At 31.4% G+C, this 72,089-nt stretch overlaps 4 protein-coding genes and 1 non-coding gene across 6 annotated transcripts; 3 read left to right on the plus strand and 2 right to left on the minus strand.

The window, feature by feature from the left end:
• Window positions 1–14,653: 14,653 nt before the first annotated feature.
• Window positions 14,654–20,176, plus strand: LOC107428987 (uncharacterized). The gene is made up of 9 exons (XM_016039596.4): window positions 14,654–14,814; window positions 15,321–15,443; window positions 16,484–16,681; window positions 16,856–16,934; window positions 17,061–17,206; window positions 18,048–18,161; window positions 18,740–18,871; window positions 19,459–19,572; window positions 19,662–20,176. The coding sequence occupies exons 1-9, from the start codon at window positions 14,761–14,763 to the stop codon at window positions 19,710–19,712; spliced, it is 1,011 nt and encodes a 336-aa protein (XP_015895082.3). The 5' UTR covers window positions 14,654–14,760; the 3' UTR covers window positions 19,713–20,176.
• A 405-nt stretch (window positions 20,177–20,581) lies between these two features.
• LOC107428994 (origin of replication complex subunit 6) lies at window positions 20,582–24,163 on the plus strand. Of its 2 annotated transcripts, XM_016039605.4 has the most exons (10): window positions 20,590–21,048; window positions 21,154–21,200; window positions 21,299–21,403; window positions 21,518–21,598; window positions 21,865–21,976; window positions 22,087–22,149; window positions 22,251–22,338; window positions 22,475–22,545; window positions 23,649–23,745; window positions 23,845–24,163. In XM_016039605.4, the coding sequence occupies exons 1-10, from the start codon at window positions 20,929–20,931 to the stop codon at window positions 23,922–23,924; spliced, it is 864 nt and encodes a 287-aa protein (XP_015895091.2). In that variant the 5' UTR covers window positions 20,590–20,928; the 3' UTR covers window positions 23,925–24,163. The 2 variants fall into 2 exon arrangements, with proteins under 2 accessions (XP_015895092.1, XP_015895091.2); XM_016039606.4 differs by lacking the exons at window positions 23,649–23,745; window positions 23,845–24,163 and adding an exon at window positions 22,839–23,626 and having other exon boundaries at window positions 20,582–21,048.
• An 8,753-nt stretch (window positions 24,164–32,916) lies between these two features.
• On the minus strand, window positions 32,917–33,000 carry TRNAL-CAA (transfer RNA leucine (anticodon CAA)). Its single transcript has one exon. It is a non-coding gene; the product is annotated as a tRNA-Leu (tRNA).
• Window positions 33,001–33,701: 701 nt separating this feature from the next.
• On the plus strand, window positions 33,702–36,500 carry LOC107428983 (sphinganine C4-monooxygenase 1). The gene is made up of 2 exons (XM_016039592.4): window positions 33,702–34,227; window positions 35,551–36,500. Exons 1-2 carry the CDS (start codon window positions 33,991–33,993, stop codon window positions 36,100–36,102), a joined length of 789 nt encoding a protein of 262 aa, XP_015895078.3. The 5' UTR covers window positions 33,702–33,990; the 3' UTR covers window positions 36,103–36,500.
• Window positions 36,501–41,574: 5,074 nt separating this feature from the next.
• LOC107428992 (protein PHYTOCHROME KINASE SUBSTRATE 1) lies at window positions 41,575–43,688 on the minus strand. Its single transcript, XM_016039603.4, has one exon. The coding sequence runs from the start codon at window positions 43,238–43,240 to the stop codon at window positions 41,621–41,623; it is 1,620 nt and encodes a 539-aa protein (XP_015895089.2). The 5' UTR covers window positions 43,241–43,688; the 3' UTR covers window positions 41,575–41,620.
• Window positions 43,689–72,089: the final 28,401 nt, after the last annotated feature.

Here is a 72,089-nt window from a genome sequence, read left to right on the forward strand (position 1 = left end):
ATGGGCAAGATTACAATATAATAGTATAATTGAAATCAAAGTATAATTCACTTAAAAACAATTGATTATGACTAAGGAATTATAGACATGATAAATATAATCTAAATAGATTAATTAATAACCACAACTAACCATCATAATAAGACATGGAAAATCATATACAACTTGGAATTAAAAATAGTACACCATGAAAATTAAATTAAATGCAAAACTATGTCGTCAGTATAACTTATATAACCAAATGGACATAATTAAATTTACAATTTAAACTAATTAGGAATGTAAATAGATTGATTGCAAGACTGTCATAAATAAACATCAAGACCAATTTAAAAATCCATGTGCCATATTAACTACCGGATTCAAATATATCACTTCCTCTTGTCACGTCAAGGTAGGGCATGAGTATGAACATTACCCTTTTTGTTATGCATGCATCTCTCTCATAACCTTAGCAAGTAGGGGATGAGTACGCATATCATCCTTTTGTCAAATATCACCTCTATTATCACATAAACAAGGTAGGGAATGAGTACCCTTATTGTCCTCCTAAACAACATCCATCTCTCTCATTACATGAAGGTAGGGATGAGTGTGTATATTACTTTCCTATCATGTGGCCAATTAAGAGATTAAGATATGCATGCAGTTCATAATATTCTCTATCACTATAATACTATTGGATCTTTAGCACCGTGTAATACATTAGTAACCCAAATTTTTTAAAAACCACAATCCAATATTTCTTTAAATCTAAGGCATATGAAAGTAAAATTTTATCAACCGAAATAAAATGATAAAATCCATATTTTAAATATAAAATTAAACCAAGTTCAACTTCATAAATTCATTTTCAAAATCGTAAAAAATTACATCAATAAAGCATTGTTATAAATCTCAATTTACTTTTAGAGATCTATGTATCATACGATAACCTAGTGTTGTCAAGTGGCCATAGGTGTCCTAAAGCACCATAGGATAGAGGGGGGAGGGAGAAAACTCCTGATGACTCTTTAGTATCCTAAAGACATTATGGGGAAAATCTTCAATATACGTACAATAGTCATTTCAAATATTCAATATATTCACTGATACTATTTGTACACTAATCAAATCAAACTTAATAGTACAACATTCATTAACAATATTCCCAATATCATACTTTTCCATTTCCAAAATAAATTGTGGATCATAAACTGAAATTTAATATTCAAAAACTAAATCATTTATTTAAATATTTAACTAATGAATTTATAGACCAAAAATTTTAAGTAAATAGTTCAAAACTTTCAAATCAATATTTCATTCCAAAACCTTATATATGAATAAATAACATAAATATCAACGGTAAAATATATATCATCCTATGCTATTCTTGAATACTTTGCAATTTAAAACACATAAACATGCTCAAAGATATACAATTTTGAATTCACTTCTCAAAACCAATTATTTTCCGATTGGACTAAAAAATCAATTCAAATACCAGGATATTTAAATACCAAGATTCACAAGTTCACTATGATCTCATTAGAATTTGAAACCATTTAAAATCTAGCAAAAAATTCACATGAAATAATAACGAATATATGTAAAACAAATATTCATATATGCATAAAATAAACATTTAATTATCAAACCATATATATATATATTTACATATATTGTAATAATATATACCCAAAACCATTGAAAAATATAAACCACTCATAAATACCATCACTGATCACTTTTGCTTGTTTGCAGGGTTGCTTCCAAAAGTGATTACCTATAATACAATAAAATATTTATTAAGTTTTAAACATTAAACCAAAGATATTGGTGCATATCAAATGTAGCAAAATAATTCATACTGATTGAAAATTAAAGAAATAAGACATCGAATGGTGCAATTATACCACCACCTTTTAGGACCTAGTATCTAAAATTGAGATTTTCAACCTAAAGCCAATTTTATGAAATTGATCCTTTCAATAGACTTTAATAATCTCTAGGATCTTATTACCAATACCAATTTGGTCCTAGATTGTCCAATCACAGTTCAATTTTATCCAGTATTAAATTAGTTGACTAAAAAATACGTGAATACTCAAAGATAACCAAAATTCACAAATCATATACCAGATTGAAGTTTGTGGTATTGGTAATAAGATTGTAAGCTCATCTCAACAAATTGTTGCTAGTGGTGGTTGAAAAATATATGGGAAAATTTGACCAAATTTCAAATTATCATATCTCTCAAGTGGCTTCGATTTGGGCAAAAAGGAGGTCATATTCATACTGAAAAGGTCTAAAATAAGTGGACAAGAATGGTGATATGGATTGAAATCGACCAAATACTTGTGATCAAAGCAAATCAACCTTATCAAAAAATTAGCCAATCTCAGAGATTTTGGTGGTTTTCTAGCAACATTTTTGGTGAGTTGGTCGACTTTTGGATAGGTAACAAGGTTATCTGGGCGACATAATGAGACATGGACTAGTTTGGAAGAATTTAATTGAATTCCATAGTGAAGGTTGGTAGCGTGCAAATCACCTATAGGGGAGAGGTGTTGTCATGATTTAACTGGATTTCCTGGGGATTTTGGATCTTTCTATGTATTTTATTAATGCCCCCATACATATACAAGCATACCCACACATATACATACTCATACTTATTTGTCCATTATAAGTAATACTGCCAACTGGATTAGTATTGGCAAAATAAAGCATATAACACACAAATCCATATCTTTTAAACCTTGTCTCAAAATTATACATGCCACCAATTTGTGAACTCATGTTCGTAGCTCTACACATTGGTATACTAATCAAAGCTAAAACTTAACATATAAAAAGTCAAATCTAGAACCACATGTGGTCCAATTGCTCAAACCCAATCAAATTTGGATAGTGAGGGTGTTTTGGGTATGGATTATTACACATCAGTACCCTCAAAGGACTTCTAATATGTTTTTCTTTATTTTACATGATAACAAGTTCAACAATGATGAAAGAGGATGTGCAACTATGATCGTTAATTATTGCATTAACATATCCTTTTTCTTTTTCTTTTTGGCATTTCATCCCCAAATTATAAACCCCCATTTAAACTATTAGGTTAATCCAATCATGCAATTTTTTTCTAGTAAGTTTGATAAAATTAGTCATATATATTGTCTTAAAATACAATAGAATACTTTCTATTGAGTTGCCTTAGTTAAATATAAGTTCATCAAATTCATATGAAAAGTTGTGAAAGTAGTGGTTCTTGGGACAATATAAAAGGTTTTGTAAGATACAAGGTAAAATGCAAAAATATTTAGATATATATATATATATATAATGGCAGTAAAATGTGGTTATCTTTTATTTATGTCAAATTTATAGTTATCTTTTATTTATGTCAAATTTATACTAATTTATCAATCAATTAATTTGATAAATAAATGTAGTGTTTCTAGCATATCCAAGGTTTAAAAAATCGATATCGATAAAAATATTAGGAATTCAAAATGTGAAAATATCCACAGAAATATCGAAAATATTGAATATCAATAAAAACTTCTAAAAACTAAAGGAAATTGATGGCAATTTATTTTAAAAAATAAAAAAAAATTATTGAAACTTTATAATTAACTTATTTAATCAATTAATTATCAAATTGATTATAAAAATTATAAAAAATATTGAATGAATCTTATATTTCTCTTAGTCAATAATGTATAGTAGATAGTAATGGTCATGAATATATTATTATTAATAAAAAAAATTAAAAAATACTTGCTTAATACAAATATTTATTAATTAAGATATATAAAACATTTATTACAATTATATTATATGTCATAAAATGTCATTAAAAGTTGAGTTTGAAATGGTACTCATAAGTTACTACTTGGTGACATTCTACAAATATTTTATCAATTTATCACTCATTTGCTCTACCGATACTGTCCACCATTTACCCATCAGAATCCAAATGGTATGGAGTTTTGCTTAAGCTTCCTAGGAGGTCACCTATTTTAGGATTGATCCAACTAGAGCACACTTAACTCCAAAGCCCTAAAGTCAATCGCTCTTAAAAAGCCTCGATTCTTAAAAAAATGTGTACTTTACATTTAAACCAGCACCGTTCCATACTCATGCAATATGGGATTGTATACTAGGTGACTTTACTTAATAAGGGAGCCTGCTAGTGCCTTGCATTCGTCTACACTTACCCTAGTGGCATCAACTAGTGCCTTGCATTCGTCTACACTTACCGTAGTGGCATCAAACTAGTTCACCTTTGGTCATCACAATTTGCCTCGATGTATCATTTATTGAGCTTGTGCTTTCTTGTCTTGCATCTTTCAGGACTCACAAGTTTTACAATAACTCCTTTTGGGGTCTAGCCTTCTTACTGACACACTTCCATTCAAATATAAGCTTTAATACCATCTGCAACATCTTACTCACTTGCTCGGTTGATACCATCCACCATTTACTCATAGCACTCCAAATGATATAAGATTTTGCTCAGACTTTCTAGGAAGTCACATATTTTAAGATTGCTCTCACCAGAGCATACTTAATTTTAGAGTTCTTTTGAAGTCTTGAAGGTAACTCCTTTGAAAAGGTCCCAGTTATTAAAAAAGTATCTACTTTATATTTGAACAATTATCATTCCACATTCGGGTGATGTGAGATTGGATATTAGATGGCTTTTTGCAGTATGGTAGCTTGCCAGTGCCTCACTCTAGCCCACAGTTACCTTGGTACATTAAACTAGTTCACCTTTGGTCATCACAATTTATCCCAATGTAATGTTTACTAATCTTGTGCTTTCTTACCTCGCAACTTTCAGTGCTCACAAGTTTTCTAGTTAGACATTGATAATATTTACTAATTTTTTATTTAAAAAATGTAAAAAAATATTTATGTGGATATTTGACAAAAAAAATTGAAAAAAACATTAATGATATTTGTGAAGGACTTTATGAGAATATTTGACAAAAAGTTTGAAAAAAAACTATAAAAATATAAAAAAATTTTGAAATTGTACCTGTTTCCATTTGAAATCGAGATTTCCTATGCACTCTTTAAAAATATGAAAACTTCAGTGAAATTTCTATGAAAATTTTGATTTTATAAACTTTGAGCATCTTTTTCTATTTTGTCCCGTTGGGATAGTTCAATTGGTAATGATCACCAATGATACCTTTCAGATTTTGGATTCAAGACTCCCTCCCAAATTTATATATATGCATGTATATGTAAAAAGCATCTCTTTCAATTATTAATATATGTACATATATGATCAAACTCAAATCAAATCTTTAATATTAGAATTAACATCAATTTTTCATTTTTTAGCTACTAGATTGCATAAATGACTGAAATTAAAAATTACATTTGCCAAGTATTGGTTCTTGACAAGATTTATTTATCCGAGATAAAGTTTTAGTATGTTAGTAAATCCATATTTGATCACTTTTAGATTTAAATCCTAACTGTTAATATGATCTAAGTGCTAACAAAGAAAAACCTCTTAATGTGAATTTAACTATATATATATATGTATATATATTAAGAGGTTTAAGTGTATATTTTGGCTTTTTTTTTTTCAATTAAAATTGCTTTTAAAGGAGAAGAAATATTTAGGAAAAACTAATTTTTCACTGCTTTTAACTGAATACCTAATCATTTATATATATATATAGTTACTGCAGAGAGGACTGGTGCGCATGTCTTGGAGTGCACCATTAACTACCGTTTCTTTTCTCTGTTAGGTGCGTTGGCTCCTTTTTTGAAAAAAAAAAAGGGGGGGGGGGCAAACATTTACTGAACCTGCACCACCACGTGGGCTTCACAAATTAAAAGCAGGACCCATTTTAGAGAAAAAAATAAATAGATAAACAAAAACAGCAATTTCTCTCTCTTTTCCACCCATCATTCTACCATTTCAATTAAACGATGCATTGCCACCTTTTTTTAAAAAAAAAAAAAAAAAACAAAATGCGTTTTCTCCTTCTCTCTGCCCAATACTATTCTTCTCTTTTTTCTTTTCTAAATCCCTAAACCCGAACCAGCTCCAGCTTCTCTTCCTTTCTTTCCTCTCATCCACTTTCAGCTTCTCTTTCTCTCACCCACTTGCCGGCCAATAGCTCACTGCAGTCACATAGCATTTTCAAGTTCCTTCTCTTCCTCTCTCATTCTACATTTCGATCTGCTTAGATTTTTTTATTTTTCAATCTGTAATATGTGTTTATTCTTTTTTTTATATGCTTATTTTTTAGTGCATTTATTGCTTGCTTATTTTGAGTGCGTTTTTTGCTCTTTTGATATTATATTCCTCATCTGTTAATTGGCTGGTTTGAAAGGCCACCCAAAACCTCTATTGCAAATAAAGGTTTTCCTTTTTTTTTTTTTTAGGTCTCAATGCGGTAACCTTTGCATGTGGCTTATTTGATTAGTGATCTAATCCTGGGTCAATTTCTGTAGCTTATTTTCCTTTTCTTTTTTTTTTAACCTTTTGGTAGAATCTAACATGGGGGTTTCCTGTGCAAAGTTGGCATTTCTTTTTTATCGATTTTGCATTAATATTCTCCCCATGCTTTTTCACACTATCTGCATTTCTAGGCATGCTAAACAACATAGTGCAAAAATCTGTAGCCTTTTGTATTTAATTTAATGATTTTAGTGGAAATGTTATTTTCTTTTTCCTCCAACTAAGTTCATCACATGTTGCTTAATCCTAGCAAGTACTGAATACTGGATTCCAAAATATCCAAAACTAAGTTAAGATTTGTGCATTTGGGTAATTGGAGGAAGTCACCATTTCTTTCCTCAAAAGGTTGGAATAGTCTTTGTGAGTACGTATCCACTGCTTTTTGATGTGCGTCTAGCATTCCCTTGTCTTGTAGCTTTTCTTTATGTAGGTCTAACATTCACGTATTGTATAGCAGAAACTGGGTCCATTTATTAACCACATTCTTTCTTGCACTTTTATTTGGAACCAGGACTCATGTTCATTAACTGATACTGGTTTGTGATTGTCATTTGCACAGCCTCAATGTCAACATCCAGTATAAATGAAAGTGTTTGGCAACCAAAGTGTCCTTGTGGTGGTTATATGAAACTACAGATATATCATTCAGAAAGAAATCCAAATAGAAAATATTGGAAATGCTATAATAATAAGGTAAAGATACAGAATTATATATTATATTGTGTTATGAAATTAATGGAAAGATCAATGATTTATTAAATATGTGAATATAATGCAGGATGGTAAATATTGTGGAAAGTTTATATGGGATGATGAAGTATATCGTATTTGTGGAAGCATGAACAATATGGAGACAGAAATGTTGATTAACGAAATGGCTAGTTTAAATAATAATGTAAGGAAATTGAATTCCAATATGAAGGGTCTACTTAAAATTTTGACAAAAAAGCAACAGCATCACATGAAAAGCGACTATGACTGAGGATTACTAAGTATCATTATTGTAGCTACAATGTATTCACTTGGTAAAAACATGACTTGTTTAATTCGAAAGTAGGCTAATATATGTCTACATGGAATTCCATTAAAGTTAAACAGCCTACAACTGCATAACACAAAATCTAAAACTTATTATATTTAAACTGTCTACTTTTTGATGAATAACTTCCACCAGCCTTCTGCACAGTATAAAGCATAGACTCACTATCCTCAAATGTGCAACTTAAGAAATACACAGAACTTTCAAATAACTCATATTGAAAAATTATAAAATTTCTCTTTGTGTGTATTTTAACCATTTGTGTCTCCATTGGACACATAGTTTTCAACTTTGATTGCTCATTCACATCAATATAATATGCAACTAACTCATCATGTCTTTGATGATTAACAATTTTATTAAAGCGTACAATAAAGTCCATCAATGAATTTTTGTTTGACATGTACCTTTTAAAAAATGCATGTGAACTTTATGCTCTTTGACTGCTCAACATTCCTGCATTGAAGATATGATTAAAATAAATAGGAACCCAGTTGTTGCGGATTTCATACATTTGGCGCAACCATGCATTATCTTCCACATGAATATTCTTCAACAACTCAACCCAACTAGTTTCAAACTCTTCAACAGTCTCAAGAGTTAAAAATGATATTTTTAAACCAATTATAGTTATCCCGATAAACTATTGTATTCACCTCTGAATTTTTTTTTTTTCTAAATATGCCACATACAGTATCGATGACAAGTTGATAGAAGAACTTGAGCAATGGCCTTAGTATTGCAGGATCTTGATCTGTAATAATCACCTGAGGTGTACCCCTTGGCATTGCATCCAACAATTGATTGAATAACCACATAAAAGATTTGGTTTTTTCACCATTCAACAAAGCACATCCAAAAATGACAGTTTGACCATGATGGTTTACTCCTGCCAGTGGAGCAAATATCATATCGTATTTATTCGTGTTATAATTTGTGTCAAATACTACTACATCACCAAAGAAATTATACGATCTCCTTGCAAAAGGATCTGTCCAGAAGCATCTAACAAGCCTGCTTTCTTCATCAAGTTCATACTTAAAGTAAAGGTTGGGTTTTTTTCTTTCTCAGAAGAAAAAAATTCAATTAACAATTCTACATCATTATCTTTTTTATCATCTCTTACCCTCTGTCCATAGTTTTTTATATCTTGCTCAACACATCCGATATTTTGAAGACCACCAGCTTCTATTTCCATCACCTTTATTTGTTAACACATTGGAATATTTGCTTCTGATAACTATTGGCTTAAAACTCATTTTGCAACTGATACAACTTTATGAGATCTTAATAAATGTATCTTGCTTGGAGTAGCAAGTGCATGGTTACGCTCTTCTACAAATTAACTAACAATCCAATTTGGTCTTGTTTGACTCTTAACCACTATCATCATAACTTTGCAGCCAACTCGAACTGATCCTCAAATCCTTTCACATGATCTTTCAACTATATGCTTTTCTTTCTTTTGATAATGTTCATTCGTCTCTCCTTCCTTAAAACACACAAACTGTTTATATATTAGCTCATTTGTTCCTTTTTTTCTCTTCCTAGTACTCATTCTTGTACTAAATCCACATTCTCTTACATATGCATTGTAAAATTGGAAAGCCTTTTCAACTGTTTGAAATTCTTGTTTAACCTTTGGCTTTCTTTGTTCTACAACTTGTGGAGTGTACAATTGAGTTCCAGTCTCATCTGACATGTTACTGCAAGCAAATTTAGCAAATGTCATTCACATAGCTCTATGTTTATTCAGGTAATACAATGGCAAAAAAAAATCCAAATAACTCAAAGTAACCAAAAAACCATTCTTGTTAAAAATCCAAATAGCTTTTTAAGTAAAATATTTTTGAATACAAAAGGCTACAAATTTTTAAATTATGTTGTTTATCATGCCTAGGAATGCAGATAGTGTGAAAAAGCATGGGCAGAATATTCATGCAAAATCGACGAAAAAGATATGTCAACTTTGCATAGGAAACCCTTATGTTTAGATTATACCAAAAGGTCAAAATAAAAAAAAAGGGAAATAAGCTACAGAAATTGAACTACCTTGTCAAAGAAAATCCAAAGAGTAAATTCTGATGAAATAATCAAAAAAAGGAAAATAAGCTATAGAAATTGACCCAGGATTATATCCATAATCAAATAAGCCACATGCAAAGGTTACCGCATTGAGACCAAAAAAAAAAAAAAAGAAAAAAAAAAAAAGAAAACCTTTGTTTGCAATAGAGGTTCTAGGTGGCCTTTCAAACCAGCCAATTAACATAACATGTTTTCTTCTTTGCTCTTCTGCTTAAAAAATCTGCACCAAGCGACATTACTGGAATGCATAAACATGTATTCTCATGCATAGAGTTGAGCTACAATTATCTAGAAAGCAAGGAAGCAAAGTCATGCTTCTTGCTTTGTTGTGTATTTCCTGAAGATTTTAATATCCCAATCGAAATTCTTGTTGAAAAGATCATTCTTGTTGTTGGATACAGATGGGGAATATCATGTCAAAAGAGCCAAGAACGCATTCAAAATAAGCAAGCAACAAATGCACTAGAAAATAAGCATATATATATATAAAAAAAAAAAAAAAAGAACGAACACATATTACAGATTGAAAAGAAACGGTAGTTGATGGTGCACTCCAAGACAAGTGCATCGGTCATCTCTACAGCAACTCTCTCTCTCTATATGTATATATATATATAAGTGTTTATTAATTGGGGAAGGTGAAAAGTTAGAAATATGTTTTCAACATAAGATAGAAATCTTTTAATGTCTCAATTGATGGAGGTGTCATCTCAATTAATGAATTAATATTAAAAGTCTAATTGGGTAAGTAGCAATTCTTAATATTTGGCACGCCATTAGATGTCCAATATAAGGTAAGAACTAGGTTCTCAACATATCAAAGCTCGTTAATTGAGTAATATACACATTTAAAAAAAAAAGAGTAATTTGTTGTAACGTTCTATATATAATACATATATTGTCAACACTCAAAGAAGGTCCTTTATATCAGGACTAAAATCAGGGCTTGCTTTTTTAACCATTAGTTGACAACAAAAGTTAAGATTTAAAAAGTATATTCTCTAAATAAGATTTTAATATATCACTAAATATATATTTTATCATTTGTTTAATATAATGTAAAAGCTAATAAAGAAAAACTTATTATTAAAAATATTAGATCATCCTATGTGAGCATGATTGTGTGTGTGTATAAAGATATATATATATATATATATATATAGTAATTCTCTTGTCTAGGACACTCTGAAATTCATTAGAGACAACAATTTTCTTTTTAAGAATAAGCGGGTAATTATGTTTATATATATATATATATCATAAAAATATTTCAGATGAATCTCAGACTTATTTTCCAAAATGAGAAAAAAAAAATAGGAATAATATTGCAGCAAATCCTTAAAATATATGAATTGGGGCTTTTTTTCTTTCTTTTTTTTTTTTTTTTTTTGTTGAATGGCTTCCATCGCCCAAGCACCACTGCATCTTCACCGACTTCAACTCCAATACAAGCTTTGCAAAACTTCTTCTTCTTCTATGTGCAATGCAAAATTTCCTTACATGTGATAAAATGTCTTGGTCTGGTTTTTTTTTTTTTTTTTAATAGAGAGGCTATTATTGTTACAGTTCCAAATTATGAAGTATGAAGAGCCATATGTTAAAGTTCCCAAAATCCTGAACTAATTGGTATATTCTCTCTAAGTCACTAGGTTTGAAATTCTTTCATTTTAAGAATCTTCCCTCGTTCAATCTTTTGTTTGACATATAGCCTACATTTTGTGATAAACTCATATGTATGGGCTTGGGCTTTCTAACGCCACTCACAAGTGATTGCTTTCGTAATGAAATTATTATATATTTTGATATCGTACCCTTTCTATTGATTCACAACGCAATAACATTTCCTGGAAAGAAAAGATAAAGGGTTAACTACCTCATGATACCCTAAAGTATGAGCAATATGCAAATTCGGCCTTAAACTTTAGAATTGTTTAAAATAAACCCTAATGTTGTAGAATCTAAAAAAATTGATCCAATCTATCAAATTGTTAATGGCTCTGTTAAAAAAATTTGCACATACTCATCGCGTGACCCGTATGATTAATTTAGCACATAAATCGTAATAAAAGGTGAATAAACAAAAATTTAAATCTTAAAGAAATTGGTATTTAGTTGGCTCACGTGACACCCATCTTGGCTACTATAACTTTTGTCTTTTTACACTGCAGAATGTTTAGAAAAATTATCATAAATATATAAAACCCAACCACCGTAAGTATAAACCAGCAAAGAAAGATTTTCCCTTCTTCAATACCAACAAAATAGAAATTCAAAAATTCCAGATTAGAAAAACATGTCATACATTTGATACAAGAATATTCCATACTGAATTTCATTGTTCAATCCACTACCCTTTATTATAATGTATATCTAAAGTCATTGAATATTCACTAAAATATAAAGATAGAGAGGTAATAGCATCCAAAAATTTACAACAAAATCTAGAAATATTCAAAGATCCATATCAAATTTGGACTAAAATAGAACACCAAACCCATAAACCCATACAGAGAAAAAAAAAATAAAAAACATTAAAAGCACCAAGCATCGTCTCAGAAAGCTAAACCCAGAAAATACAAAGAGAAAAAAAGAATAATAAAATGAACACAGCATTAATTCAGAAAATACATTGTTTGTGAGAGATTGAAGTTGGAAGAAAGTGATGAACGGAGAGAAAGAACCGCGCCGCCAACACCCTGAGCTGCAGCTTGCCAGAGGAGATGGAGAAGTTGGCGCGGCGATACTTGGCCACCATAGATAGAAGTATTTAATTGGTATTTATTAATTAAATTTTTGTGTCACGTGAGTGTCACGTGGGCCACTCCCACTGGGGCTAGGAAGCAAGCCCCACAACCCAAAGCGGCGAAGAACAAATAGAATTTGCTACAAAAGCCGGCTAACGGGGGTATTCCTGCGTACGAGAACATATAAGTGGAGAAGGTAATAGCCGAAATAGGATTCGTTTTGGCTAGAGCGAGGGAAGTATTAAAGTTAAAAGAGGGAAAATGATTATTGGAATTTAATTTTTTTATAATTCAGTTTTTTAAAAATTAATTTTTCTCCTGATTTGTTTGGTAAGTAATAGAAAAGTTGAGATTTATAAGTAATTAAATTTAAAATTGTATAATAAATTAAAGATAAATATGTATTTTAAAAAAATTTTAAAATTAATTTTTTTAGGATTTCAAAATGATACCTATATATATGGGAACAACTTTTCCACATATTTTCCTATACTGGTGGGAATCTAATTCTCTAAACCCACATTTTTACAACTTACAATAAATATCCAAATAAAAAAAAATTATTACTTTTCTAAAAGAATTAGATTTCTACTAACTTTATTTTTATCTAAACATGCTATAAAATTTAAATTTTTGTTTATTCACCTCTTATTATGATTTATCTACTTAATTGCATCATACAGATCATGTGATGAACACGTGCATATTTTTTTAACAGAGCCGTTAACAATTTAACAATTGGATCAATTTTTTTTTTTTTTTAATTTTACAATATTAGGGTTTGTTTTACACAATCCTAAAGTTTAAGGTCCAATTTACACGTTGTTCATATTTCAGAATATCATTAGGTAATTAACCCAAAAATAAATATATGGCTCAATTTTTTATATTGGGTAATTGGTTCTGTTATTAATGGGTGTGAAAGGAAGTTCAACGTAATTTGAGCTTGAGGCCGTTTATTTGCATTAATGAGTAATCCAATCACAGATTCATCTCTATTATTTTGCTAATATTTGTTTATTTTTCAACTCCAATTATAGTCATTGCTGGGTTCCGCGAGGGTGATGCACCAGTCTTGTGCTAACCATTCACATTTTACATCAAGGCTTTGAAGGCGAATGGTGTGGACGGCAGTCTGCGGTGGTAGTCTAAAGATTCAGGTACCTCCACCATTGGTGATGAACTCACAGAGCAGAGCGATTTGTTGTTGGCAATGTCATTTTGGGCCTAATTGTTTTGGTCGAGGAATTGGAGCATGTAGTTGAGGCGCTTAGAGGTGCACTCCATGGAAACTTCGTATTTGGAACCCTTTGCTTTGCTGCTTGAGTTATGAGTACAAATGACACTCAATACCCCTATCGAACCCCTATCCATTTTCACGTGCTTAATGAGTTTAGGGATTCGATTATTATAAAAAGAAAATTAGAGATTTAAATGATATAATTCATATAGTTTAAGAAACTATTGTAATATAATCCACAAAAAAATACTATATATATATATATATATCTTAACATTTTTACAAAATACGCCATAAAATGTGGAAAAGACTTAAAATGTTATTAATTATTTCTAATATCAGTGGTTAAATTGTGGTTATAAATCAAAGTTGTGTTTTCCAAATTATGACTTTTAAGAGGAAATGTTTATAGGTAAGACTAATAAGATGCTTCATAAAATGAGTAACATAGTTAATAAATTGTGTAACCTTATTCATAAAATAAGTAACATTAAAATTAGTATGTTGGGGCCATGGTACTCATTTTATATATAGATTGTATTACTTATTTTATGGAATGGTTTTACTATGCTTTTCCAATAAGTTGTCTAAACTCCTAAAAAGTTTTGCAATCTTTTTAGTCAACTCTACCAACTAATATATAAAAATAAAAAATTTTATATCATCTTATCCGAAAACATATGGCACTTTTCTCATTTTGTTCGTCTAGAGTAAAATTTTTATCACTATTATTATTTTAAGAGGTGGTACTTATGTAACAGTGATAATATGTTATCGGTATCCTTTTTAATCATTACGTGCATTACTTTAATCTAATCATACATTTTTGATGGATAAATTTGATTAAATTAATGTACACAACCTATTTAATATTGTTTGGATAATTATATCTTGTGTTTGTGTGTGGCTAATTTGGCCAGACTTGTTAAAAGAAAAAAATGTATGATTAAACTAAAGTGACACTAAAGTCAAACTAAAATACTAAAAAGGCTGTAGTACAAAAGGTTTATTTTATTTATTTATTTATTTATTTTAATTAATTAATTTATTTATATTGTAGCAAGGTTGTAGTAGAAAGGGGCATGTGCACAACGGCGTCGTACCGCTTGGAGGAGCTATTCATTGGTGGTCTGGAGTAGACCCATCCCGTTTGCGAACTCGACTGCGAAAGAGAACAATGGCGACCGAACAGGAAGAACTAGTGGGCTTTCTTTCTCATCCTTCTCCACAGGTAAGTTTCCCAGCATATCGTAGTCACGTTTGGCTTCTTTGTATAAGTAATTGTAGGATTCCGAACTCATAGAAAGGAAAAAATAATAATAAGAAAACTTGGAAAATTTGTTACTGTTTCAGCTAAAATGGCTGTTTACAAAAGATTTCAAGTTTCTTCCTGGTTTTCCTTGAAATTTTGTCAGTTTTTCCAAGAATTTAATATTAGAATAAATAAAGGTCTCTTTTTTTTTTTTTTTTTTTTCCACCTCAAATTTATAATGGTGAAAATTGAATTATTCATCAAGTCAGTTTCATGTTATTTGCTCATTTTGGGGATTAATATGCTGAATATGGAGCTTGGAGTTATAGTTATTTGATCATATGTGGGTTTAGCATGACAAATTATTTATAAATAATAATTAATTGTTTTGGTTTTAATCTATTGGGGTGGAGCTGAATATGATTAGCTTTCTTATGCATTTGATATGTAGTGTTTTTATTTTTTTGGTTGTTGTTGTTGTGTAGATAGCGAAGGCGGCTGTTGATATTGTTCGGGGATTGACGGGGTCTGATGATGGCTTGCAGTCCCTTGCCAATTATGCCAATATTTTGCTGCCATCGCTTGCTCGGCTCCTAAGTGGCAACAAGGTACTCTTGCAACTCAGTTGACTAGTCTTGTATGCTTGTTCTGCGTTTATTGAATTTAACTTTGAAATATATTTTCCTGAAATTAAGTGTTTCTAATTGGTATAATAATAGAATTCAGCTAATTAGATCCTAAGGAAGTTAAGTCAATTTGCTTCAAATTTCTATTATGCAAAACATTTCCGTTGCAATGAACCTAAATTAGGAGTTACTGGTTATTCTTTACATAGCATTTTCCTTGGTTATAGAGGACAAGGTGGTTCAAGATCACTCTGACTGAACCAATTCCTGGCATCTTAGCTTGTGCTGTGATCGTCTCACCTTGCTAATGGAGGCAAAACAAACTTATTGGGTTAAATAACAGGTTATGATTTGCTTGTCAAGTTCCCAAATTGCATTTGACATCTAGTTTGAAGTCGAGGTCGAAGGAGAAACTGGGGGTGTTCGATGTTGCTTGTTAGGAGTCCAGGAACACACACGATCATTAGCTTTTTTTTTTTTTTTTTTTTGCCCAATCAGTTTAAGGATTTTTTTGGTCACAAAGTAGTTTAGGATTGTTGGCTGTGGTTATATAACGTTTGGGAATTTGTATAGTATACATTTGATATAGGGAACAAAATATTTAAAAAATTGAATTTTTATTGTTCTGATTATTTATTTATTTATTTATTTATTTTTTCTCTTAATATGCAATCCTTTTGATCTCGATTGATTAAAATTGTTATTTGAAACAAATAAATGCAGTTACAAATAAATTCAATAAAAATGAATTCAACTATAATCCATGGTAATTACGGAAGAAGTAAATTGGCACACTTTCCCCTTCTAACATTGAAAATGTATTTTTTTATATGGCATTATGCCTACCATCAGGCATCAGCATTGTGTTAGCATGGAACCTTCGTTCTGATTGCTTTGCAAAAAGAAAGGGGAAAAAAAAAAAATTTAAAAAAGGTATCTCATATAATGGTTTCTGTGTGGCCCTAACTATTTCTGTTGCTTTTATCTAATGTCTGCTGATGTTTGTGGATTAACATTGTTAGGAGGTTTCAGAACCGGCAGCAGAAGCGCTTGTCAATCTTTCACAGAATTCAGATTTGGCAGCAAAGATGATCGAAATGGGAATGATTAAAACAGCCATGGATGTTTTATATAAGCCGGAGTCTAGCTTTAATAGATTGTTGGTTATGCTCCTAGTGAATCTCACACAGTTGGATGCCGGTATTACTTCCTTGCTTCAGGTGTGTCTCTCCATATCATAGTGTTGTCCATGGGAAAAAAAGAGAAACATAGGCTAGAGTTTGCTAATTTAATTTTTCTTTTTTCTTATTTACTGTTTATTTTTAAAAGTTCTCCTATGCCTCATGGCTTGGAAACAACATTGACTTACTGTGACAATTCTGCATACTTTTTAGAGTGCAGATGAGAAGATGCAGGGCCTCTATATTATGAAACTAGTTAGATCATTTTGCAGATCTCCTAGTGAAACTGGAGGTATGTTTTACCTCGAAACTTGAATATGCTTCAGTACACATGTTTCTTGTCATTTATAGTTTGCGATGGTGCACATTAGCATTTTTAGTCAGTATTGGTCTAACATTTTAATTTTCCCGTTATCAGAGGATCCATTTGAACATGTTGGTTCCATACTTGTAAATATATCAAAGCAGCAAGCAGGAAGAAAACTTTTGCTGGATCCTAAGCGAGGGCTTTTAAAGCAGATTCTCAGACAGTTTGACTCAACCAGTTCACTGAGAAGGAAAGGGGTATGTTCAATAATTACCTCACTGTAGACTCTTCTTGAGGATTCTTCAAAAAATAGTAACCAAAAAATGAATTGCTTGTATTTTGCAAAGTAATGCTAAGGATGTATTGAGCACATGAAAACCGAATTGTGTCATTCAGTATAACTTGAGTGTTTTACTAACTATAGGTCCATTAAGTCTGAGACTTTTGGATCCTATCCAAGATATTTTCTGTTTTGCATCAAAGCTAATGTATATTTACGGTGAATAACGTTAATACTGGCTATTAATTTTTATTATATCATTTAACTCCTGCCAAGTTGTGGTATTATCAGAAACAAAGCAATAAGGTCTTGATTTGGATCCTTTCTGAATTGATGCATGACAATTAGACATTAACATACTTGGTCATTAGTAAGTGTGCTGTTTTACAAATTATTTGCTTTTGGCCTGTGATGGTTTTGTTTTTAATAGGTATATGTAATAGACTTGAAAGTTAGACAATCATGACTTGGTTTGGCTTGTTAAAAGCCTAGAATAATAAGCTGAAATATTTCTTAATGTTATAAGAACAAATGTTTTATCTAACTTTTTAAGAAATATTATTATCAAAAAAACCTTTAAGAAATATTTGTTAGTGTATAATATGATGTTGTCTTGTGTGAGCACGTATTGAATGTTGAATTGGTAAATAGTGTGTTTAGTTAGGCTTTGTGCTGTAGTTTAAGTTTTACCAACCAATCACATATAATAAGAGCTCGGCAGCTTTCGAGGTTCAGCAGCCAAACCATACAACTTCAACCGAACCAAGCTTAGATGGTCCAGTAGTCTACTCAGTTAGTATGATGCTCGTTTCTTTCAGGTTTCTGGAACTATTCGCAACTGTTGTTTTGAAGCTGAGAGTCAGCTGCAAAATTTGCTTTTGATATCAGAATTCCTTTGGCCTGCTCTACTTTTGCCAGTTGCTGGCAACAAGGTTACGTTTCTAACTTGCTGAAGACTGCTGCATTATATAATTGGTTTAGCATGTTTTATCCTTAATTGGAAGTATATATGTTCCTTTTTTTTTTTATCTTATTATTCAAAATTTTAGTGCTGAAATTAAGGCCTCCATTTGCATACTTCCATTTACATTTTCATTGAATCAGTATAGAAGAGTCTTTATTGTTTGCTTTAGAATGAAAATGACCGTACACAAAAGTTGCATCTTCACTGGAAGAAATTCATGTTTTTAATTGTTAATTTAATATTCGTAATATTGGAAAGAATAATGAGAGATTCATGTTTCTAATATATTTTTAATTAAAAATTACATTTATTGTATTATGAAAGTAGTATTCCATTCTAAATTTATGATAGCTATGCTGTAATATATTTTTATGAAATTGTTTAAATGTTTTCTTTTAATATTGTGTGTAGTATTTTATTTTCATTCTTTTAATTATTTGTATGCTTAGAGATTACAGCTCCCTTTTTTCTCTTTTTGCATAATTCGATTACACTTTTTCAACTCTACCTTTTTTCTCCTTCTCATTGAATGGTTAACTTACTCAGGTTTATAATGAACAAGACACATCGAAAATGCCACTTGAACTTGGGTGTGCACTCTCAATTGAGCGTGAGCCAGTTGATGATCCCGAAATTCGTATTCAAGCATTGGAGGCAATATATATGATCTCATTACAGGTATAATAAGGAACAAAACTCTTGCATGCCATTAAATATTTTATAATTTAATGAAGTGGCGGAATCTTATGCTACCTTTTATATTTTTTTAACACAGGAAAAGGAGTAAATGATGTTGGATGCAATGCTATCAAGTTGATCACCTTTTTAAAATGCATTTTTTGATAAATAATTCATAAGTAAATTAGAACTAGAGTATTTGTGGCAAACCTATGCAAGCATATCTATGATTTTTGAGTCTTATGGCTTTAGCCTTCCTTACTGGCTGTCATAATTCCTTTATCTTCTGCTTTTAGTTTCAGTTGCCTTTAATAGCTATCCTTGCTTTGATTTGCCATTAGGATAAGAAATATTAGGACTGACCTTATGACTTGTTAGTTCCTTTTTCCTAGCCATCTTGCCTTTTACTAGCAGGCTACTACTACACTCTGTTGACAAGTGAAAAACAACTTAAAAGGCCAATATCATAAAAAATAACGGAGTTTTAAAGGGAGATTAATTGTTTTGTGCTTCATATATTAGTCTGTCTTATATGTTATGGCTGCTTCATGTTGACAATGTCACATCTTGCTTCTACCCTTTTGCAGGAGGCCGGTCGAAGAGCCTTTTGGTCAGTCAATGGACCAAGGATAGTACAAGTTGGGTATGAAGATGAGGACAATCCAAGAGTGATGGAAGCATATGAGCAGCTTGGTTCCTTGGTAAAAAAATCTTCTCCTTCAATCAAATTCTTTTATTTGTGCCTTTTAAATGTTTGATTACTAATGCCATTCCGTTTACTGTTTATCAGTTGGTAAATAGCAGTGGGACGGAGGAACTGCCCACAGAGACATCAAAGTAACAGAAAGAGTAGCAATCTTTCTTCATATTCATTTAATTAAAACCCAATTGTTATTCCATAAGTGCTCAACACTGATTACGAAGGTCGCCAAAAGCTTGACTGCTTTTGGTAATTTTTTTGAATGCGTCTGTTATGGCTTTTACCTGTAGCCCTGTTAGAATACACTTTCTACGTTTTTTGCCATCTTGTTGTTTAGGGATTGAAGATTTTCAAACCATATTTAAACACAAATGACTATACTTGAACTAAGAAAGCGAGAAGGGAAAAAGACCTTTTTTTTAGTTTTTTATTTTTTTGGTGAACTTTGTGATTTATGTAAATTTTGTGCTTAGTTTGACTTGGAAACTTTAACCAGGCAAGAAATTTGCATATAGATTGAATTCCTTCACAATTTAAGCTGTGATTGGATCCAACAAGAAATTGAAAGAAAGGTAATCAATAAATTATTGGATATATATCCACCATCCACGCCTCGGACTTTTATATGAAATTTTTTTTTTTTATCACTCTCCGGTAAGGAGACTCTAAAGTAGACTTTGTCAGTGTATTTGTTTGTTCAAATTGTGGGCATCTCATATATTTTTATTTTGCTACATGTTTGACTTTATAAATATCACTTGATGATGGGGTTTACTCTTTGTTAGGAATTTCGAAACAAAGAGAAAATCAAATTACAATGAAATTCGGATAATATTTATATATCTAGATGTATATCCTTTTTGAAAATTAACGAATACCTTTTCTTTTGATTTTTGATTTTTGATTTTCCAATTCTATAGTTCAATACTTTTTGGAAAATAATAATAATAATAATAATAAAAACGACATCTTATTATTTTTGGTAGGAATTCTTTTTAGTTATAAAGCGGAAAAATGGAAAAAAATAAAAAGAAAAAGAAAAATCATAAAATCGCAATTAGCACTTACATCAACAATTTGGCCGCCAACGGGAATTATTTTCCCTTTCGTTTGGGCGCCAAAACAGACCCGGGAAATGCTAGAGCTGGTTAGCGCGCGACAATTTCGAAAGGGAAAAAAAGAAAAAAAAAAAAATGAGAAAAAGACCAATTCTCCATGGTTCCCGCCCATTCAATGCTGTTTATCTTCTTCCTCTCCTCATGCATATATGCATTTGCCCAAATGCGGATCCTCCTTTTCGACCCACTAACCTAAACCCTCTGAGACAGTAAACCCTCCAGACCCGTTATCAGCATAAATGGACATCTCCGCCATAGCCAGGAAGCTTGGGTTCTCAGACTCCAAGAACCTGATTCGAAAAGCCGCCGAGCTCCGTCGCCTTTGTGATGTCCAGTTCGACTCTTCCGTTATTGGTGTCGTAAGTTTGATTTCCAACCAAAAACATAAATAAATCAATAAATCTAAGAAAAGGGTATTTTTTGATATCAGAAATGGTGATGGTGAAATTGTTTGTAATTTGTAGGGTGAGGTTTGCAAAGCTGTAATGTGCTTAGAAATCGCCGCCACTAGGTAACTAACTAACCCTTTTGAATAATTGATCTGTGTGTTACCATTTTTTTTATCATTGGTTTTTATGATTTTGATTATTGGCTTGAAATAATTTGTAGATTGGGGATTGTGTTCGATCGGCCAAATGCAATAAGGTTGAGTGGAATGTCCGAAAAGGCTTATACGAGATCTTACAATTCATTGCAGAATGGGATTGGAGTCAAGTGGGTTACTTTATTTCTGATAGTTTGTTGTCAACCTTTCTTTTTTATTTATTTTTTATTTTATAAATGTTTGGTGGGATTCTGTATATGATAACAATGAATTTGGTGGTGCAGGAACAAGCTGGATATTAGAGAATTGGCAATTCAATTTGGGTGTGTAAGAATCATTCCGTTTGTGAAGAAGGGTTTGTCTTTGTAAGATTCATTTCCTTTTTGAACAATGCAATCCTTTTAGTTCAAAACAAAACTAGGAAATATCTATAAGAGATGTTCGATAAAATGTTTCTAAACACAAATTTTGTTATTTTGACATGTGCTGTTATCGAATTTCATCTGATAATGAATGAACAGACAGTTTAAACACAAAAAATAGAACTAGATTAATTGTAAGTTTGGTAAGTTAAGTGTTGATAGTCAATCCAGTTCTAAATGTGGCTGCTCGTACACATTTTTACTTTCAGCTATAAGGATCGCTTTCTAGCATCTTTGCCACCTTCTCGGCGTGCAAGCGCAGATTTCACCCGGCCTGTGTTTACTGCTGTAGCATTCTATTTGTGTGCGAAAAAGCACAAGGTATCCCATCAATCTCTAGCTCTCTCTATCTCTCATTAAATTCTAGGAAGGAGAAATGAATCTCTTAAATTATTCCTAATTACAAATGTAATATAATGCTTGTTTTTCAGCTGAAGGTAGACAAGCTTAAGTTGATTGAACTTTGTGGTGCCTCTGAATCTGAGTTCTCTTCAGTAAGAATGTCTTTCCTACAATTGTACAATTCATTGCTCTATCTGACTAGGTTTTCTTCTTACTTTTAGTGTGTTAAATTATTTGTAAATTGTTCTTTCAGGTTTCTACCTCCATGAAGGACTTGTGCTTTGATATTTATGGGACAACAAAGGAGAAAAAAGATCCTAAGGATGTGAAGGTGAACCGAGGTAGGTGTCACTGCTGTTTCTGTGTTGTAACTCTACCTTTGATAGTGTGGTTTATACAAGAGCTGTATTGTTTTGACTGGATTTTGTTAAACTACTATTTGAGCAATTTCATCATTACACTCTACTCTTCATGCAGAGCTGCTAGATGTCTTACCAGAAAAAAGGAAAATTGAGGATGGTGGCTATTTTTCTGATGAAGGAGAGGAGGTAATCTTATTCTCTTAGTGTTGTGTTATTTGAAGGCATTGATTGTTTGCTTATAAATTGTATTGATGTTGAAGACATGCCAGTTGAATCTATTCTAGCTCAAATAATGTATTGTTGTCTCTGATGTCGTATTTGGTATGAATCTTGGTACCGCATTTGACAAAACTCTATTGCTTCTTCATTTTTGCATGGTGTCTAGTAGTACACGTTGTAATGCTGATTTTGGATCCTGATAGGAACATGTTCTGGAACTTCTGTTTACTGATCTTATTTGTCAATTGCATTGTCCGTAGGTTGTATTGTCTACCCAATCAATATTCAGAGGTCATTGAAGTCTATGGAAGAGGCCATATGGCGAGGAACATAAACTCTCCATATCTTTGGTCTCTTTGCCTAACCTGCTGCATTGATAATACACCTAAGAATAAAAATAAATTCCCGTTGTAGTGGCTTTTATAGTGAATTTAGGAGGAACAGTCTTCTGCGGGGAATGTTAGCTGTTTGTTCTAAAAATTTTGTATTGATTTCATTCCCTACTGGTTATTTGTTATCCGAAGCATGGCAAGTGTCTGAACCATTTGAAAACGAATCCAGTCAAGTGCTTTCTTTTATTGGCTAACTCTGCAATTTCAATTCCATTGTCAATTGATCTTGGAGTGATTTTCTATTCTGTAGATAGGGTCACCAAGTACTATGAAGTTGTATAATTGTGATTGAAAAATGATTCTTTTCACATGTTAAACAAAAGTTAAAATTAAAAAAATTCAAATTGAACAAATAGGATCTGAAAATAAATTTATGTCTCCAAATAAAACTCTGATTTCATAACCAAAATAGTATTTGCCTGCCAATCATAATGTTCAATCATCTATATTTACATGATAATTTTGCATTTAATATATGCCTGAGTAGACCAAGAATTTGTATTAACTTGTTCAAATTCTTCCCCAGTGCCACAGCTCTCATTTTCTTCCTTCCCAATGTTTTCCTATCACATGTTGTACTTGCTTTCTGTTTGCATGGTTTATATTATATTCTACTTGTACTTGACTGTTAATTAATGCTTCTTTCTCTATCAAGATATAACTGTGATGCACTTGCAGCTTTCAAGTTACAAGCGGCATAAAAAAATGGAGAAGCACACATACGAGGAGTGGAAAAACTCTGTCATTGAATCTAACAACCAAATCAAAGAAAAAGGTTTTGAAGGCATTCATTTATTCTTCTTTTCATGCTAAGAAATTGAACATTGAAAATTTAAGTGGTTAAATCTAATCTACATTTATTCGTCATTTCCAGCTCCTTGCAAGCGGACCAGGCAGACTTGCCTCAACTTTTTGAAGGAAGTGCCAGAGACCCAGGAGTTGAAGGCTACATAAGAGACATGCAGGCCTTCTTTTGTTGTGGACAGAAGTTGACAGAAGTTAGAAGAAAAGGAGTATAACATTATATACTTTGACTAGTTGCCCCAAAAGTGTTGGGTTGATTTATTTATTAATCACCGCATGTATGTGACTTCATGAAAATCTCTTAATCGCTACATTCCATGCTTCTGAAATTGTAAAGGATTGCAAACTATTGTGTCCAACTGTCCATATCCTTTAGTCTATAATATAAATGAGAAGAGCCAAAGGATTTTGTCATATTTTATTATTTATAATGGTTCAAAAATGATCAGTTTTTTTGCGTTTTATTTTATTTTGTATTCTTCAATTTGTATGTCTTTTGGAAATTTAAAGAAATTTAAGGGTTGTTAATGTCTTTTAAAGTATCTACCAACTTTTGTATGGGAAGTTGAATCTTTCCTCTCCTGTGCATTCGGATGTGCTTCAAGGTCTCTTGGGTCATCTGGTGAGTGTATATTATATTTTATTTTTTCTTTCTTTCCTTATTTATTCTTCCTTCCTCCTCAACAATCCTCCGTGGTCTCTCTCTCTCTAATGGGCTTTCCATTTCCCACCAAAATCTATATTCTCTTCCTGTATGTTCATGTATAGATTGGGTTTTTTTCTGCCTTTTAATTTGGACCAAGTTTATTTATCTGTTTCAATTTTAGAAAAAATAAGATTAGAATTTGTATTTTATTTGTTTGTTATTGGAAGCCGTGGAAACCTTTTTGTTAGTTCTGGAATTTAGTATTGTTTCAATGTAGTAATTAACTTGGAATCTATTGATCATATTTGATAAGCTTGGTGAAATTGTTAAAGAATTTTGGGTTATGATTTATCTTATTTATAAATGTAGAGACAATGAAACCCCAAATAGGGTGATCAAGGTTTTCCATGTGTTGTGTGGAAATAAATTATCCTGTTTCTTTAGCCTACTTTTTTCTTTTTTCTTTTTTTTTTTTCCAAAGAAAATGTCCGTTACCCAAAAAAAAAAAATAAATTCTAATATGTGCTTGCATATATGGAATTTGATTCATTCACATAAAAATTAATATATGTATTTGTTTGTTGCGCTTATTTTCAATATTTAACATACCAACACATGTATTCTGCCCATTCTGCGGATATTCAATCTTTTATAATCCGGAATAATAGAACAAGTAAAAAAGAAGAAGAAAGGTGTAAAAACAGGTGAAAATGATAGGATTTATGGCACCACCAGCGGAATCAATAGGTGGGTCTGCGTTTTGGAACCTGAGCCAGTGGTTCTATAATTGTAGTTGCATTTATGGTATGGAACCAGTGTAGTATTTCTTAGCTGTTGAGTAAAAGGATCCTGACTAGACTGGTTCATGGAGAGAGGGAGAGAGAGAGAAAGAGAGAAACAAAAAAAAAAAAAAAAAAAGAAATCGAAAAGAAAAGAAAGAGTGGGAGAAAGTAAGAGAGAAAGAGAGTAATGTAATGTGTGATTTGTTATGGAGGCTATGTTTTTTGAAATATCAGTTTTAGTCATTCCCCTTCTCTATAGTTTCCAAACTCTCCCACGAAGCCCATGTTTGTTCTAATTTATATTATTCAAAGTAGTTTCAATTTCCTTTTAATCTTCTTGGTTGGGTTATATTATTCAAAGAAGGTCAAGCCTTTTTAGCTTTATGTTATATTTTTGTTTTATCTTTAATTTTTGTTGGATATTAGAAGTTTATTATTTAAAAAAAAATTAGCAAGTGTAGTTTTTTTATTTTTTATAATTATATTCTTTGCTAATGTTTCTCTATAATTTTTTTTTTTCTTTAAGGTGTTAACTCTCCTACATCTTACATTTGGCCTCACTTTTGTTTGTTAACAAGGTTGGGAAGTTCAGGTATATATATATATATATATATATATATATATATATATAAATATATATGTTATTATTTGATTTTTTTAACCTAAAAAAGAGTGTAGATTTTGGCTCTTTTGTTCCTTAGAAATTTGATTTGCTGTCTTGTTTTATCTTTAATATGTGTTGGATATTAGAAGTTTATCTTAAAAAAAAAAAAATTAGCAAGTGTAGTTTTTTTTTTTTATTATAAGTATATACTTTGCTAATGTTTTTTTGTAATTTTTTTTTTTTAGGTGTTAACTCTGCAACATCTTACATTTGGCCTCACTTTTGTTTATTAACAAGTGTGGCAAGTTCAGGTATTTATATTTATATATAGACTAAGGATTTGATTTTTTAACCTAAAAAAGAGTGTAGATTTTGGCTCTTTTGTTCTTTAGAAATTTGATTTGCTGTCTTGTTTTATCTTTAATATGTGTTGGATATTAGAAGTTTATTTAAAAAAAAAAAATTAGCAAGTGTAGTTTTTATTTATTTATTTATTTTTTTTATAAGTATATACTTTGCTAATGTTTCTTTTTAATTTTTTTTTTTTTGGCGTTAACTCTGCTGCATCTTACATTTGGCCTCACTTTTGTTTGTTAAGAAGTTTGGCAAGTTCAGGTATTTATATTTATATATAGACTAAGGATTTGATTTTTTAACCTAAAAAAGAGTGTAGATTTTGGCTCTTTTGTCCCTTAGAAATTTGATTTGCTGTCTTGTTTTATCTTTAATATGTGTTGGATATTAGAAGTTTATTTAAAAAAAAAAAAATTAGCAAGTGCAGTTTTTTTTTTTATTATAAGTATATACTTTGCTAATGTTTCTTTGTAACTTTTTTTTTTTTTTTTAGGTGTTGACTATGCAACATCTTACATTTGGCCTCACTTTTGTTTGTTAAGAAGTTTGGCAAGTTCAGGTATTTATACATTTGGCCTCACTTTTTAGGGGTTTTTTTTTTTAAATAAAAAATTAGCAAGTGTGGTTTTCTTTAAATAAAAAATAGAAGTTTTTTTTTCTTTGCTGATGTCTTTGTAAACATTTTGTTTTTTAGGTGTTCGTTGTTGCTATAGCTTAAATTTGGCCTCATTTTTGTTTATTAGAGAGTTTGGTAAGCTTGTATATATTTTCAGTTCTAATTTATCATTGATAGGTGAGAGTATGGAAAAACAAAAACAAGATCAACAAAAATATGATAGTATGTCAAATGCTAAAAGAGAAGAAAAAAATAAAAAACGAAGAGAGAAAAGGCTATTACGTAATGAATTACTAAACATAAATGTTAGATGAGACCGTTTATTTTTGAAAACTTCATTTGTTGAATGTCACAGTAATAACATTGGAAATACATCTGAAGCAATGATAGGTGTTGATGAACGAAGAAGAAAAGAAGATAATTTAGGAATAGAAAATACCTATTCTAAAAAGAGCAAGACAAATGGTATGCATATAAAAGATAATGATAATTTAGTAATAGTTAATAAGAAGGAAGAACAATTAAGAAAAAGAAGAGAAAGATATGCAAAAAAATCGAAAGGGAAAAAAAAACTAATTAATAAGCAACAAACCAAAGAAGGAAATGCACATAATGAAGTGTTAAAAATTATATATTTATATATTTGAAATCATGCTTTTGAACATATATGATTGTTTTGTTTTTTTAGTAATCTTAAGTTTGGTAATATATTGACTTTGATCAATCATTAAAGCGAGTGTCTACCACTCCTAACTGTTAACTGTCAAAAATTGATTTTTTATTTTAAAAAGCAATGCAATTCATATATATGGGGTGGACAGACATTGTGACAAAAGCATTGACTATTGTGATGGTTTTGGGCATAAAATATTGAAATGTATTATTTATTGGTTATCATCACTTTAGAATTATTTGGGGGAAAAATAAAGGGAGTTAAACTTTCAGTACGACCACCTCTGCTCAATCAATTGTGACCTCACATCTCTTGGATGATTAGCAACTAGGAATTGATCGGCAATACGATGAAGCATTACACTTTTACTGCTTTTTTGTTCTAAATTATGCATAAGCCTTTTACATATTGCTCTGTCAGTAATATAAATTTAGGTTCCTTGCAACTTAGTTTGACTGTTAACTGCTCAGATAGTGGAATTATTTTGGTCTGAATTTTAATTCTAATTACTTTGGATTTATCTTAATGAGTTACTATCTTTCTCATGCATTTTTCTTTTAATGTTCTTTACAATGTTCGCAATCAATGTGATAAATTGACATTTTATAAATGGAAATCGTGTAGTTAATGTCAATATGGAATTTTAAACTGTGGCAAGGCTGGAAGCTTTGTGTTAAAAAGGATATCTCCAAAGTAGGTTTGATGTTTCCATTCAAGACTCATTATTAACTTTTAGTTACCTGGAAATTTTTTTTCATGAAATCAGTAGCAGGTAGGATATTTAAGCCTTTTTGTGATTTTCTAGGCACTACATGTGGGATATTGAAGCGTTTTTGTGATTTTCTAGACACTACACTAAGGCTAAGATGCTAGATGCAAGGGCATTGTACGTACACACAGATACACATGCACACACTTGGCCACCAACATGCTCTATTGTGTATGTATCACGCTTCTCTACATGTTGAACACTACAACATCTGTTGTCATGCATAATTATCTGGTAATTTATGATAACATTCGTTTTAAGTGAGAGGTAGTTTCTGACTTTTGAAATATTTTAATTGTCTGACACCTGTTACTTAATGTGACAAGGACAATATAAGAAGTATATTGAGTTTCATTTTCACTGTTGTTTTGATAATTTAGGAACAAAGCTAATTATCATTTTTTTTACTATATTAAAATTTTTAAATTTGAAAAATAAAAATATAATAATAATAAAAGAAGGATAGCTGACTGCTGATTTTTGACTTGAGATTTTTCAGAATTGCCAAATTCAAATGGTTTCTTCATTATTGAAGCAAATGGTGAGTTAAACCAGCAAAGTATATCGGTACATTATAAATATGTTTCGGTATAATGGTTTTAGCAATTTGAAAATTGAGAACACTTCTCCTCTCTACCCCACCATAAATGAAGAAACAAGCTGAAAATATTGGTGGCAAGTATCTATATATGTAGGATATCCCTGGTTAGGAAATGGCTCTGTACAATAGTCTTATGTTTTCCAATGTGTGTTGGTTTGGATGCAATTATGCATAAGGGATATGTTTGTTTATAGTTATGTAGTAGCATTTTTGAATTATATTAAAGAATGTTTTCAAGCGTTTTCCTAGGGTTTAGGGTGTCTTTTTTTGCTTAATTTTGCCACAAATATCTTAATTATGATGCTTAATTTTCATGCAATCTGATAGTTTCTCTCCCTTTTCTTTTGCTCCTTAGTTCTCAAGATTGGAAAGCAAGGTTAAATATACCCCCTCCTAATACCTGCTTTGAAAGAAAGGTATGTTTTCTATGCTTTCGTTATATTGTCTACATTCTCCATGCTTCTTCGAACCTATATCAAGGGAAGCTAATTTCAGGTTTTATGTCTTAAATTTCTATATTTGAGTTGATTCTATCATATCATTTAGTATCGTTCACCAGTATGGTCAAAGCATGCTTAATTTGTTTTTCCTTTGTTACACCTGCTGCCTTTCTTTCCCTATTTTGGATTGTAGTGCATCGTTATTTGTTCTGTGGATAATTATGGTTGAATTAAATTTTCTTCGGGAGGTTGTAACATGTTGTATGGCATGGACAATCTATGTTGCGAAAGTGATGCCAAAATAGTTATTCTCAATCTGAAGGATCCGAAAGGTGCTCCATGCCATTGGTCGGTAGCAGGGTTTATTAAGAGAATCTTGGATCTATGCCCCCTTTTTGAATCCATCTCTTTTCGTTGGACACCGAGACAAAACAATAGGTTGGCTTATCTGGTTTCTCGTTGGAACTTTGTTAATGAGAACCTAGCTTTTGTCTCTCCTTTCACCATATTCGATAATTTTGTATCTATCATAACAACCTTGCTGCCTTTATCCAGAAAGTAATTTATTCTCAAAAGGGCGTGTCCATACCTTAAGATAAAAGACCTGTTTTAAGTATTCAAGTGGTGGAGGCTGATACATCGGATACCCATACATCGGATATTTTATAGCGGACACCCATATCTCAGACATCTGATCGCAGACTTCGGATATCGGAGCCTTGCCTTGGACATCTGATCTTGGATGAGTCTTGCCTCGGACATCGGATGTAACTTAGCTCGGCCAGACACAACTTAGCTCGGACAGACATCAGTTAGTTCGACCAGACACAACTTAGCTCGGACAGACATCAATTAGCTCGGCCAAACAAAACTTAGTTCGGATAGACATCAGTTAGCTCGGCCAAACACAAGCTAGCTCAGACAGACATCAGTTAGCTCGGATAGGCCATAAGTTAGCTCGGACATCAGCAGACATCAACACTATCCTTGGATATTTTATATCGGACACCCATGTCTCGGACATCTGATCTCGGACTTCGGATATCGGAGCCTTGCCTCGGACATCTGATCTCAGACGAGTCTTGCCTCGGACATCAAATGTAACTTAGCTCGGCCAGACACAACTTAGCTCGGACAGACATCAGTTAGTTCGGCCAGACGCAACTTAGCTCGGACAGACACAACTTAGTTCGGACAGACATCAGTTAGCTCGGCCAAACACAATTTAGCTCAGACAGACATTAGTTAGCTCGGATAGGCCATAAGTTAGCTCGTACATCAGCCAGACATCAACACTATCCTCGGATATTTTATATCGGACACTCATGTCTCGGACATCTGATCTCAGACTTCGGATATCGGAACCTTGCCTCAGACATCTGATCTCGGACGAGTCTTGCCTCGGACATCGGATGTAACTTAGCTCGGCTAGACACAACTTAGCTCGGACAGACATCAGTTAGCTCGGCCAGACACAACTTAGTTCGGACAGACATCAGTTAGCTCGGCCAAACACAAGTTAGCTCCGATAGACATCAGTTAGCTTGGATAGGCCATAAGTTAGCTCGGACATCAGGCAGACATCAACACTATCCTCGGATATTTTATATCGGACACCCATGTCTCGGACATCTGATCTCGGACTTTGGATATCGGAGCCTTGCCTCGGATATCTGATCTCGGACGAGTCTTGCCTTGGACATCGGATGTAACTTAGCTCGGCCAGACACAACTTAGCTTAGATAGACATTAGTTAGTTCGGCCAGACACAACTTAGCTCGGCCAGACATCAGTTAGCTTAGCCTGACACAACTTAGTTCGGACAGACATCAATTAGCTCGGCCAAACACAAGTTAGCTCAGACAGACATCAGTTAGTTCGGATAGGCCATAAGTTAGCTCGGACATCAGGCAGACATAAGTTAGCTCGGTTGAAGAAATAATTCCGCCTAAATGTCAAAGTCAACTCGTTACCTAATTTGCGATTGACTTTCTTTCTTTTTGGGTTTTTATTTATTTATTTTCTGGACAAATAACTTTAGGAAGGTTTTTATTTTATTATAAATTAATTAATTCCTAATTTAATATAAAGAAATTAATTAATCAAACTTAGATTAGGAAAGGAAGTATAGTTGCGGCCAACTAGGATTCTTTATGTGTGTGGCTGGTTTTACTTAGGGTTTTTAGGGTTTATTTTGTTTCTTTCAAAGCCTATTTAAAGGCTTAGTTATCAATAAGAACTAACTTTGATTTGATTGAGAAAATTCTTGTGAGATTAATTATCTCTTTATTCTTTGAGAACACCTAAAACACCATTAGAGAATTAGTTGTTTTAGCTTGACTTATCAATAGGTTTTCCATCCCCTATTGTGGCGTCTATATTATACCAAGATTTCTAACTACAGGTTGGTTAGGGGTTGAGGTCAATTCCATTAGAACTTGAACTTAATTAAGATCCAAGCTAATATAATACAGGTTTAGGAGCAGGTCGTCTTAGGTTCGTATCAGTTGGAAGTGTTCTTACTTCAAAATTATATAATGCGATTTGGATATTAAATTTATGAAAAACTTGGGAAAAAATGATTAATTTCTTTATGTTTGTTAATAATTTAAGATTAAATCCTTCTAAACAAATTGAAAAATGTTAATTAAAAAACTAATTTAACAACTTTTTAATTCAAACATTTCCATATCACTTAAAAGCTATTAAACATTCAAATTTTAATCCAAGCCGCGTGCATCGCACGTGGCCATACCTAGTTATATTATAGAATCTGCAATTTTTGAAGATTTATCAATAGACAGGTTTATTTATTTGAGCATTATCAGAACATAATCCCTTGCCCAATAAAAATAGTAATCAAAGATCAAAAGAGTAAGGCAAAAGCAAATATTGTCTTTAAAAAAGCAATTAATGTCAGAATTCATAGGGGTAGATAGATTTATACATAGTTTTGAACTTTTGATCTGATGGGCTGCATTTGCTAAATTTATAACTGGCAACAAATAAGTAGAATTGGCAAATTATGGATGAACTAAAATAATTAAATAAAATTGACTGAAAATTTATGCCTTTTTTTTTTTTTTCTCTCCGTTTTATATTCTGTCATTATATATAAAATATATATATTCAATAAAAGTAAAAATTATAGTCCCTTGCGCAAATAAACAAAGCAGGCATCAAATAGCAAAGTAATAAAAAAAAAAAACAAAAGAAAATATTGTTAAAAAAATAAAATAAAATGTCAGGAGTGTGATTTGAAATGGTTCGTATGGATGGATAGATTAATGCATAATTTTGAACCTTTTATCTAATAGGCAACATTGCTAAAATTATAATGGTAACATAAAAGTAGAATTGGTAAATTATGGATGAACCTAATGAATCTCTACTTCATATTCTGTCACATTACTATTGTCCATTATATATATAAATTTCTACAATAATAATAAAAATAAAAATAAATTTATTACATATATAAACTAAAGAGTCTGTTTATTATTTATTTATATATATATATATATATAGTTGAGTGTGGTTCATATATTTGATTATTATCAAATTATAGCCCCTTGCCCAATTAAAGAAAGCAGGCATCAAATGCCATAGTAATAGAAAAGCTAAATAAACATATTGTAAAAAGGCGCAAAAAAAAAATGTCAGAAGTGGGATTTGAACCCACGCCCTCTTCCGAAGACCAGAACTTGAGTCTGGCGCCTTAGACCACTCGGCCATCCTGACGATTTGTTAAGGATCTTCCTAGATTATTATAAAACCAATACAAACATTCCTCAGCCCAAACAAAAAATAATGTTAAAGCCATTTATTTGAAAAACAAAAATTGGGTAATAATATTACTGAGATTTTGTTTTGTCTTTTGTGTTAAAAAAAACTTACCCCAAAATTCAAGGTGAAGGCTAATGGAAATTAATAAAGTCGTATTTTAAAATTAAATTTTTTTTTTTTGGGTGAATAATTAAAATCGAATAGTTGTTTCCACGTATTTATCAACATGTAATTTAACGCAGTGTTTGGAGGAAAAAACAACATCACACACATTGACACGCTTCAATCGGCACTATAAAATCTTGTCCCCAAGTCGGTTAAAACCAGTCAAACCCGGTGTCGTTTGTCAAACCCGGTGTCGTTTGTCAAACGACCGTCCCACAGGAAACAAAGCCGCCCAAACCCAACGACCAACACAAAGAAAGTAACAAATCAAAAAAGCTTTAATCCACTACGACCCGTTATATGCTTCACAACCTTCTAGATGTATTCTTATGCGAATCAAGTCACAAATAGAACCAGGGACCCACATATGTTCCACATAATGAATACCACGTAGCGACGTTACATGGTAAGAAAATAAAACCATCCGCATTCCAACAAAACTTAGCGAACTCGTAAAAGGTAAACAGTTTGATATTTCTAGGTCTCATATATTTTTGCCCATCGCTTGGACTCAAGAACAACTGTTTTAGAATCTTCATCTTTTTAAAATTCAAAGCTTACCTGTTCCCTAACTTTTTTTTCCGATTAATATTTTCAATAATAGTGCAAACTAGGGTTTGGGGTCTTTCATCATTCGAAGTTGTCTTTTTTATTTATTGTTATTCGTTATTTATTTATTTTTTTTCTTAATCAATAGGGATTTGGGTTTTTATATATTTTTGTTTGGACCGTGAAGTCTATGCAATTTCTGGTTTATTTTTTTGGCTAAATCTTGGATTGATGTCTGCATCAGAGATGGGTTTTGCTGTTTCTGATGAACTGTTAGGAACTTTTGTGCCAATTTTAGTATACTGGTTGTACTCTGGTATCTATGCTCTTCTGGGTTCGTTTGAGGATTATAGGTTACATTCAAAGAAAGACGAGGACGAGAAGAATTTGGTGTCTAAAAGAACTGTGATCAAAGGGGTTATTCTACAACAAACTATTCAAGCTGTTGTTGCTATCCTCTTGTTTACGGTATGGATATATTTATTATTTTTTTATTCTTTGTTAGTATGGAATTTGGTCAACTCAATCGAAAACTATTAATCCATTTATTTAATTTCATGTGTAGTCATAATCTGTTTGCCATAAGCTGATAATCATGAGTTCTGACCGTTGGGGTTTGGAGAACATCTGATTTGCTTTTTTTTTTTTTTTTAAAAAAAAATAATAATTTCTTTAATTTTTTATTTTTTATTTTTTATATTGTTGGGTATGAAATTCTCTTAAATTAATTTGTACTTTTTGTATTGGGATTTTCTTTGGTCAGGCTGCTTGAGCCTTTACCTATGGTGTTCAACAAATTTGCCTAAAATTTAATTGATGTTTACTGTCAAAACCTGATAATGAGATCATCTGTATTTTAAGATCGGAAATTGATAAGTGGCAAAGTTTGGTTGTACCTGTGGTCATATGAATCGTTTGCGTATTCCATTCTATGGAAAATTCATGCAACTTGATTTGAGTTTTTATTGTGTTTGTTTCAACCTGATCATATTTATTTTTGTCAGAATAAAAGAAATTTAGCAACTTAAACTTGAGCTGCTTAGGTTAGGAGGGAATGTATAGCACAAGTTGGGTTTAGCCTAAGTACAGCTTTGCTTCTCCATGTGACTGTATTATAAATATATTCACAGTGATTTACCCAAAATATAATTAACTTACTAACCTTCTAGATTTGAATTCTTGTTTACAAAAGTGTCTACTCTAGTAGTTGAGTCGAATTATATATGAACTTCTAAGCTGAAGCTTGTAACCATTTTGGATGAGTTGCAGAGCAATTGTAGAAAGAAAATTGAGTATTGATGTTGGAATTTTATTTTATTTTATTTTTTTTAATTTTTATTTATGAGGCTGTTAACTTGTGGAAGAGGCCTATATTTTTTAATCTTGATAAAATGTGATGGAATCTTTAGTTTCTATGCTTGGCTAATATTAAAGCCTTAGGTTTTATTCCATCTTTGCTGGATCCTATATGATTTATGAATGGTGCTTTACTGTCTAATTGAATTACATAGATAGTTTCCTTATGTAGCAGTTCAAAACTTTTTTTGCACACAACATCATTCATTTAGTTTTGTCTCTTTTCCAGCCCCTACCTGTACCCCTTCTCTGTCTTTGTTTTAGTGCTTAGTGTTCTCTTAGCACTTTTTCCTTGTGAAATACATGTTGAACCTAAAACTGTATACCTGATGTATCATCTATTACATGCATATAGCTGTATGGTGATTTCAGTGTCTAGAATTTTATGGTTAGAAACGGGTTACAAGGTTTTGATGGATTCTTGCTGTTGTATAGGTGACGGGAAATGATGGAGACAGTGCAGGTCCAAAACATTCTTTGATTGTTTTGGCAAGACAGTTTGTTACTGCAATGTTGGTTTTGGATACTTGGCAATACTTTATGCATAGATACATGCATCATAATAAGTTTCTGTACAAGCATATCCATTCTCAACACCATCGGCTTGTCGTACCCTATGCATTTGGAGCTCTGTACAATCATCCCTTGGAGGGTCTTCTCCTTGACACAATTGGTGGGGCCTTATCTTTTCTCCTCTCTGGCATGTCTCCTCGGGTATCCATCTTCTTCTTCTCCTTTGCAACCATCAAGACAGTAGATGACCATTGTGGGTTATGGCTTCCTGGCAACCTCTTCCACGTGTTTTTTGGAAATAATACTGCTTATCATGATGTTCACCATCAGCTATATGGAACCAAGTACAACTTCTCGCAACCATTCTTTGTCATGTGGGATAGAATACTCGGAACTCATATGCCTTACACATTAGAGAAGAGAGCAGATGGAGGGTTTGAAGCACGGCCTGCGAAGGAAGTTAAGGAAGAATGATTATTACGTGATTAACATTGACATATTTTGTTTGTATCAGTATTATTTCTTCGTCAGAGAACCACACTGCTAATTTATTTTGTATATACATATAATGTTGTGCCTTATACTTTTGAATTCTCTGTTTATATTAGTTTTTTAAACTTAAAAAAATGGGATTCAGTGTGCACTATGATAGAATTTAGCCACTAGCTTAGGTAACTTTTACTCTTTATCTGTTCTAGTTTTTGATGGATCAGCAGTCGTTGGGGTCCACTTGTTAGCTTACCGTAATTTATTTCCAGTTCCAGAATGTCTCTACATTATGTGAAGTAGGTCAATTAGCTAGTTCATCCTTGAATGGTTAGGTCGCTGTTGGCACATATTAATAGTCAACTTTGATGACTAGTTTTGTGTTCTGTCTTTGTGTTAATTCCCTTAAAAAATTTGATCTCTGGCTGTGTCCATTGGTTTCATTTGGGAAGACTTTTGCTAATCATCAAACTCAAAGGTATAAAATAAATCAATCATTATTTTGATTTATGAAGTACCTTAACATGGACAGCTAGATTTTCCAGCTGTATTGGGAGCTCCAAATGCCAACAAATATTATCGAACATCTATCTGTAGGCATCAGTTACCAGTTTCAACTTATAGAATTAAACATTCGTTTATTTCATGATAAAATGTATTCTTGTTTTGTTTTTCAGTTTCAACATTTGAAAAGTACTCGTATTAATTCATCAAGAGAGAGCGTTATTGTTATCTTGTATAAGGTGGTCCATAATCATTGACCATTTTGATTACTTTGAAGAGATTCATCCCGTGCTTCTTTGATCACCGACAAATATTGAGTTCCATTCACCTACAAATTCGGCAGATTTACATATTCACTTCTATTTGTAGGAGAAAACCTTCTATAAAACGTGTTACCAGCTGCTGCCCCAAATAATTTAGTGACAAGTTTTTAAAGTTTGCCATGTCATTTTGTCCTTTCATAAATTGCAATAAATATTTCTATTTAATTTTAATTTACTAAAATATCCTTGACCTTTCATCTTCTTCTTCCTTTTCAATCTAGATCTAGGGTTTTTTTCAAAATATCTTATAACAACCTGCAACCATTATCACCAGAGAATAGCCGCTGGTCTACTACGGTAGTCCGTGACAAACCCTTGGCTAGTGCCGGCAGTTTCTGTTGGCCTTTTTTTTTTTTTTTTTTTTTTTTTTTTTTTTTTTTTGGGTTACAAAACTTATCTTCAATTTTCCTTTTAGATTTTAAATGTCTTCTCCAAATACATCCACCGGAGATAAGGGCACTTTGGCCACCAACGGTTACCTTTGGCCGCTGCCAAGCTGTCTGTGAGTGTGGAGGTTTATACAGAAAAATGCGAAATAAAACAAAAATAAATAAATAAATATATTAAAAGAAAGAGTTAGCGGCCACTGCTATAACTCTGTTGTCTTGAAGGTCTTACATGGATCTCACAGCAGTGACGGCATTATCCCACGAATTGTGGCTGATGGCCATGGCTGAAAATACACGATCTCACAGTTTATTTTTATTTATTATTTATGCGAATGTTTATTTTGAAAAAAAAAAAAATGAAATTCAATTTTAAACGGTAAGCAGTCATTTTAATTGACATGGCAAATTTAAGATATGGTATTAAATTATTAAACTATTGCAAGCTTTTTAACACCTAGACTTGGTATTAAATCATTTAGGGTAGTACAAGGTCAGTTGGTAAGATTTTCTTCTATTTGTAGATACCAACATTTCATCTGGAGTGGTAATTTATGTTCACATATTGGGTTCGTATTGATCCGTTTAATAATCGTATAAAAAATATTCAATACTAATTCGATTTATTTATTAATTATGTTAGATATTTAAAATACTAATCAGATCCGTTCAACTCTACATGATCTGTTTAACACAATTACTTTAACAATTATGTTGATTTGTTAATCTATTAACCTGAATATTAAATTATTAATTTAAAAATTAATCTATTTATTAAAAATTAATCTATTAATAAAAAAATTTGCTTTTAAAAATTTGTTTTTAAAAAATTAATAATAAGAAAAATTACTTTTATAAAGTTTTTAAATTTGTAATATTTTTTATTTGTTAAATAATATATTATGCCTAAAATTATAATTTAAAAGAATCATAGCGTGTCAATTTCGAATTAAACAGATCAATTTAAAAACTTATGATCCAAACCCATATAATAAACCTAAATTTATTTATTTCACATCGTTTTCATGTTATGTAGTTTTTGAATCATATCACCGTATTATAACCTGAATTGCCACCTATATTTCATTTTGTTTATAGCATTATGACCTGAATTGCCACCTATATTTCATTTTGTTTATAGCATTTATGTCTTATCTACCTTTCAGTACACTTTCACTTCATCTCACCCATAACCACCTCAGCCCATGTGGGATATCTTTTGAATATGCTTCTTTATGTCTTTTGCTCCTTCATAAGAACTTGAGAACTTACACCGTATTGGCTTCCAGGGCCGGCTCAACCCTAAAAGAGGCAGTAGGCAAAAGAAAAAATGAGGCCTTAATTTTTTATAAAATTTTATAAGATATTTCGAAACACTAATAATTAATTTATATTAATAAACAGTAAAATAGTTATTTAAAATTTATTTTTCACTTTTTTTTTAAAATTTTTTATACCCAGATTGGTATTTTCGAGTAGACATTACTATATGTAAAACAAAAAACAACAAACAGATACTAATAGTAAATAATAAAATATATGTAAATACAATATAAAAAGCTATAGAACAAAAGAACCTGATTTTGTCGTGTGGTATCAATCCAAGCCTTTCTGAGTAAGAATCTATGCTTGAGAGAGTTAGAGAGGCAGAGAGCGTGAGAATGGCTTTGTCTTCGTACTTAGCAAAAAAAAAAAAAATAAATTTAAAAAAAAAAAAAGGAAAGTAACTTTGAAATTTGACTTGAATAACATTTTCTCTCCAAAATGCTAATATCTTTTCTTATAAATTTTCACTTCAAAGGAATTGAATATTGTAGTAAATTGATATGGTTATAGCCTTGTTTAGAGTTATCGGTGTTTGGAAAAGATAAAAAAAACAAGGAGAAAAAACAAAGATTATTGAATATTTTGATGTTAAAAAATTAATAACCTAAAAATTGAGAAAGAATCTAAGAATAGAATAATAATCTTTTAGAGTAATTAAATATTTACCTTTTCCAAAAGCTTTTAAAATAATCATATTCCAATCATAGATTTTTTTTTTTTTTTCAATCCACATATCAATTAATTGAAAATTTTGAGTGAATTATAAAATTATGTTTTTAACCTTAATTGTTAATTAGTATTCTTTTTTTAATTTTGATATTTTAAAGATGTAGGTTTATATTTAGAAAAAAAAATATGATTTATTATTTTAACACATATAATTATATACACATACCTACTTTATATAAAATATATATAATTTAGGCCATTGTCTCGGTGTCCTTACCCCACAACCGACATTGTTGGCTTCAAATTTAAGCTCTTAAAATTTAGCAATTTTCAAAAAACTGTCCAAATACCACAACTGAACTACATATGTACTTTAAAAAGTGGTTTTGGGCAAAGGACTTTAGGCCATCCCGTTAGGATGCTGAACTGTACCAAAATTGAATTTATTTTAAATTTTTATATGCATTATATATGATCATTGTTTTCGACTTGGACTTGGGAGTGAAAAAACTGCTTCAAAAAATAACCCAAGTGGTACATTGAAACTGATTTTTAGACAGGTTTGAGCTGGTCCTGTTCTAAGTTTTTTGTTTTATATAGACAAGCATTTATATCGATAGAACGTGAACCTTATCAGAGTGTATAATTTTATTATATATAAATAATATTCCAAGACAATTTACACTATTACATGAAATGATAAGGACCATATTGGACCACCGTATTAATTAATTTGGTGGTTACAATATTTGATTTGAGAGGCCCTGCTTATCCTTATGCAAATTGGGTTATTTGGTCTTTCATATCTACATTCTACAGTGTGTCATTTTAATTTCGAACGACATTCCTTGTAGAAGATTTGAATGTTCATCATTAATAAACTGCATCAGTTGTAACCTTCATAGAGTGAGTTTATTACTTTTTGGCCCTCAAGTTTATGACTTTTCTCCTTTCAAGCCAGGGCAAGTACCATAGGCACTTCACCTTCCATTTGGAAAATGCTTTTGCAATCAACGATTCAAAGTATTGTTAATATTGAATTATTTGTAACTTCTTTGGCAGTGCCATGATGTAAGACGAGGAAACTATTTTTTTTAAAAGTTGCAACTGTTCAAAAAGGCATGAACAAATCTTTATCAAATATATAGAATCAGTTTTGTTATTTTCTTATTAGTTATTTTCTTCTTTTTTTTTTTAAAAAAAAAAAACCTTTATACGATCGGATCTAGTATTGTATTATTTCAACTTTATCCATTTAATCATATTCACTTTTTTTTTTTTTGGGACAAATTTTGATATCAATGGGCTCACCTTATAGTTTTTACCAGTTTCATTTTCATAAAAATAGTCTTAAATATATTATCAAATAATTCTAAAAATACAAAAAAAAGAAAAAAAGAAATATATATACATATATATATATATCATTTTCATTTTACAAAATTAATTTGTAAAAAATGGTTTTAGAAAACATTACGAGACTGTTGTTAACTTTGTTAAGAGAATTAGAATATTTTTTTAGAATGATATGCAAGAAATATATAGCTTTTTTTCAGCAGATGGAGAATTAACTTGTTTCTATTAAATAAATTACGTCTAGTTTTGGATCCCAACAATGAGAAGCTTTGAAGAGTCGACTGTTCTGAGCTGTCTTTTACTCTTATTTAATTGTGGTGGGTTTTAACGCTATCTTTTGCCCCACCGACAATCCAAATGTGTGAAAAAGTCCTACAACTCTCTTTTTTCTTCTTGTCCTCACTACACATATAGACGAACTTTAACAACTTAACGAGTAAAAAAGTTCAGGTTACCTTGCATTTCTAAAAAACATAGAGTACACACAAATTGTTTATGCTCCTTGTCAAATTTTGAATTCACAAGAACCATTTGCATATGGTAAAAAAGATCTCTATTTCTAGCTTTGCATAACATATGTCTTGGAAGAGGAAGCATTACAGATGGTCTTCTACACTCCAAGACATTTGCAAAGAAGCCAAACACATATAGAAATGCCACCATTTTCTCCATTTCACCTAAAAATTCTATATAATTTGGCCCAAAAAAAAAAAAAAAAAAAAAGAAGAAGACAATTAAAAGAGAGTATTATAAATCCAAAACAAAGAAGATAAAGGAAAAGATCAAAAGAAAAAGAAAAAAAGAAAAAAAAACCAAAGCACATAAATATTGAAATTGGAGCTAACTAAAAGGGAGCTACATGAGAAGATGAATATATGATGCAACTCTAATACATATTTCTTGAAACATATATTACATCTATTGATGAATATTATCGAAAGACTACTGAATATACAGAAGATGTGAATTACGCGGCGAGCTTAAACGAGGGAGAGAGTGAGTAGGAAGAACATGTTGCCCTAATCTTGGGCCGAAATCCATCAAGTTATTCTCACCTTGAAACCTTGTCATGGATATGTTGGAATCAGATCTTCGACGAGCATGGTGGTCGACATGATAAAAAGTCTTGTTATGATCATTAGTTCTATAAGCATCTCCAGCAACTCTCACAGCTTTCTGACTCTTACAACCTAAAAGGATATTACTCGATCTACGTCTTTGAATCTCTTTGTTGATTGCATTAGTTTTAGCAATATTATCTGGTATTGCAACAGCAGTAGTTTTCGTTGGACTGTACATATGAATTGCTGATCTTTGCTCTTCGCAATCCGACATGATCGACACATCTGCAGCACTGGCAGTGACCACGCTCCATTCTATGCTAGCCTCGCTCGGTGCATAACATGTTGTGGGGGTGACACATCCAGAGATATCATCTGATGGAATCCTTGTAAGAAATGGATTATTGTTTGTTTTCCCTGTGAGGCTCTCAATTTCAAATAAGTCCGAGCTCGCATCGCTTTCGGAATCATGGTAGATCGTAGTTGAATCGGGATTGCATTCGATTTCTTCTGCAACTCTTGGAGTTGTATCCCAAGATAACATTGTTAACCTCCTTTCAAGGCTTAGAGATCGGTTTCCTTTTTCCATAACTGGAGAGCCAAACACCTCAAGTGACTTCCTCAGCTTGTCTTGATCATGATCTTCTTGAAATTGAATATTGGCGACTGGGAAATTATTATTTCCCACACCATGTTTGGAGCTTGGGAAGCTGAAACATGGTTCTCGTTGGAGCCTTCTGTTGTTCATGTTCATCATTTCCTCTTTGATTTTGTTCTCCAATATGGATGATGATTTGTTGATTTGAACTGCATGATTATCAACATAGTTGAGGCTGGTGGTTTTGATGGGTGAAACTGTGCTGGATTTTCCATGTACCAGGCCGAAATTTGCATTATTATTATTATTATTGCTCTTCTTGAAGCTGATTTCGCCCACATCTTCGTTTATGTCAATAGCATTTTTATCAGAACAAGAGCAATAGTTGCAGCCAAGATTTGAGAAAAAGTTCTTCCCATTAATCATCTTGTGGTTCTTCTTTTTTCTGTAAGGATTTTTGATCATCTTACTCTGCAACAGAATACTTTGGCTGTTCCAACTTGATTCGGATCGAACGCTAGGAGTTCCGAATTGAATTTTTGTTTTCATTTGGTCAGAATTGACTTGTTCTTCTTTCGTGTAATTGTACTTTCTTGCACTTCCTATGTTGCTTGCAATTCTTGGACTTTCCTGGTCGATTACTCCATTGAAGTACTTTTCAGCTCCAAAAACTCCAATTTCTTCATCTTGTTCCTTTTTTCTTCTCAAGTTTTCAGAGTCTTCTTGGGTTGTGGGGATGATATTGATGGGACTTAGTTTTCGACTTGATTCGCTGAGATTGTGTATGAAGGCTTCCTTGGCGTTGCTTGAGTATGAAGAGAAAGAGGCATCTGTGTCTTTTGTGTTGGTTTGGAAAGGAAAACTTTGAGAGAGACTAGCTGATGTTTGAGTAACCATATCCATGGAAATCACAGAATTTTCAGAGAAAATATGCGGAAGAAAAAAGAGAAAATGACCTAGATTCAGAATCTGTTTTGTAGAGGCTTGGGAAAACTAGATATGAAGCACACAAGTACAAAAAAAGAAGAAAATGAAAAAGACTTAAGAATATAAAATTTAGAACTTAAGAGAGAAAGATTGATGAAAATCTTTGGAAAGTGAAAAGTCTAAAGGATTATGTAAAAGAACAAAGTTTTCTTTATCGAGAAGACACAATATTTTCATATTAGAAGAAGGTTTGTGACGATGATGTTCCAAAAAGTACCAAAGTGAAAGAAACTTGACATGAACGAGCTCAATTTGGTGCAATGTTTGTTTACAACTGAATAATATAATACAAAGAAGAAGAATTTTGATACAAAAGAAAGATATAAGCTTCAAAATGAGAGGATATAAGGGTTGGTTGGCTAATCGAGAAACTTAAGTTGTTTAAGTAGGCTTGAGGAATATGCAACAGTTAATAGTGTAGGCCCACATGTTTCTGGCTTGAGGAATAAGTAGAGTTAAGATTGTAGGTCCACATGCTTGTGGCCTAATGGACAAGTTGTTGATTTTTTATTATTTATTTATTGTTATTATTATTATTATTACTATTTTCCATGATATACATTGAACTTGGATTTTTCTTACATTACCCCACAACAAAATTCTTGAATTTAATCTCTCAAACAGAGTGAAGAGACTCTTTTTTCTCTGCGTTTGTGGATATGAGAAGTTACGGTCACAATTTTCAATTATCCTTGGTACGCAATGATACGATAGAAAGGAAAAATTGATGAATTTTGTATTTGTTAACGGTGATAATGATTACTATTTTACATAATAAATTTTGGATTGAGATATTTAGTTTTATCATTTTTTTATTAAAATTTTAAAAGTAAATCTTTAATGATAATGATTTAAATTATCATATGATATATAGATCTTTTTGATGATCGTTCACTAGTGATGACAAAATAGTATTTTTCAAAATTGACAATTGCCTTACTGTAAAAAAACAATAAAGTGATGGTTCATTTATATTATGAACTTTTTAGTTACATCTTAGAATACCGTTAATAATTCATTTTGAATATATAGATGATTCGATTTGAGAAAATATAAATGATTTGATTTGATATACATTGAATTTTTATACTAAAAATTTAATGAGGAAAAATCAACAATATTGCGATGGCCATTTAGATTGAGAAATGATATATGAATTCTAATAATGATTAAAATCATGATATTAGAATGTGATTAGAATACCATATCAAATATATACAACTATACTATGGTCACCAACCATAATAAAATTGAAATTATATATCTGCACTTCAATTTTATTGTACTATTTTATGTTGTTTGTGGATTATAATATAGAATCGAGTTAGATATATAATGTGCAACATATAATTTCTATATTATATTACAGGTTATATAAGTGAAATTACATATAATTAGATATTAAATGTCTGGCATAAAATAGACAACATGGTCCATAATAGAAAAATTTTACACATAATTTTTTAATGGGCATTGTTGCCAAACACATTGTGTTCGATTACATGTAGTAATCCATAAGATATTTTAATAAGATTATATATAATTGGGTATTTAGTTTGATCAGTGGAATAAAATTAGATACATATATAAACTATAAGTTATGTTTATTGGAATTTACCCAAAAAAAGAAGAAGTTAGATTTATTGGAAACATAACTTCATTATAAAATAAAAATTAATAACATGTTAAATGCTAAAGATGCTACCTTTAAATAATATTCTAAAATTAAAATATATAATTAGAAATGTTTTAATTCTTAACACTTACTACATCAAATAGGGTTACTAACATTAGGTGGCCCTAACTGATCAAAATCCTATGTCATATTTCAACAAAGCCCCAAAAGTTCTTCCTATAGCCAAGATGTATAGAGAAAGAGTAAATAAAAGTAGAGATACTCTTCCCCTTTTTAAGTTTTAATTTTATTCTCGTATCATCCACAGATCGCTATCTGATCACCATTAATCTGTCAGAAAATTATTTATATATGACAATGAAATACTATATAATATTATATATAATATATATATAATTATACAAAATTGTAAATGCTAGGTTAGAGAACATACCTGGATAAGTTAACCTGACCAATCTTCTGTAATTGCATCCATGTGAGTTTCAAGAGCATTGGAGAGGATATAAGGTTTGGAATATTACACGCATACATTAAATTCATGCTGGAGTTTTCAACCCACATATCCTCATTTCCTTCGCCATCAAAATCTAATCTATGCCATAAATTCCTTTTTTGTTGCTTTCTGCATTCAATTCCTGATGAATTTTGGTCCACTTAAAAAAAAAAAAAAAAAGATAAAATCCCTCTTTGACATGAAATTTCTGAAAATCCCTTTTCCTGATGAATTTTGGTCCACTTAAAAAAAAAAAAAAAAAAAAAGAAAAAATCCCTCTTTGACATGAAATTTCTGAAAATCCCTTTAATCACCAATCCCAAATGCGATCATTTTCTTGTCAGACTAATATTCAAATACTCGATAGTAGTAACGTTCGTGATGTTCCTCCACGTACGTTAATAGGGATGTCAATTTGCCCCGTCCATCCCCAAAACCGTGGTGCACCACCCCTAACGGGGCGTTTTTTCCCGAAAATTCGGGGATGCCGGTCGGACTCAGGGCAAATGCCTAAAAATCGAATCGAGGACGGGCCGGGGATGGGGAATAATAACCTCGCCCCGAACCTGCCCCGATATATATATATATTTATTTATTATTTTTTTTATAAAATTTTATTTATGTAAAATTATTTTCTTCTTTTTATTTATTTATTTTTCTAAATATGTATTTTATTATAATTGTAAATTTGTTCCTTGATGTATTTTATTATATTTTTATTACATTGTAGTCATTTTCTTTATATTTTAATCATAAAATAATTTTTTTATATAAATTTTTTAAAAAAATATCAATTAAAAAACAAAATGGGGAAAACCGTCCCGCCCCGTCCTCGTTCTGCAAAATCTTCGATTCCGCCCCACACCTAAAAAAACAAGGGAAATCGCGGGGATGGGATGTAAAATTCCCTACGGGGACGGGGACGGAATTTTAAAAACCGGCCCCGTCCCGCCCCGTTGACATCCCTAATGTCAAGCCAAAAATATAATATATATCAAAAAAATTTGTGTGGCTTTTAGATGCTTAGAGAGTCCTATTATAATCACATCGGTGGGTTAATCACATCGGTGGGACACATCTTCAATTCCCATATCAATGCACTACGTTACCATCAGAGCATTTAGCAGAGAGCATGATAAGGGTATGTGAAAGGGGTCTTGTTTTGGGTTTTAATAAATCGGCTTGCCATATCAATATGAGAAGCTAGATACTACAAAATATTTATAAAATGTTCAATTATGAGTACTCGTTGCCATATACAAAGTATTATTATTATTATTATTATTATTATTGTTATTATTATTTATTTATTTATGTTACAGAGTTAGAGAATAAAATAAGGACCTAAATATCGTTATTTCAAAGGACCTAAGTGGGTCGGCAGAGACAGAGCATCAGGCAGGCAGGTCAAAGGCCCAACCCAATTGAACATCTACCTTATGTCAAAGTTCATTTTGGCTAGAATTTTATTTTATTTATTTATTTATTTGTTTTTTAAACTTGGTGAGGCTGCTTTTCAAAGTGACAATTTGGGTAATGACATGAAAAATATGATTTAAAAATGATACGAAATTAGCAAATGTGAAATTATTATAGACAAGTTTGGATAAAATTCGGGCCAACCGTTTACTAATTTAAATACCAATGATCTACAATTAAGTAAACAAAAATAAATAAATACATGTCTTTTAAAAAAATGACTGGTTGTCGAACTCAGGTTAGAGACTTATTCTACTGCAGGCACCATATCTGTCATGAAACAGAGGTCCACGAGAAGTTGTCATGATTAGTCAGGTGAGCAGCATAGATCCCAAAGCAAGTGGGTATTCTGTGGTTGTGCACCAATTACCAGCCTACCCATCTCATGTAGAACCCAATTTAACACGCCCATGCCTTGAAGGGCTGCGAAGTCAATTACCTATTGGCCCAACCATCTCATGGGTCAAAATGAAGAGAACCATCTTCCTCATAATAAAGGCCCAAAACGTGTTGGGCTGCTCATGTGTCCCAATCCCATTGCATCTTCACCACCGAGAACTTGCGCCAATATCATGGGCACAATGAGCCAGGGTCGCCGACACGTGGCGTACACTCCACACATGACTACCATAGTCTTCATCCTCTTGTACAGACAACTCTGAAATTTGAGGCCCAAATGTGGCTGATAGGAGGACTACATTGAAGTAGTGCGGTGCCATCTCATGGGATCTTCTAAACTTGATCTCCAACAATTGCAAACAATTACAATAATAAAATCATATAACATTTAAAAATTTTAAATTATGAACTAATCAAAATAAAATAATTAATAACAAAAAATATATTATTAATAACAAATATGGTGAATGAAAAAACAAAAAAAAAAAGTAAAAGTAAAACTTTTGAAACAATAAGGAGGACAAAGCAAAATTCCTTTTCACTAAAAAATTTCCTTGCCAAGTTTCCAACCAATGAACGGACAAGTGGAGTGGACGTCAATGGTATATCAAAATCAAGATTCACTCACCTTGTATTTTGTTTCTATCTCGCTCTCAATATATGAGAACAAAGAAGCTTTATGTGTGTTTGTATCATCCTTTTTCTTAATTTTCTTTTATGTTTTAAATAGAAAACTATAAACAGTCTACTGCCAGAATTGAAACTTTTATATTTTATGTTAATAAATTAAAATATTTTTAATTAATTCAAAAATAATATCAAATAAGATAGAATTAATTAATTAAAACATTTTTAACTAATCAAAACCGAATTATTTTGAAAATTATATCATATAAGATAATCTTAATTAATTAGAACATTTTTAATAAATTAAAATCAATCACTTTGATTTATTAAAATAAATAAGACAAATATCTTTTAATTAAATAATCATATTATTTAATTAAATAATTAATTCGCAATTAATTAATTAGGTTCAATCCTACAATATTTATAATGACATAAATAATTTTCTGTGTGACATTTTATTGAGTGAAAATAATTAATTTAAATTAATTATCCTTTTATATTCTCTAATCCATATCATATCAAGTCACATGCTACTAACCTGCTTCATTAAAACATAAGATTTGGATTCCAAGTAGCCAAAATCTAAGGCAAATGGATTATTAAGCGTGCTTGGGCATGTGTACCCTCTATATGGGTGTGCACGTGCCACAATTTCTAGTGCAAGAGGTGGGAGGGGCTGTGGCTACTTTCTCAGGAAAGTGGATAAGCCACCTTTGCTGTCTAGTGGGAATGTTGCTCCTCAACGTGGTGTGTATACCCTCTCTTTGAAAGTATCCACGCTTAAAACTTGATTTCCATGCTAAAGGGTGTCTTTGGCTCTTTTGAGATTCTCTTGTCTCTAGGTAAGGCCTAGTGCTTCAAAATATGCTTGAAAACCAAGATGATGTCTTGAAAGTAATCATTTTGTGCTTTGCCTTGGCTTTCAAAATAAAAAAAACTTCCAAAATGGCTTCAAAACTCTATAAATTGAGCAAGAATTTCTTCTTTTTCCACAATTGAAGCTATTCTTACAAAAACACACAAAACGTATCAGATATAAAAAAAAAAAAAAAAAAACATGAGGAAACAAATGAATAATTAAGTTAAAATAGATCACATTAGTGAGTATAAATCTCATTAATCAAGTACACATACAATCCATAAATATTTAATCTCAAATCATATCCATTATATAAAATAATATTTTTCATAAATTCCATCATATGAATAAACCCATAAATAATATATGAATATATGAGTATATGTATATATACTCATATATTTATAATTAAATATCGAAAACATATTTCTGCCAAAATATTCTTGCATATGTTTCAGAAAAATATAAATCATATAAACCATCTATCGTATAATATAAAATATAATAAATTATACTTCCAAAAATGCAATTGATAATATAAATTGTATTTATCACTTTAATCATTTTTGAAAACAAAATTCACTTATAGATAATAGCTTCATCGTGATCTGCCAATGGATTGCTTACAGTCTCAATCTTAGTGCATAAAATATAAATAAAATATTTATCAATCTCTAAAAAAAGCCTTTGGATCCAGTACTTAAAATTGTGTATTTTTACCCTAAGGTCAATTTTATGATATTGAATCTTTCATGGGGTCCTAAGAACATCTAACAACACAATTTGAACTTCAATTTGGTCCTAGGTGACTAGTGAGTATTTTTATTCACTAATTTGGCTATTTAAGCTTAATTAGTTGTTTGATTTCTTAAGCTTTTGATTTTTTTTTTTTTATATGTTTGTTCTCTTTTTGTAGGAAAAGCTTCAGTTAAAGCTTCAGTTATGGTTTTTGAATATTATTTTGCAAAAATTGAGGTTTTAGCATATAGAGAGGCACATTTTCTAAGAGCAATTGATGAAGATTCTAGCTAAGACCCTAAAACAATCATTTTTAGTGTGTGTACTCACTTTTAGAGGGTTGCCACATCACTTTGAGCCTTGAAAGAGAGAAAATTCAGCAGCTATGGCATGCCGACCTCTTACATTGTGTGGCCATGCCAAGTTCATCAAGGAATGGGGGAGAGAATTGGCATGCCCACATCTTACAATGGGTGGCCATGCCCATCAAGCTTTGTTCTACATGTGGGGATAATGGAGCCTAACTTTGGTTGGTCAAGGTTTGGTCATTAAAGGGCCATATGACTAACATATGTATATTTTAAATCTAGCCTTGTGATCAATATCAAATGGTCAATATCAAAGCTATATAGGATAAAGATTAGAAGAATTCCTTGAAAATGGACATATAATTTCTTAAAGAGGCAAGATTTAATATCTATGGTGGAATTATTATTAGAAACACCACATTTTAAGTAGAGAGAAATCATTAAAAGAGAGAGGCTCTAGGATTTTGAAGTTCTCAAAGAGCCCAAGGCTCTGCTTTTGCTTGAAGGAGCCAACAATCTTGAGAATTCTCTTATCTTCTATGTTGTTTTTTAATTTTCCTTGTTTATGCATTTGATTTTCATATGAATATGAATGATTAGATCTTTTTGGTCTAGGACTTTGATGTAGCTAGATTGTTATTAGGATGAATTAATAGGCTATTTTAATGGATTTCTTTTCATATATTTATGTTACCTTAATTTTTATGGTAAATAAGTAGCTAGTTGGATGGGAATTTTATTAGGTGTTGGTAAAATTCAAAGATTATGACCTTGATAAAGGTAATTGTTAGGTAAACACAATTCAAGAACCAATTTAGCTTGAAAGAGCCTATTAGATCTTGAGTAATCTTGAATTAAACTAGATTTGAATTGGAAAGAACAAATTTGGCCTGGGTTTCTAATGGATAGCTCAATTGAGTTGGTAAATGATTAAATTATGAAGAAATTCCATTTTTATGTATATTGTCTATAATGTAGCTTAATCTTTAAAAAAATATTTAGTGAACCTAGGAACCCATTAGTTAGTAATTGAAAAGAATGAGTTAAAATATCAATTAAGGCATTCCATGTGAAATCTTACTAAGGTCTTTGTCCTAGATTTCTAATTTCTTAAATTTTAAGTACAATTGTTGGTGTTGGTTTAATTATCGACTTAATTTGCCTTTGTTTTAGTTGAATTTATGTTTGTTATTAAATTTCCTCTTTAATTGAATTTCCTAAATAAAATTAAGTAATGAAAACCTTTAATACTCAGTTAAAGTACATCTAATTTTCTCAGCTATCACTCTCTGTGGGAATGATCTCATACTCATGTACATTCAGGATGAGATACAGGCATTGTGAGGTCAGGATACCATCACTTAAGGTTTAGAGAATCAAACATTTCCAAGACTGCATTCAAGATTACGACATTATAAGTTTCTGATGATATATTTTGGACTCACCAATGCCCTCATCATTTTCACGAATTTGATAAACCAAGTTTTTCATTCGTACTTAGGCCAATTTATTAGTGTCTTCATAGATGATATTTTAGTGTACTTGAAGAGCAAGGCAGAGCATGAGATGCATATGAGTTTAGGGTTACGGACCTTGAAATAACACCATTTATACGTCAAGTTCAGCAAATGTTAGTTCTGGTTGAGTAGAGTGGCATTTCTCGGGCATGTAGTTTTTGCCAATGATATTTTTGTAGATCTTCAAAAAGTAAAAGCAGTATTGAATTGGGAGCATCTCACTACAGTGATAAAGGTACAGATTTTTCTGGATTTAGTAGGATATTACTGTAGATTCATAAAAAGGGTTTTTAAAGATAGCATGAGCACTTATTTTTTGACCAGAAAGGGAGTTAAGTTTGAATGGACTAACAAGTTTGAAAAGAGCTTCCAAAATTAAAGCAAAAGTTAACTTCAGCTCCTATTCTGACATTGCTAGAGGGCAATGAAAGGTTTAAGGTTTACAGTGACGCTTCACATCAGGGTTCAGGTTGTGTATTGATGCAACATAAGAGGGTTGTTGCTTATGCTTTTAGGCAGTTGAAGAAGTAAGAGCTAAATTGTCCTACTCATGACTTGGAGCTTGTTGCGGTGATCTTCTAATTGAAGACCTAGAGGCACTACGTGTATAAAGCTACTTGCTAGATTTTTACTAACTATAAGAGCCTTAAGTATTTGTTTATTTAGAGGGAGTTGAACTTAAGGCAGAGGAGATGGATTTAGTTGCTTAAGTATTATGATTGAACCATTGATTACCAACCATGTAAGGTAAATGTGATACTCAACGCATTAAGTAGGAAAGGCTATAGAATCATTGGCTTATTTGCAAACAGTATAACTTCTTTTGATGGTTAAGTTCAGAGAGTTAGGTATTGATTTGTGGATACATACTTTAAGAGCATTTTTTGCTAGCTTTTGGCTACAATTGATATTTGTCGATCGTGTTCTGGTGGTTTAGTTTGAAGATCTTTACTTAATGAGAATGAGAAGAAAATTGGAACAAGGGGAGAAGCCAAACTTCCATATTAGAGGTGATGGAGCCTTGATCATTAGTACGAGGCTCTATGTACTAGCCAATGAAGAGTTAAAAAGGTAAATATTACAAAAAGCCCATGATTCTACCTATGCTATGTATTTTGGTACTACTAAAATGTATCGTATCCTGAAGAAGTATGATTGGTGGGTAGGAATAAAAAAATAAGTTGCTGAATATGTATCCAAGTGTTTCATTTGACAGTAAATGAAAGAGAAGAGACATAACTTTCTGGACTTCTGTGGGATTTATCCATCCCAAAATGGAACTGGGAGCACATTATTATGGATTTTATATTCAAATTTTCTCCCATAACAGAGAGACATGATGGTAGTTGGGTGATAGTAGATAGACTTAACAAATCCATACACTTCTTACCTATTTGTGAGAGGTTTTCTCTTCAAAAGTTAGCAAAACTCTTTATAAAGATTTACGATTCACTTCATGGTTTTGGTAGAGACTAATGAAAGACTTAGGTGTCAAGTTAAATTTGAGTACCGCCTTCTAACCTTTAGATAGATGAGCAATCTGAGAGGACTATTCAAACATTAAAAGACATGTTAAGGTCATATTACTACAGTTTAAGGGATATTGCAATGAACAGCTACCTTTGACAGAGTTTACTTATAACAATAGTTATCATTCAAGTATTGAGATGTTGCCTTAAGGCATTGTATAGAAAACAATGTTGAACTCCATTATGTTGGAAGAAAATAGGTGAAAGGAAATTTTTAGGTCCTGAGATTGTACAAGAAATGTGGACAAGGTATTCCTAAAGCTCAGACGGGCAGAAAAGCTCACAAATAAGCATAGAAAATATCTCTAATTCGAGGTTGGTGACTAGGTATTCCTAAAACTCTCTCTTTGGAAGGGCATGGCACACATTTGAAAGCAAACAAAGCTGAGTCCTCATTACATTGGATGATATGAGATAATCGAGAGATGATAAGTCCAGTGGCTAACAAGTCAGATTTACTAGATGAGCTTTCTCGAGTATATGATGTGATACGAACCTAGGTCGACTCGCGCCTAAAACCTGTATTATATTAGCCTGAATTTCAATTAGTATGATGCCATAATAGGTGATAAATATCCTATTGATAAGTCAAAACTAAAACACTCACTCTCTAATGGTGTTTTAGGTGTTCAAAGAGAATGAAAAGAATTCTATCTCACAATTAATTTTCTGAATATTATTAAAAGTGTGTTCTTCCTAAAAAATAAACCCTTAAATAGGCTAGAGTCATAAAATAATAAAACCCTAAAAACCTAGGACAAAATCGGCCAAGCATGTTAGATTCCTAATGTGGCCGAATTTCCTCTCTCCTTTCCTCATCTAATTTTGATTAATTAATTCTTTTATTTTGAATTAAGAATTAATTAATTTACAATGGAAATAATAAAATAATAAATTTTCTAAGTTGATTTGTCTAGCAAATAAATAAATAGAAACCAAATAACGACTAATTTCCTAAAACAAAAAGTCAAGATCAAATTAGGAAACAAATTGACTATCTTTCTAACTAAGCTAGCTTTAACCAATATTTGATCAATTTAAGCCCCAAATCAGCTTCCATATGCCTTGTAAGATTCCAAATAGGATTATTTATGAGTCCCACACGTTGGCCTTGATTGGAACAAAGAGAAAATACCAACTCAATAAAATACAGTAAAGCCAGCAACAAAATCTAGCAAAACTGAACAAAACCCCTCCTATACGCACAAGCCCATTTTGTTTGTCTTTGATTCTGCCTTGAATTGATTCCATGACCTCTTAGTGATATTTATTGAATCCATGAGGTGTTGGAACCATTTTTTGCTGCCCGAAGTTCATATTTGCACGTATCGGCATTCACCATTTGGATGCTTAAAATAGGCTTTGTATCTTTGGGTATTGTCAAGCCCTTTTGAGAATTAATTACTTCTTATATAAAGGCATTCAGGTTGTCCTTAAATCTTTTGGCTTGAACTCTAGTGATTGGCCCGATCTTCATCCATATTGGATCAGCACCCCAGCGGGTTGTCGATTGTACAGGTTCGGGCAGATTCTCATCATGATGTATTCAACATCACGATGCTCCACAAGTATATTTTAGACCCATCACATTTGTTAAAGGTTTCATATACTAAGTTGATGGACAACTTGTCCTATAAGGAATAGCCAATGCAGATTTTGGATAAGGAAAAGAAAAAGCTTCGCAACAAGACCATTTCTTTAGTGAAGGTCCTTTGTCGGAATCACCTGATCGATGAAGCAACTTGGGAGCAAGAGGACCAAATGTGGAGCTAGTATCCTCACCTCTTCCAAAACTAACATATGAATTACGTGGATGAAATTTAAGAGGAGTAGGTTGTAAAAGAACTGTACCAAAATACCTTTGTTGTACAAGTTGATTGGGTTTGACCAAGTGGACCGTATATGGATCCCAAGTTGACTTTTTTTATGGTTAAGATTTTGGTTTGACTAATATGTCATTGTGTAGAGCTCGACAATATGGTTCTAGAAAGTTTTAAACATCAATATAATATTAGTGTCCAAATCAATCCCAAATTTTTATCTACTAGTGGTCCAAGGCCCTAAATAAGCATTGAGAAGCATGCTCAAGACTAAACAAATTCCAAAATATCTATTTTATCCCTCAAACTCGAGAAACATCTCCCCAAACTTGAGTACCCGAACCCCTTTAACATTCAAACCGAGTCATCACTGTTTTTGTTTTTTCTAGCCATTGGCAAGCTACACACACTGACAAGACGGGTAGCCCATCTAGTTGGTGTCAAACCATCCAAATTTCCAATTGATCCCCATCAGACACACCTAGATTGGCCAGCAATGTTGATGACAGTGGTTCGATCAGGTTGCTCGGGTTCATAAAATTTTCAACCATTCCAAATCAACCCATACACTTGTCAACAGGAAGTTTGGCCAAATTTTTTGACAAGTTTTTGGTCATCGGTGATATTTTTGAACTGATGTGAGCATAGCATTGTATTCCTTATCTCTTGGACTTTTCGTTGATATAAAGTTTGTAAATTTTTTATATCATTTAATAATTTTTCCTTTTTTGGATAAATTAGTTAAATATTGGATAACTTGATCTGTGCTTGGATAAAAATTGATCAAACTGGACAAAATTGAGTTTGATTAGTGTAATTAGATATTAATAGCACCCATTGGAAGGTTCAATTTCATAAAATTGTCCTTTGGGTAAAAAGTCCCAATTTTGGATACCGGATCCTAAGGTTTCGTCGTATAATTAGACCATTTGGTGCCTAGTTTGCATAATTTTATAGTTGTATAAATTATTTTAAGAAATTTGGTACACACCAATATCTTTGATTTAGTTATTGAAGCATGAAAAATATTTAAAAAATATTTTATTATATTATAAGCGCTTGTATTAAGCTTGGAGGCATCCTGCAAAAAAGTAGGAGTGAACGTCTGTAGTACGTATGAGTGATCCTTTTTTTAAATAGTTTTATCCATACTAGCATAATATATATTTTTTGGATATTATATATATATATATATATATGAATATTGGTTTTCACATATATGTGTTACCATTTAATGTGAATTTAAAGAAGATTTTTAATTATTTCAAATTCTAATCAGTCCATAATGAACTTGTGAACATTGATATTAAGATATCTTGGTAATTAGATCAATATTTAAGTTCATTTAAAAAAAATTGATTTTGAGAAAGCAGATTGGGAATTATTTATTTCTAAGCATGTTTAAGTGTTTTATATTTTAAAGTGCTTAAAAATAGTTTAAGATGATACATATTTCACTATGGTATTTATGTTTTGGCATGAAATGATAATTTAAAATTTTCAAACTATTTAAATAAATGATTGGATTTGAATATTAAATTATACTTTATGGTACATTATTGTTTAGAAAAGTGTAAGTGTATGATATTGAAATGATTGTTTTTTAAATATTGTAATGTTTTTTTTTGATTGGTGTATCATAATGAGGTATTATTTGATATTACATGTGTTTTTTTGCCCATAGTGAGTTTTCCCAAGGTGAGGTGAGGTTGCATTGGGTTTGCTTCATGGATTCGTTAGTGGAACTTTACTAGGAGTGATCATTCAAAAGCGTTGGGAGGGTTTGAAGGTGGGTCTTGTCATAAAACCTCTTCTAGATCATTTGAAATATGCTTTTTTTTTTTTATGAGAATTCTACTTATCTGATGGTTATTTATTCTTTATTGAGTGAAGAAGAGAAAGATAAGCTTTTGAATGTCTCGAGGAAGCATAAATTGGCCATTAGATTGCCTATTATGGACATCAAAGGAATTAGTCCCTCACTTTGTATGTACAAAATTTTGATGTAGATTCTTACAAACTCAATATTAAACATCAAGCAAGACTTAACCTAGCTATGTAAGAGATTGTTAAGAAGAAGTTTTAAATTATGAAATGCTGGAATTATTTATGCAATCTCGGATAGTTCATAGGTCAGTATAGTTCTAGTGGTACTGAAGAAGGATGAAATGAGTAGTATTAAGGGTGAAAAGAATGAGATCATTCCTTTTAAGGATGGTTACTAGGTGGAGATTTTGCATAGATTATTGAAGCTTAGCAAGGCTTCAATGATCATTTTCCTTTTCCTTTCATAGATCAAATGCTTGATACATTGGATATAGGCATTATTGTTTCTTGGATGGTTATTCAGGTTACAATCAAATTGTTACTGCTTTAGAGGATTAAGAGAAGACAACTTTTACATGTTCTTATGGAACTTTTGCTTTTCGAAGGATGCCATTTGGTTTGTGCTTAGTATTTGGTGGAAAAGATTATGGAGATATTTATGGATGATTTTATGGTTTTAAGTTCGTCTTTTGATCATTGTCTTGATAATTTATCCTTTGTCTTTCAAAGATATGAATAAAAGAATTTGGTTTTAAATTGGAAAAATGTTATTTCATGGTTCGAGAAGGAATCCTTTTGGGATACAAAATTTTGTCCAGAGGTTTGGAGGTTGATAGAGCTAAAATTTCAACTGTGCAGAAGCTTCCTTCACATATAAAGGGAATTAGAAGCTTTCTTCTAAAGCTGCGAAGCCTTTTTGTTCTTTTCTAGAAAAAGATTATCCATTTGTTTTTTATGAAGGTTTTATTTAAGCTTTAAATGTTACTGAGGGAAAGTTAATTTCAGCCCCAATAATGGTTACAAAAGATTGGAGTCAACCATTTGAAATTATGTTTGCTGCAAGTGATTAGGTATTAGAGTGGCTCTTGGTTAAAAAAGAAATAAGATAATCTACTACTCTAATAAAACTCTTAATGAAGCTCAACTAAATTATACTACCATTGAAAATGAGATGCTTATGGTAGTATTTGCTTTCGATAAATTTAGATCTTATATTCATAATTCTAAAGTAATTGTCCACACGGATCATGTCGCCATTAAGAATCTTTTTGCAAAGAAAGATTTTAAACCTCGATTGATTAGGTGGATTTTTCTTTTGCAAGAATTTGATCTTTAAATTAGAGACAAGAAAGGTAGTGAAAATGTTCATGCAGATCACCTTTCAATATTGAGAATGAAAATGAGGAAATTGGAATAAATATCGAGGAATTCTTTCCGAATGAACAGCTCTTAAGTTGACGTGAAGTTGCCTTGCATTACAAATTTGGTGAATTTTCATTCTTGCGATTCATTTGATCGGATTTGACTTTCCAACAAAATAATAAGTTCTTATATTATGCTAGAAATTATCTATAGGATGATCCATATTTGTAAAGAAATGTTCAACCAAATTGTTACAAGATGTGTTTTGGATGATCAAAGTCTAAATATTCGCAAACATTGTCATTCTAGTTAATATGGTAGACATTTTGGAGCATCAAGGATGGCATAAAAAATTTTGCAATCCTATTACTTTTTGTTAACACTCTTTAAAGATTCATATTCTTATGTTAAAATTTCGTTAAAGAATGGACAATATTTGTTAAGACCCATCCAAAATTCCTTCTCGGAACCCTAGACAAGTCCTGATCCCAGGGAAATACCACTGAACCTTCTAACGGAAAATCCGGCAGCACTGAAAACACACTTCTAAAAACATCCCCTTATTCCTCCCACGTTACTACAAATTGATTCCACAAATTTACAGCACTCCAAAGAGTAACAGTAATCCAGTGCATAAATAATAACTACACGTCCAATACAGTAGATAGAGCATTATACAATAAATGTGGAATTTATATGATGACAGATAAAGAAGTAATACAAGATGGAGAGGAAAAAGGGAAGAAATACTTCTTGGACTTTCGGCAATGAACTGAGACGTTGGGCTCGTCCCGAACGATCAACGTCTCCCAACCTGAATCTAGGGGAATGGAATTTAAAAACGTGAGATGCTAATCATCTCAGTAAGTGACCTTATCTACCGAACACCTTTAATATTAATAATATAACAAATAAAAGAATTTAATTAATACCAACAATTAAATAAATGAATAATAATAACAATTGAAGTAATATTTTCTCTCAAAACGATCACTATTTACTCTGTTGGAAATGTTCCCCTTTTAAAACATTTTCACAAAACCCGATATTTGTATTTCCCGAAAACCAAGGGATCAAACAACTTGATAAATAATAAATAAATAAATACCCCAAATATAGTTAAAGTGTAAATAAATATAATAAATAATTTTTGAACACTTTGGGGTTTAAAATTTCTATCCAAAAATTTATACTTGACGCATCACACCATATACCAGTGATGCCCTCCGATACCCAGCGTCCCGAGCACCGACTGGCGGGAGATTAAAGAGAGAAACTTGCAAATGGCACTTCGGCGTCCCGACAGTACCGCTGCTGAAACCGTCATCCTGGCCAAGGAGGGGGGCGGCTGATGCGCAATATATAAGACTTGCCTGCCCTCGGTCCAATGGCAACTCACGGGAGACATAATACTTGCGCGCTAACCACATATACACCGGAAAACCAATACTGTATGAGTGCGTCTAAAATAATTATTAAATTTAATTATCACCGTACCGATTTTTCAAAAATTACCGTGGAAAATATACCAAATTTCAATTTCACCATCCCACATATTTTCCTTTAACATATCCGGTACGAAGCCATCGATAACAATATACAAATAATTTTTCTCGTAACACGAGGTTCAACAAATAATATACCACGGGCATAATTATAAAAATTTAAACCACCAATTTAAAGAAATATTTTCACAAAATATTTAAACCAATTATGCCCAAAAATAATATTAAAACCACATACGATTTATTACTGAAAATACCATGCTCATGCGTAATAAATAAAATTAAATCACAATAAAATAATAATCAGGAATTTTTTAATAACCCAAAATTCTGTTTAGCGTCAATGGGTAAATATATATATATATATATATAAAATAATATTTTTTTTTCCGATTATATTTAAATTCCACCGCATGAGCATAAATTTTAGATATCAATTTAACACCACATAAATATAATTAATTACCCCAAAATATTTTTAACGGTGGGTCACTCACTTGGAACACGCAATTAACTTAAGATCCTCCATGGGATCAATTCCACGACTCACCCGTGCTCCTAGAACACAATTCACACACAGTCAAATAAATTAATATTTTATTTGGGTAAATAATATCCGGTACCAAGGGGCCTAATACAAACGTTATCCAAAATTGACAAATTATATGTCTATGAAAAGCTTGTGAGATGAGGATCACATTACCAACCTCCATTGAGCTCAATTCGACCGGCAGTGGCCGGAAAGTTTCGGCCGGTCTTGATCTCTTCGTATCTTGCAAATTGACGGGAGTTGAGTTAATTGGAGCTCAGAATTGAAATCAGAGGGTCCAAATTAAGGGAAAGGGACCGAGAACCCAGTCGGAAACGGTAAGAATCCGGTGACCGGACGAGCTGCTGCCGCCTACTTCCATGGAGGTTTCCCGGCGCGTCGATAGCTTCCCCGGCGACCTGAGCACACTTCGACGAAGCTTGCATGACGGGCTGCCGGTTGGTGTGGTCGGTGCAGCTTGGGTGCGTCGGAGCACGGCGGATTCGGCCGGAGAGAGAGGGACGGCTACCGCCGCTTCCACCGCCCAATCTGGGCGCATCGCCGGCCGCCAAATTTGGCTGGTGATCTCGCCGGCGGCTGGGGCTACATCTATGGCCGGTGCGTCTGGACAATGGGTGGCCGGAAATGGTGAAGGCCGATGGACCTGAGGGAGAGAGGAAAAGAAAAGAGAAGAAGAAGAAGAAGAAAGAAATTCCCCCCGTGTCCCCCCCTTTTTTCCCACGTGGGGAGAAGAAAAGAAAAAGAAAAAGAAAAAGAAAAAGGAAAATAAAATAAAATAAAATAATTAAATAATATTAAAAAATAATATTATTATATAAAATAACAATAATATAATAATTTGGTATTAAACATGATTGACATGTGACATCTCAACATGGTGACACATGGTCACATTTATTAAGTCACACGTAGCACATTGTTACACGTTTAAAAATAATATTAAAATATACAGTATTTGAAAAACTCTACAGGTCCATAACTTTCAAACCATATGTCCAAATCAGATGTGCCGCTAGTCTACGGACTCGTATCAACTAGTACTTCACAACCATGCATGAGTCAAAGCTCAACTTTGCATGAATAAAAAGTCAACTCCGGCACCCCTTGGACAGTTTGGACCTCAACTTGTTTTGCTCATAACTTTCAAACTGTAGCTCCATTTTCAATGTGCTACTAGTCTATGAACTCGTGCTAACATGTACTTTGTAATGGTATCTCAGTCAATCTAGAATTCCATCTGAGTCAAAAGTTAACTTTTGACCCCTTCGGTTAATGGTCAAAGTCAACGGTCAATGGACAACCGCGGTGAAAGTTGGAAAATTTTCGGTGTACTTCGGGACGGGGTGTTACAATATTTCTTGGAAAAATGAATTGCCAAGAAATGGAATTTTGGAGCAAATAGTTTTTGATGTTTGAGGAATTGATTTCATGGGTCCATTCCTATCTTCTTTTGGAAATCAATAAATTTTGAATACAATAGATTATGTTTTTAAATGGTTGAAGCTATTATAGCTCTGACTTGCAATGCCAAGATGATTTTAAAATTTCTTCAAAAGAATATATTTTTAAAGTTCAAGACGCTGAGGGCAATTATTAGTGATGAAAGATACATAGTTTTTAAATAACATAATATTCTTCAATTGTCTCTTCCACAATGGGTTCCAATTGCATAGTTAACTTTTCCCATCTTTTTGCCAAAATTTTCTTTTTTATTGGCAATCTAAGACTTAAAGGCATTTTCCTTCTTGACCATCATAGAATTCTTTTCTTGAAGCTCTACATATCTCTTATATGCTTCAACAGTTAAGAATAGACTAGGAGTATGGACATAGTTTCCTACTAAGTTAACCTAGTACTCCTTTTAGTACTTGACTCTCCGAATTCCATTTTCAATTTTTTCTAAAAAATTATTAAAAATTGCACAACCTCACTTCAAATTTGACAATGAAGATGCTAATTCGTCTCCATTCTTTTCTCAAATGCAAGTCATGATGGAAAATATTCATATCCAATTGTTTCAATTTGAAGGTTATCTTATTAGTTTGGATAATCGGCTTCATGATTTGCAAGAATGGCAAGTTATACATGCTAACTATGAAGTGGATATTCATGGCAAGTTGAAGGAAGAATTAAAAAAATTGTTAAACAAGTTGGAAAAATCATCATTCAACTATACGAGATGAGTAAGAAAAAGCTATTTTCCCACCTATCTAGATCAACTTTTGCATTTATTTAAGGATGAAGAGCCAAGTAAGGAATTTAGTGAAGAATCTAGCAATGATCATATCGAATATGAAGAAGGTGCAATCCGTAGCTCACACCATAATAACAACGGAGATAGATTGGGAAGTAGGGAGGTAACAATCTCTTTCCGTTGTTTTTCATTTTTCATTTATAACATTAAGGACAATGTTAGCTCTATGTTTGACATTTGCTAGTTATTGTTTCCATTTCATTTTGAGCACTTAAACCAATTTTTAGCATGCTTGAGATTGCTTTCTAGGGAAGATTTGCATTGCTTAGAGTATATTATTTTGTGTAGCCCTAGAACTTATATGATCTTTGCTCAAGAAAAAATACTAGATGATTACTTAACTTGAGAAGTGATTTAGGCTATTATTGTTAAGATATTGAGCAATTTTGAAGCCTACCTTGAAATTATTTTATCGTTAATACCTATTTTGAGCCATGATTAAGATGCATTGGAGCATATGGAGTTTTTTATTTACTTAACCTCACTAACCTTGCCTTTATGAGCCTTTCAAGTTTAACTTTTATCCTACCTTTACAATGGTTTGAGAAAGCTTGTTTCATATCAAAATGTGCTTGTAACTTTTAAAGAGGATAAAATATGCTCAATTTGGGGAAATGGTAGTGGTTATTTGATAAAAGTTTGTTTTATATTTGCATTTTTGTGAGTTTTACGAGCATTAATTGAACATAATGTTCAAAATTTTGGGCATTAATGATAATGATTGATCATATATTTGAGTTGATTACAAAGGTTCAAAATCTTGTTCTTAAACACATGATAAGAATAAGCAAGGCAAGAATGTGATTGTTATGCTTTAATTGTGTTGACATTAAAAAACAAAAAAGGAAGAAAAATGGTATGTCCCTTTGTTAAAAATGTTCTTAAAGAAATAAGTTTGTGGGTGTACATTTCTAAAGAAGACCAAAAAAAGAAAAAAAAAAGAGTAAAGAATTTCAAAAAGAAGAAACAAATTCTAGATGAAAAAAATTAGAATTTTTTAAAAAGTTTTTGGGCATTGTTTTATTACAATACAAGCAACACAAGGTATGGTGAAGTGTTTGTCATAAAGAGAAAAAGCTTTATTCGTCAATAAATGTGGAGTATGGTACTTTTAGGTTGTGATTAGATTGAAGATTAATGGATAAGTTGTTTGCAAAGAGAAGAGATAAATAAGTTTTATAGGGTGATTTTGTTTTGAGTTATTTATCTTTGAGAGACAGAACTTGGTACTTCAACAAGCAGTCATAAGTAGTCATTGATCTTTAATGCAAGGTTTTTCTTCTATTATTTATTTACCTTACTCTTTCTTTCATTGAGCTTTTGATCTTTAGCTTAGTCATTACAAGCCAATAAAGACTTATCAATCTTGAGTTTTGCTTTTAATCTACATTTCTAGAGCGTTTAAGATCAAATTAAGCATATGAAGCTAGTGCTTAATTTTAATTCCCTAATTAATGTGAAACCATCTAAAAACCATGACATTGATTTTTTCTTTTTTATTACGAAGCACGATATTGATTGTTGAAATTGTTTTTTCACACATACACTTTGGGAACCATAACTTGTTAATAGAAAATGCGACATTAAGTTGCATATTTGTTTCAAAGCTATTTCTAAATTAGAATTGAATTTTATGAGGCACCCATAATTATATTACTTAATACTTGTTTAATGTTTTTAAACAAATTTCAAGTGTTTTGTTTGGTTATCTTGAAGTTTTAAAAGTTTTATGTTGTTTTTAAGTTTGCTTTTAGGTTAATTTGTTTTAAGCCTTCAAGTTCTTAGTTTGGTTTGCTTTAATGGTCATAGTTTAAGTTTGTTGTCTTGGTAGTTTAGTTGTTTTTTAATATATGGGCTTACTTACGAACAAGCAAATGTTTAGGTTTGGGCATGTGAATAGTAATTTTTTTACTCACTAATCTATCTATATAAGCTTAATTATTTATTTGATTTCTTAAATTCTTTGTTTTTTTGATATGTTTTGTTCGTTTTTTGTAGGAAAAGATTCAATTATGATTTTTGAAGATTATTTTTGGCAAACATTTGAAGTTTTAGAGCATAAAAAAGCTTGTTTTCTAAAAGCATTTTATGAAGATTTAAGCTATGACCCTAAAATAATCATTGTTGGCATGTGCGCTCATTTTCAAAGGGTGGCCATGCCACTTTAAGCCTTGGAAAAGAGAAAATGCAGCAGCTATGGCATGCCCACCCCATACATTGGGTGGCCACGTCAAGTTCTTCAAGGAATAGAGGAGAGAATTGGCATGCCCACCTCCGACAATGGGTGTCCATACCAATCAAGTTTTGTTCTACATGTGGAAAGCTTATTGGAGCCTAACCATTGACTTTGATTGATTAAGGTTAGGTCATTAAAGGGTCATATGGCTAGCATGTGCCTATTTTAGACTAACTTTGTGATCAAGATCAAAGGGTTGATATTTAAAGCTATGTAGGGTAAAGATTAGGAGAGCTCTTTGAAAATGGCTATCTATTTTCTTAAAGAGGCATTTGGAGGAATTATTATTAAAAACACCACATATTAAAGAGAGTGAAAGCATTTTTAGAGAGAGAGTGATACGAAATTAGGACGACCTGCGCCTAAACACGTATTATATTAGCCTGAATCTAATTATTTCAACTTTTAATGGTCACCTTAATCCCTAACCAACATGTGATTAGAAACCTTGGTATAATGAAGACACCACAATCGGTGATGGATATCCTATTGATAAGTCAAACTAAAACACTCATTTACTAATGGTGTTTTAGATGTCCAAAGAGAATAAAGAGAATTCAATCTTATAAATAATTTTCTGTATGAATAATGTACTGAATATTATTGATAAAACAAGCCCTTAAATAGGCTAAAAAGTTATAAAAATAAAACCCTAATTAACTAGGTAAAACCGACTACATGGAATAGGAAACTTAATATTGGCCGAAAATCACCTCCTTTCCTAATCTAATTTGGATTAATTAATTTCTTAATTTTAAAATACGAATTAATTAATTTAGAATGAAAATAATAAAATAATAACTTTCCTAAGTTGATTTTTTTAGCAAATAAATGAATAAACACCAAATAAAAGACTAATTTCCTAAAACAAAAAGTCAAAATCAAATTAAGAAACTAGTTGACTAGTTTGACTACTAAGCTAACTTTGACCAACCTCCAGCTTGTTTGGGCTTCAAATCAGCTTCCATATGCCATGTAGGATGCAAAATATGATTAATAATGATTCCCACAAGTTTTCCTTTGATTGGAATAAGTCAAACTTGCTTTAACAAGAAGAACAGTCAAAACCAGTGGCTAAACATCACATTTTCGGCCAAATTGAGATGCTGTCTATACAAGCCCATTTTAGATGCTTTTGATTCTGCCTTTGCTTGATTCCATGTACTCTTAACAATATTCATTGAATCCATGAAGTGTTGGAACCATTTCTTACTGTCCGAAGTCCATATTTGTACTAAAATAGCTACCCGGGTTTGTAACGGCTTCCACCATTTGGATGCTTAAAATAGGCTTTGTATTTTTGGGTATGGACAAGCCCTTTTAAGAATGAATAAATCCTTGTATAAAGGCATCTATCTTTTCCTTAAATCTCTTGGCTTGAGCTCTAGTGATTGGCCTGGTCTTCATTCGTATCGGATCAGCACCCCAGCGGATTGTCAGTTGTGCGAGCACGGGCGTCAGAGAGGCTCTAGGGATTTTGGAGTTCTTGAAGAACCCAAGGTATTGTGTATACTTGGAAGAGCCAACAATTTTAAGGATTTATCTTCTAACTATTTCTCTTAAATTTCTTTACTTTTTAACAAAATTCTTGAATTTGTTGTATGAGATGATGGCATTTTGTTTTGTTTATGCTTTTGGTTTTTATATGAACTTGAGTGACAAGATCTTTTGGATCTAGGACCATGAGTAGCTTGATTGTTACTAGGATGACTTAGTAGGTTATTTTGATGGATTTCTTTTCATATATTTATATTACCTTAATCGTTATGGTAAATAAACACCTAGTTAGATGGGAATTTGATTGGGTGTTAGTAAGATTAAGAAATTATGACCTTGGAAAAGGGTAATTGATGAATTTAGAACTAAGTAAACACAATTAAATAACCAGTTCAGCTTCAGAGAGCTATTAGATCTTGGGTAACCGTGAGCTAGGCTAGATTAGAGTTTAAAAGAACCAATCTGACTTGGCGATATAATGGGTAGCTTAATTGGGCTAGCAATTGATAAAATTAGGAAGAAAGTCCATTTTTATGTACATCACCTATAATCTAGGTTAACTTTGAAAAAAAGTGGTCAGTGAATTTAGCAATCTATTGGTAAGCAATTAAAAAAAATTAAGTTAAAATTATCAATTAAGGCATTCCACGAGTAATCTTAGGGAGGTCTTGTTCCTAAATTTCCAATTTCTTAAATTTCAAATACAATTTTTGGAATTGGTTTAATATTTCGTTAGTATTGGTTTAATTTTGCTTTTGTTTTAGTTGAATTTATGTTTCTTATTAAATTTTCTTCTAATTCAAATTTCTTAAATAAAATTAAGTAGTGAAAACCTTTATTACTTAGATAGAGTACATCCAATTTTCTCAACCATCAATCTCTGTAGGAACAATCTCGTACTCATATACACTTTATTACTATTCGATCCGTGCACTTACGGGATTCATCATAATCAAGTTTTTAGCTTTGCCGCCAAGGATTTATCTATTATTTTGTCAAAATTTTAGATTATGTGATTGATCAATCACTAGGTTGTCCAAAACATTCCAATTTTATTCGGTATTAAACTAATTTAACCAAAAATAGATAATTAATTAAAAGACTTTCAAAATTCACAAACTATATATCAATGGAAAGCCAATGAGATGGGGATCACATTGGTATACTCACCCTGGTTTAAAAGCATCGCCAGTGACTAGAAATCACATAAAAAAAATTGGTCGAACTTGTTATTGATGGATTTCTTAAACTATAAGAAATTTCAACAAACAATGGCTGAGAATGGATTTAGAGGGTTTAAAATAGGAGAATAAGGGTAATAAATCAAACTAGGTTGGTCAAAAAATGGTCGATTCACCGAAAAACCTACAGCCATTGTCATTGGTGTTGGAAACCCAATTTAGGCTCTTTCAGCAATAGCTAGCCATAAAATTTAGGATTAAAGGTGGAATTTTGATGGGTCGTGTGGTGGGCCAATATGTGTAGCTTGATTCCTTTGGAAAAGCTATGAAAAACAGTAAACTCGAACAACGTGGAGGTGGTTATATGGGTCAACTCGTTTCCCCATGGGTTTGGTGTGTTCAGATGGGCAAAGGGTTTTTCAAGGGAAAATTTGATATATTTTGAATTGTTTGAGGTCTAGCATGCTTGCTTTTGTATTTATAAAAAAACTAGATCCAGTAAAAGATAAAAATTTGGACCAGTTTGAACACCGATAAAATACTAAAGTTCAAAATTTTTGAAAATCATAACTCAAAATTAAGGGTAATAAATCAAACTAGGTTGGTCAAAAAATGGTCGATTCACCGAAAAACTTGCAAGTCATTGTCACTGGTGTTGCAAAACCCAATTTAGGGTCTTTCAGCAATAGCTGGCCGTAAAATTTAGGATTAAAGTTGGAATTTTGATAGGTCATGTGGTGGGCCAATATTTGTAGCTTGATTCCTTTGGAAAAGCTATGAAAAATAGTAAAACTCGAACAACATGGAGGTGGCTATATGGGTCAACTCGTTTCTCCATGGGTTTGGTGTGTTCACATGGGCGAAGGGTTATTCAAGGGAAAATTTGATATATTTTGAATTGTTTGGGGTTTGGCACGCTTGCTTTTGTATTTATAAAAAACTAGATCCACTAAAAGATAAAAATTTGAACTAGTTTGGACACCGATAAAATACTAAAACTCAAAATTTTTGAAAATCATAACTCAGAATTAAGCATACTGCTAGTTTGCGAACTTGTATCAATGACCTAGACACTATGGTATACCAGTCGAACTAAAAACTTGACTTTAGAAAAGGTCAAATCTCGGATCCACACACGGTCCAACTGGTCAAACTCGATTAAACCGTTTAAAATCTTAATTTGTAATATTTCTTAGGGCGGTTCATCACCATTTTCCAATAATAAAATTGTAATTAATAGATATTTACTACTAAATTATTATGAATGCCCATCAATATAATATGTAACTCCCATATTCTCATTTTTATATAGATGTATAACTTATATAACATATGTAACCACCACTAAATATTGATTCGGTCATTTACCAAGACCGTTATTTTTCGTAACTTATATTCATATATGACCTATAACTAGAGTCCCTGAGATGAAAGAATTGCAAGCAATTGTAGAGAAAAGTTTCTCCGCATTTGATTCATTTCTATTGTCTTTGTTTTAGTATAAACTAGCATTCATTCCATGCAATGCACAGTATGTATAACCATAATAGATAATGTGACCATAATAGATATTCTTAAATATAATCTATAATAATTAATTATATTTGAAAATTTATTTAAAAGTTTTATTACTAATAAGTATATTTGAATTATTTTTTTCAATCTATACTATAAAAGTGTGTTAAAAACTGTAAATTTGACTTCTATATATAATACTATTAAATTATGAAATTCAAATTCAAAAATTACCTATATAATTTTTTTCATCTATGAAATTTTCCTATTTAATTTTCCATCTATGAAATTTACATGTAAATTCAAATGTATTTAAATGATATTTTCCATCTATGAAATTCAAATTCCAATTCAAATGTATTTTTTAGTTCCTTGCAAATAATTAATTTTCATATATTAAATACTCATAATGTAATTTTATTATTATTATTTATTATTATTATTATTATTATTTATCCTATATATATATTTTTACCTTATAAGGTAGATTATTTATGAAATTTAATTAAAAAATGTTTACCTATTTAATTTTTTCCATCTACAAAATTCAAATTTAAATTCAAATCCAAATGCATTGATATGATTTAATTCAAATTCAAATGTATTTATATAATATTTTTCATCTATGAAATTAAAATTAAAATTCAAATATATTTTTGATTCTTTGTAAATAATTAACTTTTGTATGTTAAATCCTTATATTTAATTTGATTAGATAAAAAATTCGACTTAAATGAAATAATAGTATCCTCTATATCTCCTCCATTATCTAATATGGCAATGATTTTAAGATTATAGTATTTTTAAGGTAATTTTATTTTTAAATTGTAATTTTTTTTAATGATTTTGGAGGGAAGAGAATGAACTTGAGGATGAATATGGCAAATTTTTTTGCTTGCTCTCTTGCTTTTATATATTATATAGATTATTATTATTATTATATCCTATTAAATACTCAATAGAAATTAATTGTCTAACTTATTTTTGTTTATGTGCATAATTGACCACCAACTCATTTGGGGCACCCTTTTTTGTGCATTTTAAACTTTTCATTTGTGGCATCTATTTTTGTTTTGGTCCCAACAGAAAGAAACATAACGAGAGAATAAAAGAAAAAAGGAATAAAATTAATGTGTTTTTCTATCGTAATACTTGATATGTAATTTTCTTTTAAAAGGAAAATCTCATAATGATAGGCTAGAGAATAAATTTATAGGGTATATAAACGTATACCACGACCATAATAATGCCTTAAAATTGAATTATAAGCTTATTTATTTTACATATTTCATAGGAAATTATTCCAAATGGGGCCTTAGTAATTCCTCACATTCTCATTCATCAGCTTTTATTTCTTCTGATAAGATAACTCGTTACATTTAATAAGAGTATTAAAATTCTGTCAGTGGGAAGATCTGATTAAATACTAAACACAAATATAATTTTAGAAAAATCCATATATCAATAAATTTATCTGACAAACAATACTTACAAATCAAATAATCATGGAAATAGATGATTTTGTTGGTAAAGTTTTGGGATTGTGATTCTTATTTTCTACAAAATTTATTTACTTTATCTTAGGCATAATATGGAAGCTTAATTGATTTTGCTTCTTCAATGACATCTTAATGAGGAAAAAATAAAAAAATAAAAAAACGATAAAAGTAACTATTATATATTTTGGAGAAATCTATACATCAATAAATATATGTGACAAACAATGCTTACAAATCAAATAATCGTGGAAAGAGGAAATTTTGTTGGTAAATTGATATTTCGTAAATAGGTCAACATTTTCCTTATTAGTAGTTAATTTCCTTATTTTATTTTTATATTTTTTTAAATAGATATTATTAAAATATATATTAGGCCACAATTACACCATAATTCCGTTATGATATATGTGTATATGTTTAGGCTATAATTCCATTATAATATAAATTAGGCCATCTAATATTAGGCTATATATATGTATGATTCTGTAATAATATGTATGTATACTAATTAGACCATAAATATATATTTGGTAAATAAGATAAAATCAAATGTTTTATTTATTTTCAATTTATTTCAAAATTATTACCATATGTAATTTTATTAATTGTTTGATAGTTATGGATATTTATATCAAAAATTAATTTTATATATATTTAGTTATATTCATAAAATATAAGATAATGAATAATAAATAATAACTAATAATAAATAAAATAAAAATAAAAATAAAAATGGTTCTTTTGGAGAGAATTTGAAAGAAGGGTATGCTGACATGTGGCACATACACTTCTTCTTTTATATATTATATAGATTTGTTTAGTTACTTTATAACATGTTATCAACATAAGTCTCTATCATTTTTTTTTTTAATTCTGGTTAGTTTTCCTCATATAGTAATTTGTCTTTTTGTACATTTAGGGAATGTGTTTGCTTGATAGTGGTTGCTTGTCTGAGGAAAGGTGGATGGAGTTTTGTCTAATGATGTTAAACATAGATGAGCATTGAATCAATACATTACATTCAAGGACTAACTAGATTTTTCACATGCAATCTAATAGAGGAAAAAAAAAAGTTTTGTACTTTGAACTTTTTTTATATATTATATAAAAAAAAAGATATTTCACATGCATACACTTCTTTTTTTATATATTATATAGATTTGTTTAGTTACTTTATAAAACGTTATCAACATAAGTCTCTATCATTTTTTATTTTTTATTTTGGTTAGTTGTTCCTCATATAGTACTTTGTCTTTCTGTTCATTTAGGGAATGTGTTTGCTTAATTGTGGTTGCTTGTCTGAGGAAAGATGGATGGAGTTTTGTTCTAATGATGGAAAACATAGATGAGCATTGAATCAATACATTACATTCTAAGGACTAACTAGATTTTTTCCACGCAATCTAATAGAGAAAAAAAAAAGTTTTGTACTTTGAACGGGTTTCTTAATATATTCATTTATATATTGTTAGTTATTAGCATATCTTGATATATCTAGCCATAACTATATATATAGTTGGTTTCTCATCAAGATATCTTGATGGATTATCTATGGAAAACCTCCCTTATCAGCCTTTGGATTTCTTTAATTACCAAGATTTGAAAATGCATTTTCAGTTTATATGAGTTCTAATAGGATTTACTTTTCTCTTCTAGGATTTTTAATATTTCATTTGACAATACATATTTAAATTTTAGCCTTTAAGAAGATGGAAAGACTGATAAGAGAAGTTCTGATAGAACTTCATCAAGGTATACTAATGAGAGATACTGACTGTCTATATATATGCGTTACTAATTAAAATATTGGATATGTATGTCGCAATTGTTTTATATAGCTTATATGTGAGAATGGTTTAAAATAATGTTCTAATTATTCATATTATTTTATAACATTGTTCATTATTGCCCGATGATGGGTTAGGACCATA

This window comes from Ziziphus jujuba, chromosome 12 (assembly GCF_031755915.1).
Source record: "Ziziphus jujuba cultivar Dongzao chromosome 12, ASM3175591v1".
NCBI classification, from domain to species: domain Eukaryota; kingdom Viridiplantae; phylum Streptophyta; class Magnoliopsida; order Rosales; family Rhamnaceae; genus Ziziphus; species Ziziphus jujuba.

Bases quoted from the DNA above. Each gene is read 5' to 3' on its own strand.
- LOC107428987 (XM_016039596.4), top strand. From the start codon at position 14,761: ATGGCGACCGAACAGGAAGAACTAGTGGGCTTTCTTTCTCATCCTTCT. The intron at 14,815-15,320 runs GTAAGTTTCCCA...GTTGTTGTGTAG, and splicing joins TTTCTCATCCTTCTCCACAG to ATAGCGAAGGCGGCTGTTGA. The intron at 19,573-19,661 runs GTAAAAAAATCT...ACTGTTTATCAG, and splicing joins ATGAGCAGCTTGGTTCCTTG to TTGGTAAATAGCAGTGGGAC.
- LOC107428994 (XM_016039605.4), top strand. From the start codon at position 20,929: ATGGACATCTCCGCCATAGCCAGGAAGCTTGGGTTCTCAGACTCCAAG. The intron at 21,977-22,086 runs GTATCCCATCAA...CTTGTTTTTCAG, and splicing joins TGTGTGCGAAAAAGCACAAG to CTGAAGGTAGACAAGCTTAA. The intron at 22,546-23,648 runs GTAATCTTATTC...ATGCACTTGCAG, and splicing joins TTTCTGATGAAGGAGAGGAG to CTTTCAAGTTACAAGCGGCA.
- LOC107428983 (XM_016039592.4), top strand. From the start codon at position 33,991: ATGTCTGCATCAGAGATGGGTTTTGCTGTTTCTGATGAACTGTTAGGA. The intron at 34,228-35,550 runs GTATGGATATAT...GCTGTTGTATAG, and splicing joins TTGCTATCCTCTTGTTTACG to GTGACGGGAAATGATGGAGA.
- LOC107428992 (XM_016039603.4), bottom strand. From the start codon at position 43,240: ATGGATATGGTTACTCAAACATCAGCTAGTCTCTCTCAAAGTTTTCCT.